We start from the raw sequence: 72,089 nt of genomic DNA on the forward strand, positions 1-72,089 counted from the left end.
TTCAAGAGGGAATCAAGTGCTTTTAGAGAGGTAAGCTACTTCGGCTTTGTATCTTGTGTTTATGGTGATTATTCCATTGTTTAATCATGAAATATATGGAAAAATTAGAGAGAAAATTTGGGAAATTAGGGCTTTAAAATAAAGAGTTAAATTGGGGATTTGAGGGGCCATTTGAGGTCCGATTTTGATGATCTTGGTATGTATAGACTCGTGGAAGTATAAGGATTCTAGTGTTATAATTTTTATCAAATTCCGAGACGTGGGCTTGGGGATCGTGTTTGGGCAATTTCGGAATTTTGATTTTAATTTAATAATTTTCATGTGGGTTTTGTCCCTTTGGCATGTATTGATGATATGATTCTGATTTTTGAATAGATTCGAGGTGATTTGAGGCCGAGTCAAGCGTCAACGAAATCGCATTGTAGATGTTCGTCCGGATTGAGGTAACTAATGATTGCAAATCTTGTCCTGAGGGAATAAAATCCCGGATTTCACTTCGTTTCACTATATTTAGGTAACGAACACACTAGATGACGAGCGTGGGGATGTGAACCATTGGGGATTATCACTTGGTATGTCCGGTAGGGAAGATTAAGTTGCATATTTAATTGAAAACTATTTGATACTTTTGTGCTTTGGAAAGTATTACTATGTTTTTGGTTGAATGCCATATTTGGGCCTCGTGCCAAGTTGTTTGGACCCTTAAGGGCTTTTCCTTATTATTTCCAAACTATTTTGACTTAAGATCTATACTCAGTCATGTTATGTTTTTATTGATTTTATAACTCAGTATTTATTACTCCTTTGATGCATAAAAATGAGATTTTGGGCTGAGCACCCTGTTTTTACTGATAGCCCGAGTGGCTTGAGAGGTTGATGACTGAGAAAGGCTGAGGGCCTGCTTGTGAGGCTGATGACTAAGAGAGGCCAAGGACATGGTTGACAAGATTATATTTTTATGGATCAGGCTGCACGCCGTAGTGATATAGCGCTTGGATTGTAGGAGCCCCTCCGGAGTCTACACACCCTCTGTGAGCGTAGTCTACTATATATTATGGATCGGATTGCACGTTGCAGCGGTTATTATAAGGTACCTATTGAGTGTGAGTGTTGATTGATGAGAGTTGAGTCTCGAGTGACTTAGAGGCTTGCCCGATGGGCTATATATATATATATGAGTGATGCTTTGGTTGAGGGACTTGTTTTTATGAAATTACTATTTTTACTCCTCTTTATACTAAGCCTCTATTGAAAATGTTGTACAAATACTTTTAAAAAAATTTCATTGAAACAGAAGTTTTTACGAGATGTTTGGAATTTAATCACTGATTTGGCTTTGTTATTTCCACTGAGATTTTTCTGTTATGAGATGTATATGACTTATGTTTTCCCGAGGGGTTGTATACGAAATATATTTGCTCGAGGGGCCGATTATAATTTTCATCACTTTTACTATAAACTGTATTGAATCTCTATTGAAACTGTTGGAACGCATCTTCAAATAATTTTTACTATAATCTGGATTTTAAAGGAGATGATTGACTCGTATTCCAATTAGAAAGCATGTTGTGCTTGCTAAGTTTATCATGATGTGAATTCTTTTTGTTTCCTAATACTCATTCTTTATTTACTTTTATTACTTACTGAGTTGGTATACTCACATTAAACCCTGCACCTTTTGTGCATATCCAGGTATTTTTGAGCTTCGTCGCAGGTTCATCGGAGTTAGCAAGGTAGCTGTCTGGCGATCGCAACCCTGCTTTTCTCCCTTCTTATTCTCCCTTAGTACTTTTCTGATTTTCCCTGACCATGTTGGTCTTGAGGTTGTCAGACAGTTGTAGTAGATGCTCTTGACTAGTGACACCCCGATGTCGGGTTTTCTTTTTGCACTATTGTTTTGTTTTAAACAGTATATAAAGGTTTATTGTTAAATAGATTTGATTTTGTCCTAAGAATGGAGAATACTAATTGGTTTTGAGTTTGTATTGGCTGGCCTAGTTCCATGATAGGCGCCATCACAACCGTGTTAATTTTGGGGTCGTGACAAGTTGGTATAAGAGCTTAGGTTCCATAGGTCTCACGAGTCATGAGCAGGTTTAGTAGAGTCTCACGGATCGATATGGAGATGTCTGTACTTATCTTCGAGAGGTTGAAAAACCTTTAGGAAATCCCACATTTCTTGAATTCTTATCGTGCGCCATTGATTCAGCTTGAAATGTAATTCTTTGAATTCCTTCCACGCGTTTGTATGCACGCATGAGCTCTCAGTATCAGTTGTACATCGACGGCTTGTGATTCCCTGATCGAGGGGAGAGATGTGATTTCAGTGTGTTGATGTTGGGCCAGTCTGGAGGACTTGATGTCGGGCTTTATTTGTAGCTTGAGCACTGAAGTATTGATTGTGTGAGCGCGTTCTTTTGGATTTATATGTTTGATAGTGTCCCTATCGGTGGAAGTGTTGACTGGATGGCTATGTGATGAGCATGATGTGACTGCGAGATGTGTTCATATGATTTGAATGTGACAAAAAGGGTCTGCTTGAGAATAGAAAGAACTATTTGGTGCTTGATTTCCATCTTGATTTGATGTATAGCCCCGAGTTATGGGTGTGTAAAGGATTTTTTCATGTTGTCCAATTAGGGAATGAAGTAGATTTCATGTTACAATATGAGTTTAGACTCAGGAAAATTAAGTTATTGCGTGATGTTTATGATGGTGGAAGGGTATAAAGAGATGTTAATTGAGGCGAAGCAGGTAGGTTATCTCCTGCAGAGTGTTCTGATGTTTGTGTGATCCTTATGTTGTTTGTTGGAAGACCTCTTTTACCAGTGAAATATACATGTTGCAATTTGAATTTGGATCGCTTAAGAGAGTGGGCTTGACTGTTAGGAAGGTAAATGCGAGATTTGCAGAAGATTTGATATACTAGATGGTCTAGGTTGCACGAGCTTATTAGGGATTGAGTTTAATCTCACTATGGTATTATGGCAGTAATAGAGTATAGGCATCATGAGTTATTCTGTGTTTTGATCTATGGCTTTGAGCCAAGTGGGGAGTCTGCTATTGACCAGTTGATTGCATGCTTATGTGCTATGTTGGTTCAAGTTTGAGGCATACTGGTGAATTAGTTATGGCTTACAGAGGTTGAGATCAAGGATGACACGAATAAAGAAAATTTTGGATAGGGGTTGTGTTATGCTTTATAGGTGTATAAGAATTATGGAGTGACTTGAGTTGTTATCGATGAAGGATGTAATGTACATGGAGCAGGAATTTATTTGGTTACATTAAGGTGGGGTTGCTTTCTGCGGTGTTGGAGTGCTAATGGAGCACAGGTCGTCCGGTCCATTTGATCAGTCTAATTGAGATTTGAGCAGAGTGGATGACTATCGAGAATGGTTCTAATGAATTCAAGATTTACATGTAATAATTGGAGATTTTTAGGATATGTATTTGGCTAGAAACTGAGGTTTACATTGGAGGATGACAAGACCTGTGGCATTTCTGTATCATTATGGATTCTACATACCAGTATCATGAAGGCGAAAGTAATGGATTTAGATTTGCAGAAGGTTTCTTCAGAGCGGGTATCTCGACTGTGATACTTTTGGGGGTGCTACAGAAGAATACAATGGTTTATGAGATTTAGGACGGTATTGTCTTATGATAAAGTTCGTGGGGAAAGTTTTAATTAAGGATAGTGGTGTACTAGCAAGGAAACGGGTCAATTTGTAGGTAATTCGGAATGAACTCAGAGATTAGGATAGCTTGTTAGTAGGCCGTATCGGCATGGTAATTGATATGATTGGTTCTTGGGTGCTTATGAAGTGGTGGGTTTCTACAGGTGCTTCGTGGCAATGCTCTTAGGGTTTGATGGCTTGAGTAACTTGATTGAGTTAGAAAGAGTCAGTCCTGGTGGTTCAGTTTTGTGCAAAGGGGATTTGTAGTGTTCTTGATGATTTCTACCACGGTTAGAGATGTATATTTTCTACTGGTGTGAGGAGCATGTGATGTATAGTGATTTTCTTCAAGATGGGATCAAATGGAAAATTCTTGGCTAGTGGAGTACGTAGTTGCTTGTGGCTCGGAATGGATTATGAAGTCCTCATATTTGACATACGATGGCATGGTATATGCGGTATGTTGTGTAGGGTTGAGATTGCATGTGTAAGGTCACAGTTCAGTTTTGAAAGGAAGGTCATAAATTCTTAGGCAGCATAGGCAGTTTCAGATGATTAGGAAAATTATATTGCTAATTGGTATAGCTTGATGAACGTATACATTTCAGAAAGGGCAATGTGATTGAGTTATGTATACTCCATTGGTATTGCGACACTCTCTTGTTTGATTGATTGTTGGAGTTCATATTTTTTCCTTGTGGCACAAAAACAATGTATTGTTCGTAGGATGACCGTGTAGTCGGAGAAGTATGGATATTTAGGCGGTGGAGTTGAGACCAGAAATGGTGATTCGTAGTTCTAATAGATTTGGAGGCTGAGATATTTTGTGAGTGGATGGTTTCGTGGTTGTGGACTGTGAAAATGTAGCTAAGATTAGTCAGAGGGTAGTATGTGTTGTGATTCAGTAACTGTGGACTTTTGAAGGGTTATTTATATGTTGTGGGTGACCATAGTTGATTTGGGGTTCATTGTTAAGCCCAACATGGATGTATGTTCTGCACCGGGTCGGATTTGTTGATTCTGAACTGCTATTGTTAAGAGATGTGCCATTCGATTGTTGGTTAGCTTATTTGTGTTCTTGAGTGATCTATGAGTTACTCTTCTGTGTTACGAGGAGTTGTGATTTGTTGGTTATATGCACATATGGTGCGGTTCCATTTGGGCTTTATAGTATAATTTGAGTGAGATGGGTATTTAGTATTGCATGATTGATTGCGCACTCGATATGCTCTCTCGGACTGGTATGACATTGCGTCATTTTATCTCCGTGGTTATGGTGATTCACTGTTGGTACTAGACATCAAATTGTGCGTGGTAGTTGATTTTGGGCATGGTGATTTGAGGTGTTCCATGTGGACCAGTTTTTGGATAGGGTCGCGTATTGCAGCAAAGTTATGTGGAGGTATGATACTTCGGGTTAGATTTGTGTGTTCTGGTTGTACGATGTGTGATGGGTTCTCAGCATTGTGTTGTGGCAGTACTGGTGAGCTTGCGAGGCAGCTCTCTCATTTGAGTCTTTTTACATGATTTGAGTATATTTGGATTATTGCTTTTGGTACATGGATTGCACGGATTGTGGCTTTATATTGTATCATTGTGCCATGTCACTAGAGTAGCCGTATGGGATGAGATGAGGTCATTGAGATCTTGAATGAATATTATTGGATTTGATTTCAGCATGTTGGAAGGATAATATCGGGATTCGGCATAGAAATTTACTATGGTCCTTGCCAAAGGATAGGGAGCTTCATGAATGGTTGATCTAAGGAATGGTTATTACTTTCTGCGTGTTTCATTCATCATTGGCAGTATACAGAAGTGTTGGAATGAGGCTTTATTTGATAAAAGGTTTATTATCGATATTCGGTTGTTTTGAGCAATTGTTGTGATTAGAAGTTATCGCTACGAGTGTTTGAGTTATGTGGTATATCATGTAATTGCATCTAAGGTTGCAGGTATGGTTTGTTACAGCTTGTTCGGACTTATTCAGAGTATAGATGTGAGATTTTGATCTTATAGATGGTTTCAGAAGTGGAAATTTGGTTCTATAGTTTATGGGCTTGGTTGGATTGCGGAATTTCAGTTATATTGTGCTATCGGACCTATATGGGATGGGGTGACGTAGGATCACCCCCGGGTATGTGCATAGTGAGGATACATGCGATTTGATTTCTTTTGAAACAACGCTAGGCATGTTCGTGGACGAACATATGTTTAAGTAGGGGAGGATGTAACGATCCGATCTGTCATTTTGAGCATTTGTACTTTGCTCGCCAGTTCTCGGGCATGACTAGCCCCGTATGATGTATTATGACTTACGTAAATCATCGGTTTTGGTTTTCAGGTTAAGCAGAATAGATATGAAAAATGATTCTCAGCTTGAAGCTTTAAATTTGAAAGGTTTGACCCAATGTTGACTTTTTAGTATTTGATCTTAGATTTGGATTTTAATGATTTGGTTAGCTCAGTCGGGTGATTTTGGACTTAGGAGCGCGTCCGGAATGGAATTTGGAGGTCCGTGGTGGATTTAAGCTTGAATTGGCGAAATTTGAAATTGGCATTTCCGGTCGTTAGTGAAAATCTTGATATCGGGGTCGGAATGGAATTCTGAAAATTGGAGTAGGTTCGTTGTGTCATTTGTAACATGTGTAAAATATTTCAGGTCATTCGGAGGTGATTTGATAGGTTTCGGCGTCGTTTGTGGAATTTGGAAGTTTCTAAATCCTTAGGCTTGAATCCGAGGGTAATTTGATGATTTGTTGTTCTTTTGAGTGTTCCGGAGGTTAGAATAAGTTTGAATGGCAATATGTGACTTGTTCATCTTTTTGGTTGAGGTCCCGGGGGCCTCGGGATGATTTTGGATAGTTTTCGGAAGGGTTTAATTTGAGAAACTGCAGCTGATGTTGTTGCTTCTGTCATATCCGCACCTGCGGATTGGCGACCGCAAGTGCGTGTAGGACCACGGGTGCGGCTTGGTAAACCGCATTTGCGATGCCACTAAAGCGATGAAGTGACCGCAGATGCAGGACTTGGAGAGGTAAGTGAAATCCGCAGAAGCGGACATTTTCCGTAGAAGCGGAAGCGTAGATGCGCTTATGGGATTGCAGGTGCGGAATCCCTCAGAGAGACTATATAAGCATTCCTTCGCGAATTTTGGTCATTCTTCCATCATATTTGGTCGATTTTGGAGCTCCAAGCTATGATTTCAAGAGGGAATCAAGTATTTTCAGAGAGGTAAGCTACTTGGGCATTGTATCTTGTGTTTATGGTGATTCTTCCATTGTTTAATCATGAAATATGTGGGAAAATTAGAGAAAGAATTTGGGAAATTAGGGCTTGAAATTGGAGAGTTAACTTGTGTATTTGAGGGTCCATTTGAGTTCCGATTTTGATGTTCTTTGTATGTATATACTCGTGGAAGGATAAGAATTGTAGTGTTGTGATTTTTATCGAATTTTGAGACGTGGACTTGGGGGCCGGATTTGGCCAATTTCAGGATTTTGAGTTTAATTTAATTATTTTTGCGTGGGCTTTGTCCTTTTGGCATGTATTGATGATATGATTCTGATTTTTGAATAGATTCGAGGTGATTTGAGGCCGAGTCGAGCGTCAACGAAATCGCATTATAGATGTTCGTCCGGATTGAGGTAACTAATGATTGCAAATCTTGTCCTGAGGGAATAAAATCCCGGATTTCACTTCGTTTCACTATATTTAGGTAACGAACACACTAGATGACGAGCGTGGGGATGTGCACCATTGGGGATTATCACTTGGTCTGTCCGGTAGGGAAGATTAAGTTGCATATTTAACTGAAAACTATTTGATACTTTTGTGCTTTGGAAAGTATTACTATGTTTTTGGTTGAATGCCATATTTGGGCCTCGTGCCAAGTTGTTTGGACCCTCAAGGGCTTTTCCTTATTATTTCCAAACTATTTTGACTTAAGATCTATACTCAATCATGTTATGTTTTTATTGATTTTATAACTCAGTATTTATTACTCCTTTGATGCATAAATATGAGATTTTGGGTTGAGCACCCTATTTTTACTGATAGCCCGAGTGGCTTGTGAGGTTGATGACTGAAAGAGGCCGAGGGCCTGATTGTGAGGTTGATGACTGAGAGAGGCCAAGGGCCTGATTGTGAGAATTATATTTTTATGGATCGGGCTGCACGCCCCAAATACATGCATACATACATATATACATACATACATATACATACATACATACATACATATACATACATATATATATATATACATACATACATTATATATATATACATACATACATTATATATATATATATATATATATATATATATATATATATATATATATGTGTGTGTGTGTGTGTGTGTGTGTGTGTGTGGGTTGGGCTTCACGACGCATCGATATGTTAGATCGGGATGCACGCCACAGTGATATAGAGCTTGGGTTGTAGGAGCCCCTTCGGAGTCTGCACACCCCCAGTGAGCGCAGTCGACTATATATTTATGGACCGGGATGCACACCACAACGGTTATTATAAGGTACCTATTAAGCGTGAGCGCTGAGTGTGAGCGCTAATTGATGAGAGTTAAGTCTCAAGTGAGTGAGAGGCTTGCCCGAGGGGCTATATATATATATGAGTGATGCTTTTCCCGATGGGCTTGTTTTGATGAAATTACTATTTTCACTCCTCTTTATACTGAGCCTCTATTAAAAATGTTGGACAAATGCTTATAAACAACTTTTATTGAAACTGGAGTTTTTACGAGATGTTCGGAATTTAATCATTGATTTAGCTTTGTTATTTCCACTGAGATTTTTCTGTTATGAGATGTATATGATTTATGTTTGCCCGAGGGGCTGTATATGAACTATGTTTTGCCCGAGGGGCCGATTATGATTTTCATCACTTTTACTATAAACTGTGTTGAACCTCTATTGAAATTGTTGGAAAGCATCTTCAAATGATTTTACCAAAAGCTGGATTTTAAAGCAGATGATTGATTCGTATTCCAATTTGAAAGCATGTTGTGCTTGTTGAGTTTATCAAGATGTGGATTCTATTTGTTTCCTACTGCTCATTCATTATTTACTTTTATTACTTATTGAGTTGGTATACTCACATTACTCCCTGCACCTTGTGTGCATATCCAGGTATTTCTGAGCTCGGTGGCAGGTTCATCGAAGTTAGTAAGGTAGCTACCCGGCGATCGCTGCCCTTCTTTTCTCCCTTCTTATTCTCTCTTAGTACTTTTGTGATTTTCCCCGACCATGTTGGTCTTGAGATTGTTAGATAGTTGTAGTAGATGTTCATTGTAAGCACGTGATTTTTGCTTCACGAGCAATCACTCAAAAAGGAAAACAAAAAATAGTGATAAATGGCCTCACTGTACAATTTGTCGTTTTTCCGTGACAAGTGTTGTTAGTCATGTGTGGATCTGCCCATTTTGCATTTAATCTTACCGATCAAAATACAAAAGCATGTCTGTCAGGGTAGTCAAAATCGTAATTCGGTCGTTAAAAAGAACGAAAATTCAAAAAATATATAGGCGTCGTTCGTTCTAGGTTGTGATTTAACTTACTTAAATATTTTAATTTGGTATGATAATTGTGTTGAAGTGTCACATGGTTGTTTGTTTTAATTTCATTTTTTGTTTCATTATTTATTTTTTTTATTTCATTTTTGTTAAGAAAACAAAGAAAGATTGATTTGGGCCCAGAAAATGAAAAAAAATAGGCCCAAAACCGACCAAGGACCCGGTCCAGACCAGGCCTGCCCAGGCACCTCCCGAAACGACGCCGTTTTAGGCAAGTCGATCTGAGCCGTCTAAGCATCTTGATCCAACGGTCCACGTACGCACCCATGACCCGACCTGCTTAGACGGTCCAACCCAATCCATCACTTAAAACCAAACGACACCGTTTTAATACCAAACGGCTTCGTCTCACCCCTCACCATCAGATCCAAGCCGTTGAGATCATCTGATCCAACGGCTCAGATCTAAACCCCTAGACCATATATAAGCCTTCCCTTCACACCCCACGCCCCCTATCCGAACCCCACCCTTCACTCGTCTCCTTCCCCAAGCCCTGAAACCCCCAAACCCTAGCAGCCGCCCTAGTTTCCCTTTTACCAGAACCCGGCGGCATGAACGCCGGTGACCACCCCCTTCACACCCCTGAAGCATCCGACCACCCTGAACACGAATCCACTAACCATGTACCTCGAATCACCTCCCATCGTCTCGAATCTGGATTTGAAGATTCGAGACAAAACTCGATCTATACCAAACCTCACCATCTTTGTATCAGACACTCCCATGACTTCCCTCGTGACCAAACCAGTTTGGTCCGAATATACCCACAACTTCTAAAAAACCAGATCTGGAAATCCAGACCCTAGAACACATGGACCTGAGGAATCCGGCCAGTCTTGACAGGGGTCTGAGGTCTAATAGACCTTAACCAAGGTGTTCTCATGTGAGAACACCTTGGTAAAGTTTGTTCGGCTTCAAATGGTCGAAGTGGAGTCAGTTTTGGGTCAGTTTGGTTTAAACATTTTTCGGTAAGTTGTTCTTTTCCTTTTTGTTTATTCAACTGCCAATTAAGTCATTAGCATGCTTTGTTGTGTTTGTTTGTTATTTTCTGATAGTTTTCTTAATTTCTTCCATCTCTGTCAAAGACCTTTTTATTTGGTCTATTGTTTTCTGTGTATGATTTGAATGTACCCTGTGATAAGCATGTCCGATTAGGATAGTCGTCGCATAAATAACTTATATAGGTTCCCAGTGATCGACCAAAGTTGTCCGAAGCCCTTTAGGTCCCTGTATGTGTTTGTTTATTTGAACGACTGAATTATTACCTGTTATAATTAGTATAGTCGACTCGATAAATGTCGTCGATTAGTTCTCTATAACTAATGGATCAAATAAGCTAATAATTTCACATGACTAAATGAACCATGTCACTGACTGAATGCTCGACATTGCCTGAGATTAGCCTATAAACTGCATTACAAAACAGCTAAAAGATTCAGTCTAGGGCAGCTTCGATTTTAAATTTTTCAGAAGTCCAAAATAACCCATTATTGCAAAGGGTCAAGACAGTGATAACCAGGGTTTAACAGGGGTAGTCTGGGGTTTGAAAAGAACAAAAATAATTAGTTTAAATGAGCTGACAAGTAGGGTACTGAATTGGGATTAAACTAATACCAATGGGGAACAAGACACAAGAGTGTGGGGTTTAAAATGAATACTAAAATGAGCCCATAACTCTTGATTAAAGAATAAGCCAGGCGTGGGTAACAAATGGCTGGCATCAAAAGATGCTTAGGCATGGGTTTAAAGGGTATGGGCACTCTACAAAATGGAGAATCCAGGCAGCTTGACTGCACTGGTCGTTTGGCTTATAAATAGGCCATTTGAGAATTTAAAAAGGGCTGGAAAATTTTGAGTCTTAAGAGAGGTCTGGTGAGCTTAAAGAAAATCTGAAAACATAAGGAAATTTCTAGTAAACACTGCAACCAAAACACTGTCTGAAATCTACAGAAGAGTTTGTATTTGGTCAAGTTGTCTCGGCCAAGTTCTGTTGTTTGCACTGATTGAGCTGCTTGTGATTGTTGGACTGCTGGTGTTGGTGCATAGAACACTCTGTTATTTCTGTTTGCTTCACTACTCTTTTCTGGGATCACTTGTTTGGTGCTCGACCATCTGTTGGTTTTCTTTGTTCTGGAAATTGCCGCTGGTTGTCTGTGGACTGTGGAAAACACTTGTGATTGTTGATTTGTTGCTGTGTTGTTGTTGTGTATCTGCTGTTGCTGTGTTTACTGCATACTGCCCGGCTGATCATTCCTTTCTTCTTTGTCCTCTATACCAGGTACACAACCAATTCACTATCAAATGTAATTGGAACATTGAGCATGAATACAAACAGAAAAAGACTTGAAGTTGACTTTCATACATAGATTGTTATATTAGATATCATGTACTATACGATAATTTTCCTTCCTGTATTGACAATAGAAGCAGCATGTATGCCCAGTGTATATCAATATAGATTAGCTAAATGATGGTTTACATATGTATGCTGATAGGTGAAAATATTCCCAATGAAATAGGTTGCATCTCAGACTTAGTTTTACTTTGTAATATGTTCTGTAATGTATGCCAAGCATGAAAACTGTGCATCATTAGCTAAGCTCTTTCTCTTCTGATAAATGGTCTCATATAACTAGTAAACCACATGTTAAAACAAAGAACCAAAAGCTTGCAATCTCAACCTGATGAAGGTCGAGCCCAGGTCAAAACAGACCAAACAGACCCTCCCCGGATAAATAGTGGCCCAGGTCTGGCCCATTCCGCATGAGCTGGATTTGGGCCCATAATGTTCGGTCAGCGGCCCGTATGCATGGTTGCGTTTCCTTACTCCATAAAAGCATTTCGGACCCTGCTATAAATAATCTGCAAGCATGTAATTAACTAGGACTATTTCTGTTTTTAATTAGTAGAAACAAAATGCGACAAGAAACGTAGTTGCTATAGGATATCCTTTAAAAATAAAGACGAGATGAGCCTCGACAAATAAAAACGCACGAGCTGCGGGGCCCTCGATAAATGTATATCATCGAAGCATTCAGTTTCCAGGATGGGTCGTTTAGCAAATCTGACGGCCCTCCCAGAATAATAACGCGATAGTGTCTTTAAGCGCGTACTTAATAATGTTATCTCCTTAAACTCGGGTGCACATTTATGTGACCCAAATCCCAATCTCAACGGAATCAAAATGTGTCTCTAACCACGGGTACATTGATTGTGGCGTGGTCTGAGATGCATTTCCATGACGTTGCAAATTCTTTTCATAAGGAATGAGACGAGCCTCGACAAACAAAAATGTACAAAGTGCGGGGCCCTCTAAATGTATATATATAAAATACTTAGAATTCGGGACATGCCGTTTAAGCGAATTTCATGGCTTTCCCCAAAATAACAACACGCTAGTTGCTTTAAGCGCGCCTTTAATAATTTATTTTCCTTAACTCGGGTGCACATTTATGTGACCCAAATCTAAATCTCAACCGAGTCGAGATATGTCAATAATCACGTGTACATTGATGAAACGTGATTCGAGGTATGTTTTCGCGACGTTGCAATTCCTTGTAAAAATAATAATAATGATAAAAGCGGCTAAAAGATAAAATTGGCACGTAAGTTCATATTTGTATAAAATCAGATAATCAAGCCGAATATAACAGTTGAGCGACCGTGCTAGAACCACGGAACTCGGGAATGCCTAACACCTTCTCCCGGGTTAACAGAATTCCTTACCCGGATTTCTGGTACGCAGACTGTAATATGGAGTCATTCATTTCCTCGATTCGGGATCAAAATTGGTGACTTGGGAAACCCTGAACCTCCCAAGTGGCGACTCTGAAATAAATAAACAAATCCCGTTTTGATTGTCCTTTAATTGGAAAAACTCCCCTGCGCCCTCTCGGGTGCGGAAAAAGGAGGTGTGACAGCTCTGGCGACTCTGCTGGGGATCACCCAGAACCACTAGTTCAGGGTTAGAAATACGAGCTTAGATAAATTGTTATATTTGGTTATATCTGATTTTTACATGTTTGAGCCTAATGTGCTAAACGCTGCTTTTACCGCTTTGATATTATTTGGATTGTATATAAACTGTGCCGAAACCCTTCTCTTCTTACCTTCGGGGAGAAGCTCGCTGGTCGAGACTCCCTATTCTGTTAGTGTAAATACCCGAAATAAGAAAGGTGACGGATAAGTTACGAAGCCGGACGGCCTTTTGGTTTCCGGTAAGTTGCCCCCTCATCGACTCGAGTTGTCCGCTCGGGTACACTGTCTAGAACACTAACCCAGGTTTTTGAACATAAAATAACGTGACTTCATGCCGGATCCCTAGTAGGAACACTTATTTGCATCACGTTGCATTTTGACTTAGGGGACTCAACACAGGGGTTGGGTCCGTCTAGGACTAGCAACCTGATATGAAAGGACCATCCTAATGCACCCTATTTGTTTTCCGTGCATTTATTTGTCTCGAGCCCGCATGCTGACCGGTGTTTGAATAATGTGAAATTGGAAACAAAAAAAAAAGAAAAAAAGAAGAAGAAGGAATAGCGGTTAAGGAGCTAATTTTTTATTTTTGGAAAAAAGCCAATGCCAAAATACTGTCAAAACTCTGCCGAAATTTTGAGAAAATGAAAAGAAAACGTCTTATTAGTTTTGTTTTATTAAAAGCAAAGGAAAAATAGAAAAAAAAAGAGAAGAAAAAAGGGGGTCGTTGTTCTGTTTTGTTTTTTTTAAAATATATAGTTTGTCTTGTCACAAAAATGAAGATGAAAAAGAGTCTTATTTTTTTTTTTTTAAAAAAAAATAATTTTTTTAAAATCCGAGTAATATGTATATATATATATATATATATATATATATATATATATATATATATATATATATATATATAAATATATGTCTTTATTTGTTGCAAAAATATTTGTCTTGCCAAAAAGTCTTGAAAGTTTTTAGACCCTTAATTTAAAAAAAAAAAAAAACGTTCAGCCTAAATAAAGTTTTTATTTTATTCACTTGGCATAATCACCCTAATAAATGTGCAGGATGAGCACGATACAAAACGAACCTTTTTCAGTAATGACCAAGATCCCGTTTGAGTTGCGGTTATGGTGGAACGACTTAGGCAAAGAAGGGCAAGACAAAGTAAGGAAATATCTGAAAGGTCTCCCGGACCTACTAAACGTTCAGCCTCGGGGTGATATCATCAGATCATTGGTCACTTGTTGGGATTCCGCACACAACGTGTTCCATTTTTCGGACTTCGAGCTCACCCCGACGTTGGAAGAAAATAGCAGGGTACATCGGAAGTGATGAAGCCCCTTTTAGGTTCAAATACTTGATTGCACCTAGAGCTGTCACGGTACACCGGTTTCTGGATTTCCTAAAAATACCTCGAACGTTCCACCATCCAGATCTTGCCAAAGGATTCTGCAGTCTCCACCTCATATATGCTAGATACGGCCACGTGGGCGGGTTCAATAAGCCGGATTTCAAACTATGCAGTAGAGGCAACCGACAAAAGTGGGACGAACACAGGCTAGTGGCTTTTATGACAGCCTTTCTGGGTCTTATAGTGTTCCCTAGGAAAGATGGAAACATTGATCTAAAGATAACCGGGGTCGTCAATACTTTGCTTACCCAAGATAAAAGTACTCTGGCGCCTATGATTATGGCTGACATTTTCCGGGCTCTCACTGCTTGTCGAGCCAGGGGCGACTTTTTCGAAGGATGTAACCTACTGTTGCAAATGTGGATGACCGATCATTTATGCCATCGCTCCTCACTTTTGGGTTATGGTTCGCCAGAGAAAACTTGTATTGGAGAATTCTACACGAGAATCAAAGGGCTCAATTTACCTGAGGGAGTCACATCATGGACCTCATTTCTCCGAACTCTCACTGCCAGCCAAATCCAATGGACGCTCGGATGGTCACCTATTGAGGAAATCATATACATGCCGGCAACCCGGCCTCACTTTCTGTTGATGGGACTGAAAAGTATCCAACCCTATGCACCGTATCGGGTTTTGAGGCAACTTGGGAGGTACCAAGTGGTACCGAAAGATGAAGATTTGAGTACCCAAGTGATTGAAATCAGTCCGAACGGTCATTTCCCTGAAGAAGAAGTTCGCCAAATCTGGAGTGAATGCCAACATCTGACAGCAAACACTTGTGTGATTGATACGGCAAAAGGGGAAGTCGCCCCAGGATATCACGCTTGGTTTAGAGGTAGCCTGTCCTACGAAAGACCGGCTAAGAGACCGCATCTCAAAGATTTCGTAGAATCATCCCAAGGGCAATGGAACTGGTTAGCAAAAGAGAAGGGTTATCGGGCAGAGATTGGTGATTTGAAGCTACAAATGGACAGTCTGAAATTCGATAACAGCGTACAAATCGCGGCGGATCGAAGCGAAAAGAATAGATTGATCCAAGAGAATGAAGAACTTAAGGCCCAAATCCAAAAATTGAGATTGTCTCTTGATGAGCAGCCCAGGAGTCGATCAGACCAGCGGTTGATAAAGGGTTTGAAAAGAGAGATCACGGAATGGCGAGACGGGTTAGAAGAATCCGAAAAGGTCATGGAAGAGTTCAAGGCACAGTGGGGAACAAGAGTAGATAAGCATCGCCGATGCTTGAACCAATTGAAACGTGACCACGAGAAGACTGTTGCCAAAATAAAGAGAGAGATGGCTACACTTGAGTTTAAAGCAGTTAAGCAGGCCAGGGATTTCCAATTGGAGAGTAGATACTGTTACGACTTGTTGGCCCAAATGAAGACAGAAGTGCGGCAGCTGAAGAATCAGCATATACAGGACTCACAGGTATTCAAGACGTGCAGTGATCAGATAAGACACCTACTCATAGAGAAGAAACAAACCAGAGATAAGATCAGGGCCATTGCCCATGCCATCATCAGACGGTGTCGGCGGTGTGAGAACATGACCTGCGTTACCGTTCTCTCAGCAGTGATGGGTTATGTCAAACAGACCATGCACGAGTTGGAGCAGCTCGAAAGGTATCTCGCACCTAGACCCGCGAAAATGCCGAATGATTCCTCGCGGGTCCCTAAGTTGGAAAATTAACCTTTGGTCGAGTCTTGTTTATTTAGGCTTTGATGTTTTCCCATATGTTGTTTTCTATTTTTCCTTCAATCAAATAGGGTCAAAGAACCGTGGAGTCTGTATTGTTGCTATTCCTTGTTTGAAGTAATTTGTAATAGCAAAATTTTGAGAATGAATTTAATGATTTCACAAGAATTTTGTATTTCTTTACTTTAAGGCAGAACTACGCCTGGTCTGATTCACGCAGGGACGTGATACGTAGGCAATCCCCATAAGATTTGACTACTTTTAATAAAGAGAGAAAAGAAAATACATAATAAAATAAAACACAGGGTTTCCTAAAATACTTTAAAAGAGTGACGAATGAGCAAACCGGGATGACGCATGTTGTTTGAAGCAAAGCATGTAGAAACGGTTAACTGTCTGGGTACATTGCATCCTCTACGTGTTATGATCAAATCTGTTAAACTCTAACGCTAACAAAGTTTGTTGTTGTCTGATCCAGACAAGTTAGTTGTTAAAGAACTCTGGCAACACACTCCTATCAAACCAGATCCAAAGGACCGATAGCAACAAGCATGACTACTTCAGAGAATAGTAATGAGGAAGAGAGGCCGATGAGCCAGTTGCTAAAAGAAGCGATGGAAAAGATTGAAAGGATGGGACTAGAGATGAATGCAATGCAGCTAGCCATAGCCAAAACACAAAAGAGCCCTGAAACACTGGGACACATGCCAGAATACCCTCACTCCGGCCCTTCCACAAGCCGCCCAAATCCCCTTTATCATCAAGAAAGAAGCCCTCATGATTCCCAAGCTCCACCACCCCATCAACCTCTCCCAACACCCAATATTCCCATTTTTGTGGGACCAACATCAGCCCCTTTGCAAAGAACGACCAGTGAGCCATTGTTTCAGGCTCACGATACACAATACTACCCCCCCGAGCCTACGTTTCATGCCCCCGAACCACAGGCTTACAATCCACATTTGGAAGTGCCGGCAGAGATTGAGAAGCCGGCTAAGGCCCCTGAACAGGATGAAGTATTGAGAAAGTTCAAAAGCCTGGAGCAGTCCTTCAGGAACTTGCACGGGCTGGGCAATCAAGTCAGCGTAGCATACAAAGATCTGTGCCCTTTCCCAGACGTCCAACTCCCGGCTGGGTTCAAGATGCCTAAGTTTGATTTATATGAAGGGCACGGTGATCCCATGGCACATTTGCGGGGATTCTGTAGCAAAATGAGAGGGGCAGGCGGCAAGGATGAGCTGCTGATAGCTTATTTCGGCCAAAGTCTGAGCGGATCTGCACTAGAATGGTATACCAGGCAGGATTCCAGCAGGTGGTACACGTGGGATGATCTGGCGCAGGCTTTTGCAGGTCATTTCCAGTACAATCTCGAGATAGTCCCTGACCGTCTCACATTATTGAGAACTGGGAAGAAACCCGGGGAAAGTTTTCGCGAGTTCGGGTTCCGCTGGAGAGAACAAGCAGCTAGAGTCGATCCTCCCATGAGAGAGGGAGAGATGGTGGACTATTTCTTGCAGACACTGGATCCAACCTACTTTGGTCACTTGGTGACAACAGTTGGAAAATCTTTCAACGAGGTGGTCAAGATAGGGGTCATGATAGAAGAGGGTCTGAGGTCTGACAAAATCTTGAACTATTCGGCACTCAAAGCCACAACCCAGGCTATTCAAAGCGGCACGGGAGGTGCGCTGAGAAGAAAGAAAGAAGAGGTTGCCACGATCGAGGCAGGCAGTTGGTCCAGGGCTGGCAGGCCGCACTACAACCAACCCAGGCCTCACAGGTCAAACTACCCATACAACCCACCACAAAATTTCTATCCACCTCGAGAACCACATTGTTCCGTACACCAAGCCCAGGTATACACTCAGCCTCCGGTTCGCCCACAATGGCGCGCACCGGCTCCCCAGAACATATATGCACCACCACAAAACACCTACCCTCCACCAAGGGCATATAGAAACCCTTCAGGGGCAGGTTTCCGGGGAAATCCAGATGCTAGGAATGACAGGTTGCGGAAGCAAAGAACCTTCACCGAACTGGGAGAAACCTACACCGCTGTGTTCCACAAGCTGCGGCAATTGGGTTTGGTTAGTCCTGTCGAGACTCGAGAACCAAATCCCCCACCTAAGAATTTGGATCGATCAATCAGTTGTGAATACTATTCAGGGATGCTCGAACATGATACCGAGAAGTGCTGGAAATTAAGGCATGCCATACAGGATCTTATTGACACCAATAAGATCGAGGTCCAGACACCGGAGGCTCCTAACATCAACCAAAACCCACTGCCAGCACACCACGAAACTCACATGATTGAGTTGGTGTGTGAGGGAGGAGAATTGAGAAAACCCTCACAAACAGTGATGATGATCCAAGCCGCCCCGAAAGAAGTCTCATCCAGTGGAGGAACGAGTGTACAGTCGCAGGGAGAAGGCATCAAGCCGGTAGTGATATTGGGAAAGAACTCGTCCGCCATAACAAGCAAACCCGAGCCAAGCAAGTTGGTAATACCAGGGATCCCGCCCACACCGGCGGTCGTGTTGAAAGGGGTATGTAGAGAACGGGTGACCATAAAGCCTGTGGTCCAGCTGCCGATGATTGACAGCAGGGCTGTGCCTTGGAAATATGAAAAGGCGGTGGTGATGTACAAAGGAAAACAGGTGGAAGAAGTCAGTTGTGAAGCGCAAGGGCTGACTCGATCAGGTCGATGTTTTGCTCCGGTGGAGCTAAGAAGAACCAACCCAGTTGCAACCAAGAAACCTGTGTCCGAAGAAGAGGCTGAAGAGTTCCTGAGGAAGATGAAAGTACAAGACTATTCTGTGGTCGAACAGCTGAGAAAAACACCGGCCCAGATCTCACTGTTGTCGTTACTGATCCATTCTGAGGAGCATCGTCGGGCCCTGTTGAAGATATTGAACGAAGCTCATGTACCCAGTGAGATTTCTGTAAACCACCTGGAAACCATTGCCAGCAAGATTTTCGAGGTGAACAGGGTAACATTCTCAGATGATGACCTGCCGGTGGAAGGTACGGAGCATAACAAAGCTCTATACCTAGCTGTCAAATGTGAAGACTCGGTGGTAACTCGAGTATTGGTGGATAACGGCTCAAGCGCCAATATTTGCCCACTATCTACCTTGAACCAGTTAAAGATCGACCACGGAAGGATCCACAAGAACAGTATCTGTGTCTGAGGGTTTGACGGAAACGGAACGGCCACTGTGGGGGATGTTGTACTTGAACTGACCATTGGTCCGGTCCTGTTTACCATGGAATTCCAGGTGTTGGACGCCACAGTATCTTATAACCTGCTGTTGGGACGACCCTGGATTCATGCAGCCAAAGCGGTGCCTTCCACCCTACATCAGATGGTGAAGTTCGAGTGGGAAAGACAAGAGGTCGTGTTACACGGCGAGGATACAACGTGCACCATGGGCGGAACCATTGTACCTTTCATAGAGACCGCTGATGACAAAGGTCCTTGGGTCTACCAGATTTTCGATACAGGGTCGGCCAACAAAATTTCTGAAGGAGAAATCATCCCGCACCCTAGGGTAGCTGCCGCAACAGTCATGATGGTCTCAGAAATGCTGGGTAATGGATTTGTGCCGGGAAAAGGCCTAGGAGTCGAGCTTCAAGGGATTGTCCAACCTGTCTCCCTTCCTAAAAATTTGGAAACTTTCGGATTGGGGTTCAAACCAACCACAACAGATAGGAAGCAAGCGCGAAAAATGAAGAAAAGGGTTTGGTTTCTGCCTAAACCAGTGCCACGCCTCTCAAGGTCTTTTGTCAAAGCAAGTGTCAAGGGGTCGCCGGTCCCAAAGATCCTAGGACCTTTGATCGGTATAAATGAAGACCTGAATCAGAGTTTTGAGAAGCTATTCGCGGATGTCAGTATGGTGGAAGCTGGAGAAGGTTCCAGCAGAGCAGAGATACAGTTTGTGGGGCCTGAGGCCAAGACCAACAATTGGACGGTTACTCCTCTTCCTGTCCGAGGGGAGTCTTGGTAGTAGGCTTTGATTTATGTTTTGTGTGTTTTGTTTTGTCCGGATTATTCAAGGGTGTAATCCAAATTTTACTTTCGTTTTTGTAAAAGTGTGAACCCTTTTATCCCGCAAGTTTAATAAAGTTCTTTTCTTTTGTCCCATTTTAATTTTGTTTTGTTCTTTTTCTTTCTGAACAGTTCTCTTTTTACTGGTTCTAATGACATGGCATGCACAGCGGATCTTTGCCCTAGTCTAATAAATCAATCTGAATCCGACTCAATGAGGCAAGAGGTCGTTTGTGATGATGAATCTGAATGTGACGAAGGTGAAGCCTTCGAAGAGATAAACCGAGAACTGTGCCAATTTGAAGAGAAACCCAAGCCTAACCTAAATGACACTGAGGCTGTGAATCTAGGAGACGCTGATAACGTCCAAGAGACCAAAATTAGCATCCACATTGAGCCGAATGTCAGAGAAGAATTGATCAAAACCCTCATGGAATTCAAAGATGTTTTTGCATGGTCATATGACGATATGCCTGGATTAAGCACCAATTTAGTGGTTCACAAATTGCCCACTGACCCGGCATACCCTCCGGTCAAGCAAAAACTAAGGAAATTTAAAACAGAAATGAGTGTAAAGATCAAAGAAGAAGTGATTAAGCAGTTGCAAGCGAAGGTCATTCGGGTCACTCGATATCCCGAGTGGTTGGCCAATGTGGTACCAGTCCCAAAGAAGGATGGAAAAATCAGGGTGTGCGTCGACTACCGCAACCTCAACAAAGCAAGTCCCAAGGACAATTTTCCGTTACCCAACATTCATATCCTGATCGATAATTGCGCTGGGCGCGAGATCGGATCCTTTGTGGATTGCTATGCGGGTTATCATCAGATCCTAATGGACGAGGAGGATGCTGAGAAGACAGCGTTTATTACGCCATGGGGAACCTACTGCTATCGGGTAATGCCATTCGGACTGAAGAACGCCGGGGAAACATACATGCGAGCAATGACTGCTGTGTTTCACGACATGATACACAAAGAAATCGAGGTGTACGTCGATGATGTGATCATCAAATCTTGGCGTCAGGAAGACCATGTAGCAGACCTAAGGAGATTTTTCCAAAGACTCCGAAGGTATGATATCAAGCTCAACCCGGCCAAATGCGCATTCGGGGTTCCATCAGGAAAGCTGCTAGGATTCATCGTCAGTCGACGGGGGATTGAGTTAGACCCATCCAAAATTGAATCCATCCGAGATTTGCCACCGCCAAGGAACAAAACAGAGGTAATGAGTTTGCTGGGTAGACTCAATTACATCAGCAGGTTCATCGCCCAACTCACAGCAACTTGTGAGCCCATATTTCGGTTGCTGAGAAAGGATTCTGCGGTAGGTTGGACGGCGGAGTGTCAGGAGGCCTTCGACCAAATCAAAGGGTATCTGTCTAATCCACCCGTATTGGTCCCGCCGAAGCCTGGGAAGCCCTTAATTCTTTACCTAACGGTCTTAGAAAGTTCATTTGGTTGTGTGTTGGGGCAACATGATGACACAGGAAGGAAGGAGCAGGCCATCTACTATCTTAGCAAGAAATTCACAGTACATGAGGTCAAGTACACTCAACTCGAGAAAACATGTTGTGCTCTAACTTGGGTAGCTCAGAAGTTGAAGCACTACCTGTCTTCGTATACTACTTATCTCATATCCCGTTTGGACCCATTAAAGTATATCTTTCAGAAACCTATGCCCATGGGAAGGTTGGCAAAGTGGCAAATTCTGCTCACAGAGTTTGATATCATCTATGTGACGAGGACGACCATGAAAGACCAGGCGCTGGCAGACCATTTGGCGGAGAATCCCGTTGATGAAAAATATGAGCCCTTAAGAACGTATTTTCCTGACGAAGAGGTAATGCATACAAATGATTTGGAATTACTCGAGGAACCGGGTTGGAAGCTTTTCTTCGATGGAGCTGCAAACGCAAAAGGGGTTGGAATAGGAGCAGTACTCATTTCTGAAACAGGACGCCATTATCCTGTTATGGCTCAACTACGCTTCTATTGCACCAACAATATGGCCGAGTATGAGGCTTGCATTCTGGGTTTGCGCTTGGCTGCCGACATGGATGTCCAAGACGTCTTGGTCTTGGGAGACTCGGACCTCTTGGTACACCAGATTCAGGGTGAAGGGGAAACGCGAGATCTAAAACTCATACCATACCGACAATGCTTGCATGATCTGAGCAAGCAATTTCGATCGGTGAAATTCAAACACATCCCGAGAGTTCACAATTAGGTTGCGGATGCCTTGGCCACCTTAGCATCAATGCTGCACCACCCTGACAAAATGTATGTTGACCCTCTGCACATCCAGGTCCGTGATCAGCACGCCTACTGCAATGCCGTAGAAGAAGAAGCAGATGGCGAACCCTGGTTTCATGATATCAAGGAATACCTCAGAATGGGGATATATCCAGAACATGCCTCTGGAGACCAAAAAAGAGCCCTTCGGCGTTTGTCGAATGGTTTCTTCCTCAGCGGAGGAGTATTGTACAAAAGAACCCCGGATTTGGGATTGTTGAGATGCATAGATGCCAGTCAAGCAACGACGGTTATGGCAGAGGTACATGCTGGAGTTTGTGGGCCACACATGAGCGGATATGTATTGGCAAGAAAGATCCTTCGAACAGGGTGTTATTGGCTCACCATGGAACACGACTGTATCACTTTCGTAAGGAAATGCCATCAGTGCCAGATACATGGAGATTTGATTCATTCTCCGCCAACGGAGTTACATACGATGTCAGCACCCTGGCCGTTTGTGGCATGGGGCATGGATGTCATTGGGCCCATCGAGCCGGCAGCATCCAACGGTCATAGGTTCATTCTAGTGACCATTGATTACTTCACCAAATGGGTTGAGGCTAAAACCTTCAAATCAGTAACCAAAAAGGCAGTGGTGGACTTTGTCCATTCCCATATCATCTGCAGATTTGGGATCCCAAAAGTGATCATCACGGATAACGGTGCGAATCTTAATAGCAGCCTGATGAGAGAGGTATGCCAACAATTCAAGATTACACACCGCAATTCCACCCCATATCGTCCCAAGGCGAATGGAGCGGTCGAAGCAGCCAATAAGAATATCAAGAAGATACTGCGAAAGATGGTGGAAGGATCCAGACAATGGCACGAGAGATTACCCTTTGCTTTGTTGGGTTACCGCACTACCGTCCGAACTTCCATAGGCACAACTCCTTATTTGTTGGTGTACGGAACTGAGGCCGTAATACCAGCGGAAGTCGAAATTCCGTCCCTCCGAATTGTCGCTGAGGCCGGGATTAATGATGATGAATGGGTCAAAGCTCGATTGGAACAGTTGAGCCTGATAGATGAGAAAAGATTGGCAGCAGTGTGCCATGGTCAGCTGTACCAGAAGAGAATGGCAAGAACATATAATAAGAAGGTGCGCCCCAGGAAGTTTGAAGTAGGGCAGCAGGTATTGAAGAAGATCCTCCCACATCAGGTCGAGGCAAAAGGCAAATTCGCCCCAAATTGGCAAGGGCCTTATATCGTGACCAGAGTATTGTCCAACGGTGCTTTGTGTTTGACAGATGTCGAAGGTAGATGTGTCGACATGGCTATCAATTCAGATGCAGTCAAGAGATATTATGCGTAATTTCTTTAATTATGGCAATTTTTGGTTTATTTGTTTGTATTTGGCATTTATTGGATAATGAGATGACGGAGGCAATTCTTTCTTCTATCCAAACACTTTTAACCCTTGCTTCCCCCTTTGAGCCTTAAGTTATTCTTTCATACCCCTCTTTTGGAATCACTAATGGAAAAGACATGAAAAAAAAAGAAGAAGAAAAAGAAAAGAAAAAGAAAATGAAATGAAGGAAAAGAAAAAAAGGAAGATAAAATCATAAGAAATACAAAACCGTGGGAACTACGTTTGACCTGATTCCTCAAAGAGGATACGTAGGCGCCTCACGGCTCGGTCATAGTATGCATCATAGTGAATATAGGATGCATAATGTACATAGTGTGCATAATAGGCACAGTGTGCGTAACGCACATAGCGCAACATAAGTGTAAAAAATAAATTCCCCAAGCAAGAAAACTGGGGCAGAGGTTATGTTTTAAGTTCCAACAAAGGTTTGATTCCAAAAGTTGTAGCACATCACCCATCAAATTATTTTCATTTTTATAGCCTTTCTTTAACCCCACACCAAAACCAACATCAACGTCCAAAAGACCTCCCGATCAATGTCCAAGAGATGCCAAGTCAGGCAAATAAGACCCGAGAATAATACACCAATCCCCAGCAAAGAAGAGATCATAAGACTGGGATTGAATTGATGGTCAAAGGGATCTCTAAAAGAGAGGGTCGTATCGATAACACCCCGATTCTTCAATGAAGAAATAAAATGAGAGAGTCTTATCGGTGAAAACCTTCACAGGCACCGAAAGGCGACGTAAGATGAGAGAGATGAAATGAGAGAGTCTCATTGGTGAAAACCTTCACAGGCACCATAAGGCGCCGGGAGATGAGAGAAAAGAGAGTGTCTCATTGGCGAAAACCCCTCGAAGGGCACTATGAGGCGACAAGACAGATCAACAAAAAGCGACCACATTCGCAACGAAATGGACAGTCATTTATCATCCCCAGCAAGTCAGACCATCGGGCAAATCGATTAATACAAATAGACTGGGTCGGGAGTCTATGGTGCATGTCATGATCACGGGGACCAGTCATGTTCTCCAGATAAGTTCTTCTGAGTTTCTTCTCCCCGCCAAATATTGGTTCAGAAAGATTTTCTCCTTTTCCAGCTTTTATTTCTCTTCCTAAAATTTGTCTCGAAAAGGATTTTTCAAAGCTTACTACTAGAGACCGAAGGGGAATTCATCCAATACAGGATAACATAAACAGTTTTAAAGGCCGACCCTAGGCAATGCAATAACCGTGCCTCGCAGTTTTGGAGGAAGTAAGCTCCCAAAGGGAATGGTTTCAGGAGTAAAAGCAGATTCCCACAGCATGTGCTTAAAGAGAAAGCAGAAAAGGGAACAAATCGAAAACCAGCCCCAGCAGGCTAGAGACCCCCAGCAGGCAATTTCGTCCACTAACCAATTATGGGGACATAGAGCAAGAAAAAGGGAAGAGAGGAAAAATCATCCGCCGGAAAGGCACCCTCTACCACCACGATTAAAACTAATTAGATCCTTTTGTCTGCTGCAGGAAAACAAAGGATTGATGATGGCAGCAAGATGCAACGCCAGGGAAGTCACCAAAAACCGGGGCAGAAAATTTCTGCCGATTATCAAAAATTTTCTCGGAAGAACGGGGAAACAATTTCAAAATACATTTAAGTTCTAGATCGCCCACCAGTATAATGCGGGAATACATTTAAGTTCTAGGTCGCCCCCGAGTAAAATGCGGGAATACATTTAAGTTCTAGGTCGCCCACCAGTATAATGCGGGAATACATTTAAGTTCTAGGTCGCCCACCAGTAAAATGCGGGAATACATTTAAGTTCTAGGTCGCCCACCAGTATAATGCGGGAATACATTTAAGTTCTAGGTCGCCCACCAGTATAATGCGGGAATACATTTAAGTTCTAGGTCGCCCACCAGTATAATGCGGGAATACATTTAAGTTCTAGGTCGCCCACCAGTAAAATGCGGGAATACATTTAAGTTCTAGGTTGCCCACCAGTAAAATGCGGGAATACATTTAAGTTCTAGGTCGCCCACCAGTAAAATGCGGGAATACATTTAAGTTCTAGGTCGCCCACCAGTAAAATGCGGGAATACATTTAAGTTCTAGGTCGCCCACCAGTATAATGCGGGAATACATTTAAGTTCTAGGTCGCCCACCAGTATAATGCGGGAATACATTTAAGTTCTAGGTCGCCCACCAGTAAAATGCGGGAATACATTTAAGTTCTAGGTCGCCCACCAGTATAATGCGGGAATACATTTAAGTTCTAGGTCGCCCACCAGTATAATGCGGGAATACATTTAAGTTCTAGGTCGCCCACCAGTAAAATGCGGGAATACATTTAAGTTCTAGGTCGCCCACCAGTAAAATGCGGGAATACATTTAAGTTCTAGGTCGCCCACCAGTAAAATGCGGGAATACATTTAAGTTCTAGGTCACCCCCCAGTAAAATGCGGGAATACATTTAAGTTCTAGGTCTCCCACCAGTATAATGCGGAAATACATTTAAGTTCTAGGTCGCCCACCAGTATAATGCGGGAATACATTTAAGTTCTAGGTCGCCCACCAGTAAAATGCGGGAATACATTTAAGTTCTAGGTCGCCCACCAGTAAAATGCGGGAATACATTTAAGTTCTAGGTCGCCCACCAGTAAAATGCGGGAATACATTTAAGTTCTAGGTCGCCCACCAGTATAATGCGGGAATACATTTAAGTTCTAGGTCGCCCACCAGTAAAATGCGGGAATACATTTAAGTTCTAGGTCGCCCACCAGTATAATGCGGGAATACATTTAAGTTCTAGGTCGCCCACCAGTATAATGCGGGAATACATTTAAGTTCTAGGTCGCCCACCAGTAAAATGCGGGAATACATTTAAGTTCTAGGTCGCCCACCAGTATAATGCGGGAATACATTTAAGTTCTAGGTCGCCCACCAGTATAATGCGGGAATACATTTAAGTTCTAGGTCGCCCACCAGTAAAATGCGGGAATACATTTAAGTTCTAGGTCGCCCACCAGTAAAATGCGGGAATACATTTAAGTTCTAGGTCGCCCACCAGTATAATGCGGGAATACATTTAAGTTCTAGGTCGCCCACCAGTATAATGCGGGAATACATTTAAGTTCTAGGTCGCCCACCAGTAAAATGCGGGAATACATTTAAGTTCTAGGTCGCCCACCAGTATAATGCGGGAATACATTTAAGTTCTTGGTCGCCCACCAGTAAAATGCGGGAATACTTTTAGCTCTAGATTCTGGAATGGGTAACCCCACCTGAAGACAGAAGGTTACAACAGAGATCCCCAAGCAGGAAACAACAAAATCCCCAGCGCCAAGAAGCAGAAGGCTGCAAAAGCAAGCGCGATTCAAAAGGAAGAAGGAACGCGTCTCAAAAGAAGCAGTTTGGGAACGTTATAGCACGCCCAACATAACAAACTGTGATACCACTGAAGAAACCTTTGGAAGAATTAAAGAAGAGGGCCATGTTCCCAGCAGATCAAGCAAAGTGATGAAAACTGGCATTCAGAAAAGGCGAAGGACCAGCATCATCTCCCAAGCTCGCAAAATAAAAGCATCAGAGGAAAGCGTTAGCCGACAAGAAAGCAAGGCAACAAGAACAAGTTGAAGATAGATGAGATCTCACACTCTAGCTTAGCTTCTTGTTTTTCCTTTCAAGAACAATGTAACAAGGAGATCAGTGAGCAGTAGCATCCTACAGCAGCATGCAACAGCGCACAACAGCAGCAAGCACTACAGTCACACGGTAGTCCCAGCTACCAAAATTTCCCGAACTACATTGACCTGATTCCTGTTCAGCCCAGGATATGTAGGAAACCTCTGAAGCAAAGGTTCGGTCAAATCTTTTTCAAAAATGCTTCACACGGAGTATTCGGACGGGCAAAAATCGCTCGCTTTATCTTTGCGCGAAAACCCTTCGTGTCTTCGGGCAAAGAGGGGCAGCTATAAGCACGTGATTTTTGCTTCACGAGCAATCACTCAAAAAGGAAAACAAAAAATAGTGGTAAATGGCCTCACTGTACAATTTGTCGTTTTTCCGTGACAGGTGTTGTTAGTCATGTGTGGATCTGCCCATTTTGCATTTAATCTTACCGATCAAAATACAAAAGCATGTCTGTCAGGGTAGTCAAAATCGTAATTCGGTCGTTAAAAAGAACGAAAATTCAAAAAATATATAGGCGTCGTTCGTTCTAGGTTGTGATTTAACTTACTTAAATATTTTAATTTGGTATGATAATTGTGTTGAAGTGTCACATGGTTGTTTGTTTTAATTTCATTTTTTGTTTCATTATTTATTTTTGTTATTTCATTTTTGTTAAGAAAACAAAGAAAGATTGATTTGGGCCCAGAAAATGAAATAAAAATAGGCCCAAAACCGACCAAGGACCCGGTCCAGACCAGGCCTGCCCAGGCACCTCCCGAAACGACGCCGTTTTAGGTAAGTCGATCTGAGCCGTCTAAGCCTCTTGATCCAACGGTCCACATACGCACCTGTGACCCGACTTGTTTAGACGGTCCAACCCAATCCATCACTTAAAACCAAACGACACCATTTTAATACCAAACGGCTTCGTCTCACCCCTCACCATCAGATCCAAGCCGTTGAGATCATCTGATCCAACGGCTCAGATCTAAACCCCTAGACCATATATAAGCCTTCCCTTCACACCCCACGCCCCCTATCCGAACCCCACCCTTCACTCGTCTCCTTCCCCAAGCCCTGAAACCCCCAAACCCTAGCAGCCGCCCTAGTTTCCCTTTCACCAGAACCCGGCGGCATGAACGCCGGTGACCACCCCCTTCACACCCTTGAAGCATCCGACCACCCTGAACACGAATCCACTAACCATGTACCTCGAATCACCTCCCATCGTCTCGAATCTAGATTTGAAGATTCGAGACAAAACTCGATCTATACCAAACCTCACCATCTTTGTATCAGACACTCCCATGACTTCCTCGTGACCAAACCAAGCTTGGTTTGGTCCGAATATACCCACAACTTCTAAAAAACCAGATCTGGAAATCCAGACCCTAGAACACATGGACCTGAGGAATCCGGCCAGTCTTGATAGGGGTCTGAGGTCTAATAGACCTTAACCAAGGTGTTCTTATGTGAGAACACCTTGGTAAATTTTGTTCGGCTTCAAATGGTCGAAGTGGAGTCAGTTTTGGGTCAGTTTGGTTTAAACATTTTTCGGTAAGTTGTTCTTTTCCTTTTTGTTTATTCAACTGCCAATTAAGTCGTTAGCATGCTTTGTTGTGTTTGTTTGTTATTTTCTGATAGTTTTCTTAATTTCTTCCATCTCTGTCAAAGACCTTTTTATTTGGTCTATTGTTTTCTGTGTATGATTTGAATGTACCCTGTGATAAGCATGTCCGATTAGGATAGTCGTCGCATAAATAACTTATATAGGTTCCCAGTGATCGACCAAAGTTGTCCGAAGCCCTTTAGGTCCCTGTATGTGTTTGTTTATTTGAACGACTGAATTATTACCTGTTATAATTAGTATAGTCGACTCGATAAATGTCGTCGATTAGTTCTCTATAACTAATGGATCAAATAAGCTAATAATTTCACATGACTAAATGAACCATGTCACTGACTGAATGCTCGACATTGCCTGAGATTAGCCTATAAACTGCATTACAAAACAGCTAAAAGATTCAGTCTAGGGCAGCTTCGATTTTAAATTTTTCAGAAGTCCAAAATAACCCATTATTGCAAAGGGTCAAGACAGTGATAACCAGGGTTTAACAGGGGTAGTCTGGGGTTTGAAAAGAACAAAAATAATTAGTTTAAATGAGCTGACAAGTAGGGTACTGAATTGGGATTAAACTAATACCAATGGGGAACAAGACACAAGAGTGTGGGGTTTAAAATGAATACTAAAATGAGCCCATAACTCTTGATTAAGGAATAAGCCAGGCGTGGGGAACAAATGGCTGGCATCAAAAGATGCTTAGGCATGGGTTTAAAGGGTATGGGCAGTCTGCAAAATGGATAATCCAGGCAGCTTGACTGCACTGGTCGTTTGGCTTATAAATAGGCCATTTCAGAACTTAAAATGGGCTGGAAAATTTTGAGTCTTAAGAGAGGTCTGGTGAGCTTAAAGAAAATCTGAAAACATAAGGAAATTTCTAGTAAACACTGTAACCAAAACACTGTCTGAAATCTACAGAAGAGTTTGTATTTGGTCAAGTTGTCTCGGCCAAGTTCTGTTGTTTGCACTGATTGAGCTGCTTGTGATTGTTGGACTGCTGGTGTTGCTGCATAGAACACTCTGTTATTTCTGTTTGCTTCACTACTCTTTTCTGGGATCACTTGTTTGGTGCTCGACCATCTGTTGGTTTTCTTTGTTCTGGAAATTGCCGCTGGTTGTCTGTGGACTGTGGAAAACACTTGTGATTGTTGATTTGTTGCTGTATTGTTGCTGTGTATCTGCTGTTGCTGTGTTTACTGCATACTGCCCGGCTGATCATTCCTTTCTTCTTTGTCCTCTATACCAGGTACACAACCAATGCACTATCAAATATAATTGGAACATTGAGCATGAATACAAACAGAAAAAGACTTGAAGTTAACTTTCATACATAGATTGTTATATTAGATATCATGTACTATACGATAATTTTCCTTCCTGTATTGACAATAGAAGCAGCCTGTATGCCCAGTGTATATCAATATAGATTAGCTAAATGATAGTTTACATATGTATGCTGATAGGTGAAAATATACCCAATGAAATAGGTTGCATCTCAGACTTAGTTTTACTTTGTAATATGTTCTGTAATGTATGCCAAGCATGAAAACTGTGCATCATTAGCTAAGCTCTTTCTCTTCTGATAAATGGTCTCATATAACTAGTAAACCACATGTTAAGACAAAGAACCAAAAGCTTGCAATCTCAACCTGATGAAGGTCGAGCCCAGGTCAAAACAGACCAAACAGACCCGCCCCGGATAAACAGTGGCCCAGGTCTGGCCCATTCCGCATGAGCTGGATTTGGGCCCATAATGTTCGGTCAGCGGCCCGTATGCATGGTTGCGTTTCCTTACTCCGTAAAAGCATTTCGGACCCTGCTATAAATAATCTGCAAGCATGTAATTAACTAGGACTATTTTTGTTTTCAATTAGTAGAAACAAAATGCGACAAGAAACGTAGTTTCTATATGATATCCTTTAAAAATAAAGACGAGATGAGCCTCGACAAATAAAAACGCACGAGCTGCGGGGCCCTCGTTAAATGTATATCATCGAAGCATTCAGTTTCCAGGATGGGTCGTTTAGCAAATCTCACGGCCCTCCCAGAATAATAACGCGATAGTCTCTTTAAGCGCGTACTTAATAATGTTATCTCCTTAAACTCGGGTGCACATTTATGTGACCCAAATCCCAATCTCAACGGAATCAAAATGTGTCTCTAACCACGGGTACATTGATTGTGGCGTGGTCTGAGATGCATTTCCATGATGTTGCAAATTCTTTTCATAAGGAATGAGACGAGCCTCGACGAACAAAAAATGTACAAAGTGCGGGGCCCTCTAAATGTATATATATAAATGTTTAGAATTCGGGACATGCCGTTTAAGCGAATTTCATGGCTTTCCCCAAAATAACAACACGCTAGTTGCTTTAAGCGCGCCTTTAATAATTTATTTTCCTTAACTCGGGTGCACATTTATGTGACCCAAATCTAAATCTCAACCGAGTCGAGATATGTAAATAATCACGTGTACATTGATGAAACGTGATTCGAGGTATGTTTTCGCGACGTTGCAATTCCTTGTAAAAATAATAATAATGATAAAAGCGGCTAAAAGATAAAATTGGCACGTAAGTTCATATTTGTATAAAATCAGATAATCAAGCCGAATATAACAGTTGAGCGACCGTGCTAGAACCACGGAACTCGGGAATGCCTAACACCTTCTCCCGGGTTAACAGAATTCCTTACCCGGATTTCTGGTACGCAGACTGTAATATGGAGTCATTCATTTCCTCGATTAGGGATCAAAATTGGTGACTTGGGACACCCTGAACCTCCCAAGTGGTGACTCTAAAATAAATAAAAAAATCCCGTTTCGATTGTCCTTTAATTGGAAAAACTCCCCTGCGCCCTCTCGGGTGCGGAAAAAGGAAGTGTGACATTCATAACTAGTGACACGCTGATGTCGGGCTTTCTTTTCGCACTGTTATTTTGTTTTAAACAATATATAAAGGTTTATTGTTAAATATATTTGATTTTATTCTAAGAATGGAGAATACAGATTAGTTTTGAGTTTGTGTCGGCTAGCCAAGTTCCATGATAGGCGCCATCATGAACTGGTTGGTTTTGGGGTCATGACATCAACGTAGTAAATTCAATTTTAAAATCAATTCACCAGAATAATAGTGCTAGGAAAAGAGCTTAGGAAATGACGTCAAGGCAATAAGTCAATAACAATAACTCGATCCTCAGAACACCGTGAAAACAAGAAATACATATTATTAGAGTCTTGTACGAAGGAACTGAAGCAAATGCAATAAAACAGGGGATACCAAAATACAAAATGCGTTGCGGCGCGCAACTCGATCCCACCATATAATATCAATATCATAAGTCACCTTATTCCACCATATCAATTCACCCTTATATCACTTGTTACGGCGTGTAACCTGATCCCACCATACAATATCAATATCATAACAATAAACATAATATGTTGCGGTGCGCAACCCGATCCCATCATATAATATCATTATCATAATTCACCATTATTTCACCATAACAATTCACCCTTATTTTACCTGTTGAGGCATGCAACCCGATTCCACCATACAATAACAATATCACAATATGAATATCCTCCCTTATTCCACCACCTCCCTTATTTCACCTATTGCGGCGTGCAATCGGATCCCCCGTACAATAACTTAAATCAACAACACCAATTCAATAACTAAATTTACCAAAATCTCTACAATCAAAGGTATGAGTACACGACATAAAGGTAACCACGCGAAATCAAAGGAATACAATAACCTTTACAAAATGACAAAACATGTAAGGCACGTGATAACTAAACAAACAATCCAACAATTTGGACATGTAACAGATATACACATAGTCATAGAAGAACTCAACAATTAAGAGGTAACAAGACAATAAAGAAGCCAATGACTTCAACCAAGGCATATAAGGGCCAACTAATGAGTAAGAGGTAAATAAGTGCAAACAACATCATATAGAACATGTAAGAGTAGTCTAACAACAAGATACCACATGTTATGACAATTTAATCAAAAGCATGGAAAGAGACCAAACAATCTAAACTGGTCCATCCACGTATAAGCTGTGTACCTACTTGTCATCTTGCATACACTACTTTCACATAACAAGATAACACAATTAACTCAATTCCTTAGGGGTGGTTTCCCCCATACAAAGTTAGACAAAACATTTACCTCAATTCGGCCAACTGAATGCTCAATTTAGCTTTTCCTATACCAATTCACCGTCGATCGGCCCAATCTAGCCAAAAAAGACTTAAATACATCAAACAATGCAAGAGAAAATAATTTCAATTAACAAAACTATGGTTCTTATACAATTTGAAAAAGTAACCAAAAATCAACTTACCGGGCTCGCACTTCGGAACCCGGCAAAATTTTCAAAACCCGAACACCCATTCAATTATGAGTCCAACCATACCTGTTTCACTCAAATCCTACTCCGAATCGATATTAAAAATTCAAAAATTCACTTTATGAAATTTTAGACAAAATCCCCAAATTTCACTTTGAAATCATCAATCAAATGCCTAAAACAAAGATGAATTTATAAAATATAACTAAAATCGGGTATAGAACACTTACCCCAATCCATAAAGTGAAAATCATCTCCAAAAATTGTCTACATCCGAGCTCCCTAACTCAAAATATGACCAAATGAACAAACTTTCGATATTAAGTATTCTTGCCCAACTGTTTTGCCTCATTTTGTGTGTCAACAATCTCGAAACTCACTTTTGATGCCTCCAATGAATTCCTTATGAAATGTCAGTCAAGTTAGGCTTTTGAATCACTCCATTTGACCTTATAATAAAGGAGATATATTGGTTTCAATATTTGAAAATAGTGCAGATTTTAAAAATCGAAGTCAATGGCAATTTCGTAATTAATCTGAAAACTCTAGCAGCCTAATTCTTAGTAAAGTGACCATAAAATCTTCATACGATGTCAAACTTTGACGATTCTTTTTGTTATGGATCCTTAATTACGATACAGATCTAATTCTTCAATCAAAACGGAAATCAGAACTCATTAATTTAATGTGGTATCATTTATGCTTGAAGAAACGATGTCGAAACATAAGAAAAACGAGTGCAATACAACCCAAACCTATCTGAAATTCACCCGAGCCCCTCGGGATTCCGTACGAATATACCAACAAGTCCCATTACAAAACACGAACCTACTTGATGCCTTAAATCACGCATAACAATATCAAAGTGATGACACATGCCTCAAATCAAACTTAATGAACTTTCGAACTTCCGACTTCCAAAAACTCGCGCCGTAACATATCAAATCAACTGGAATGAACTCAAATTTTGCACACAAGTCCTAATACATCATATTGTGCTACTTATGCCCCAAACTATCGAGCGGAATGCAAATTCTCAAAATGATCGGTCGGGTCGTTACATTCTCCCCCACTTAAACATACGTTCGTCCTCGAACGTGCCAAGAATTGTTCCAAATCCATCAAACCACTGCATGAGCTCACCATACATACACCCGGGGGTGATTCCCCATTACCCAAACCTATGTAGGACTGACAATACAATTTAACTAACGATCTCATTTCATCTTTAGTCCATAACCTTAGGAAAGAATCCAAATCTCAACATCTGAAATTCATCATAGGACCCGAATCTCACATCATAAACCTGAACAGGCCGAATCGAGCCATAATTCCAACCAAGGATACAATCATACGATGTTCCACATAACTCAAATGCCTATAGCAATAACTTCTGACCACCATAGCTGCCCAAATAACATTCTGGACATCGACAATACACTTCACATTGAATAGAACCTTGTTCCGGACCTCCACAATGCTGCCCATGATAAAAAACATGTGGGGACTCATAACCGCTCATGAAATCAACAAGTCAAGAATCACTCTCGTCTGTCAAGATCCTTCCGTGCCTGTTGTTGGCCGCTAATTTGAGTCGTGACGAGCTGCTTATTACATGATTTGTCAAATAAATTGATATTTTTCCTTCCCCTCATGCATCAATGTTTTGTGCAAACAGGACTTTTGATTGCATCATAAGGCACAATATTTTGCATCACAAGTTTGTCGAATCATAATAGCCAAGTCAACTCAATCAGAATAAGAAAAAATAAATTCTATAAATTTAGATTATTTCACTTGATCCCATAAAATACAGTACGGACCCAAGAAAAAGACCGTACAGTATGATAATACAAACATACTTTAGTACTATTTTACTACAATTCTAGTGAATTGGTAGTATTTTTATTCTTTTAAACACAAGACAACACACCATTATTTATTTCACTTGACACCAAACATTACAGTACGGATCCTAAGAAAAAGACCGTACAATATGATAATACAAACATAATTTGATACTATTTTCTCATAATAGCTACAATTCTGGCGAATTGATAGTGTTTTTGTTCTTTCACACACAAGACCGCACATCACTTTTTTATTTACCATACATAAAAAGGAGAATTCTGAGAGCATTTGATGCTTATTTGCACTTGTGGTAGCAGTAGCAATAACGTCTAAAGATGCTCTTCTTAATGCACATACCCCTCTTTGCCTCCTCTTTCTCTTTGCATTCTTCGTCGCAAGTGTTCACTAATAAAACAATAGCCAGAAAATGTCTTGCTCTTCCTTCGGCAAAGTTTGCCCTCTGCCGCTTGCATCTCTGCAAAGACCAAAAATTTATCATAAGTTTGTTTTTTTGTTAAAAACATTTATTGGAATATGTGAATTATTTCTCAAAAACTAATTGATACGGATGCGTGTATAATTTCTTTTCGATACCAACATATAATGATTATAGCGATAAATATTTCATATTATATAGCGAGCTAGTAGGGTTTAAGTGTGCAAAGGCATAATGAATACTCATAAATAAAATGACGATGAAAGAAGTACCAACCATTGGATGTAATGAGGAGGAAGCACAAGAGGAGAGCAAGGAAAGTTGTGTAGCTCACTAGTGACTTTGCCATATTCCTATAAATTTGATATGATTAATGAACTTTCTATTTTCCTTAAATTATGTGTGTGTATTGGGAAAAATTGAGTTTATATATATTGAAGTGATTGAAAGATGATGTGTCATGACACGAAGGCTGGTCAAAGAATGATGATTAGCAAAGAGGCACGAGTCGCAACAGATATGAGCAGAGGCACGTGCAGATATTCAAAAGACTCGACACTCGTACCTATTTAAATCCAAAAATTAAGGAGAATGAATCTGATAGGACAATAGAGTACAAATACAGTATTTATTAAGCATTAAATACTGAAAACGTTAGAGAATCTATATTGAATTACAATGATTACCATTGTAACGTAGCATTAAATGCCTTTAATTGTTATTATGACAAAGGTAAAACGTATATCTTAGAAATAACTATAAAAAGGAGAAGAGTGATCATTTGTAGAGACACGAAATATCATCGAAATATACTGATTTACTTTGTTTGTTTCTGTTCATCTTATTATTATCGAAGCCAATTTCTTTTATTCATTTTATATATTGATTATCAGTAACCCGAGTTCTTCTAAAATAAAGCTTTGATCGAAATTCTACTTTTTGGTTAAACAAATTGGTTCAGTTACCGAGAATCTGATAGTCTATTCTTTCTTAGCCTAACCTTTTTTGTTGTATTAACCATGTCAAACATTAATGACAACACCCAAGGAAACCAAGCAAACCAGGGAAACCATCAACTCCAGGGGAATCCATAGGATGATCGCACCCCGATCCCTTCTCCACAAAGCTCCCCTCGGCGGTCTCGATAAGGCACTCCTGATGGATCTCATTCAAATGCAAATGCTCAATTTGAAAATGATGAAGATATCAATGAAGCTTTGCAAAAGCTAATCGCTCAATAGGTCAATAAAGCTCTTGAGGCCTTTGTCAGCCAGTTAGTTGTTGCACCACCAACACCAACTCCAAATAACAACACTTTGGAGAACCCTCGTTCTAGGCTGCTAATTCAGACAGTGGTGGATTCCCTAGCGAGTCACGAGATGGAGAACCAGGTAACTTAGTCAATTCTGATTTACAAAATTTAGTGTTTACATTGCAGAAACAGCTCAAGGAGCAAAGTGACCGTATAGAGCAAATAACTGGAGTACCGCCCATAATCAAAGGGATAGATATGGATAAATATTCACAACAACCTTGGAAGCCAAGTGCTGCTCCCCTCCCAATTCCAATGAAATTCAAAATGCCCAATATTCCAAAATACAATGGAACAACTGATCCACAAGACCACGTGACTGCATTCACAACAGGCGTAAAAGGCAACGACTTGACCAAACAAGAAATTGAATCAGTATTGGTCAAAACATTTGGTGGAACACTCAATAAGAGAGCATTAACATGGTATTCTCTTTTACCCAAAAATTCCATAAATTATTTTGCTGAGCTTGCAGATTCATTTATCAAAGCACATTCGGGAGCTCAAAAAGTCGAAAAAAAGAATGGAAGATATTTTTAAAATCAAGAAAAGGGACTCTGAGTTGCTTAGAGAGTTCGTGGATAGGTTCTAGCGTGAAAGAATGATGTTACCGCGTGTACCAGACAATTGGGCAGCTATAGCCTTCACTAGTAATTTGAATGAAAAAGCTCAGAAGCCACGAGGCGACTCAAGTAAGGTCTTCGTGAATTCCCAGCAACAACGTGGAATGACGTTTACAACAAGTATATCACGAAGCTAAGGATAGAAGAAGATATTATCTCACGGTCTTAAAAAGAGAAAAAGGTGAGTTCGAGACGGGCGAAAACCAAAAAAAGATCCGGTAAAAATAGATGCGAACCATATATAGGCCCAGCGGGAAAAGATTCATGATCAAAACAGGACAATTCAAGGTATGATCATAGATCGAGGAATAGAGAGTAGGGATCATCATCAAGATTTGGGAATGATCAAAACACGCGAGAGTCGCAAGATGATGATAGAAACTTGAAGGCAAGATTTGGCGGTTATAATTTTAATGTAAGCACTTCCGATCTCGTAGCTGTTTTAAGAAGCATGGGTGATAAGGTGCGGTGGCCAAAATAAATGAGATCAAATCCAAACAGGCGCAATCCTGATCAGTAGTGCGAATTTCACAACGATCATGGTCATAAAATGGCAGACTGTAGGTTGCTACAAGGTGAAGTTGATCATCTATTAAAGCAAGGGTATCTCACCGAATTATTCAGTGAGAAAGGTAAGCAAGCATACATGAAGAATAGGCAGGAGCCCCCTAAACCACCTTTTCCCAAAAGAACTGTTAATGTTATAAGCGGAGGTGAGGAAATCAATGGTGTGACGTACACAACAGCCAATAAAGTTTCAAAGGTCATAATTACCCATGGGAAACAGGTTAGACATGTCTTAGAGGAAGAAAGTATTACATTTGATGATGCAGATGCGGATGGTGTATTAACTCCACATAACGATGAACTGGTAATATCTATACTTGTACATGATACTAATGTGAAACGAGTTTTGATTGATCCAGGTAGTTCCGTGAACATTATTCTGCTAAGAGTACTACACGAGATCCATGCTGAAGATAGTACCAAAGGAGCATACTTTGTCTGGATTTGACAATTCCAGCGTTGTGACGAAAGGGAAGGTAATACTTACTACATTCACAGAAGGAGCTGTCAAAGATACAAAGTTTCAGGTGGTAGAGATGGAGATGACTTACAATATGATTCTTGGGAGACCATGTATCCATGAGATGGATGTTGTTCCGTCTACCTTAAATCAAGTTATTAAATTTCCATCACCTTGGGGAATATGTCAAATCCGTGGGGATCAACAGACATCCAGGAGCATCAACTCCGTAGCAGATTCAAGTATGAGAAACGAAGAAAAATAGTAGTTACAAAATCCAGTTGAGGATACCACAACACAAGCCTCAACTAAACAAGGGCGAACAGATGTGGGCTCGAGGCCCGATTCCATTTAGGAACCAGAGGAAAACGAAAATATCAAAACAATGATTGAAGAACTGGAGGCTGTAGAGTTATTTACACAATGACCTGAAAGGAAAGTCTACGTAGGGGCCAATCTAAGCCAAGACATGAAAGGTAAGTTGATTGAATTTTTGAAAACTAACGTGGACTGTTTTGCTTGGTCCCATTCTGATATGATAGGAATACTACCGGAGGTAATGACTCACAAATTAAATGAAGACCCATCATGTCCACCTGTCAAACAAAAGAAGAGAAAGCAAGGAACTTCCAAAAATCAGGTGATTCAAGATGAGGTCTAAAAATTACTAAAAATTGGGTCTATCCGCGAGGTAAAGTATCCTAATTGGTTAGCCAATACTGTTGTGGTACCGAAAAAGAATGGTATATGGTGAGTTTGTGTAGATTACACAGATCTTAACTAAGTTTGTCCTAAAGATTCTTTTCCATTACCACATATTAATTAACTAATTGATGCTACTGCAGGTCATGAGTTGTTAAGCTTTTTAGATGCGTATTCAGGATATAACCAGATCAAAATGGATCCTATAGGTGAAGAAAAAACTTCATTTATAACAGACAGGGGGACTTACTATTATAAAGTAATGCATTATGGTTTCAAAAATGCTGGTGCAACATATCAAAGACTAGTGACCAAAATGTTTCAAGAGCATTTGGAAAAAACTATGGAGGTCTATATAGACGATATGCTCGTTAAAACCAACATTTAGGGGATGATATATCATACTTGTCTGATACGTTTTAGATCTTGCGAAAATTCAATATGAAATTAAATCCTGAGAAATGTGCATTTGGTGTTGCATCAGGTAAGTTTTTGGGTTTTCTTGTTTCTAACCGTGGCATTGAAGTAAATCCCGCACAGATTAAAGCCATTGAAGAAATCCCTGACATGCTTACAAGTAAAAAAGAAGTGCAGAGGTTGACAGGAAGAATTGTAGCCTTGGGGAGATTTATTTCCAAATCATCAGAAAAGTGCTTTAAATTCTTTTCAGCTCTTAAAAAGCAAGATCAGTTCGAATGGACTGAGGAATGTCAACAGGCACTCAAAAATTTGAAGACATACCTATCAAATCCGTCGTTGCTCGCAAAACCCAAGGTTAGGGAAAGATTGCTCATCTATCTTGTTGTCTTCGAAGTAGCGGTAAGTGCTGTGTTAGTTTGTGAAGACCAAGGTAAACAATCTCTAATTTATTATGTCAGCAAATTGTTATTAGATGCGGAGACGCGGTATCCTCAATTAGAAAATCTTGCACTTGCTCTAATCATGTCATTTACAAAACTAAGGCCTTATTTTCAATGTCACCCTATTGCTGTAGTAACTGCTTATCCATTACGTAATATATTACACAATCATGAGTTGTCTGGTATGTTAGCCAAATGGGCTATAGAATTAAGTGAATATGACATCACATACCAGCCTAGAAACGCGATAAAATCTCAGGTATTAGCAGATTTTGTGGCTGATTTTAGCCAAGGAATGCAATTAGAAGCAGAAAAAGAATTACAGGTGTTCAACGGATCTAATCCAGGAATTTGGACCTTATTTACTGATGGTTCATCTAATGTAAAAGGAGCAGGCTTAGGAATTGTTTTGGTACCACCTACGGGTGAAACCATTCGACAAGCCATTAAATGTCATTCTATAACTAAAAATGAGGCAGAGTATGAAGTTGTGATTCCAGGTTTAGAACTGGCTCGCTAACTCGACATTAATCAGATTGTAATCAAAAGTGATTCGCAACTTGTAGTTAACCAAATGCTGGGAACTTATACTGCCAGGGAAGCACGAAGGTCACGCAGATACCAAGAGATGAAAATGTCAAGGCAGATGCCCTAGCCAATCTCGCATCTGCAACAGACGTGGCAACCAATGAAAATGCTTCCGTAATTCACTTGTTTCATTCAGTCCTCGATCCAGACAAAAATGAGGTAAATTTTAATAACTTAACCTGTGATTAGAGGAACGAGATTGTTGCTTTTTTGCAGTATGGTACCATCCCTGAAGACAAGAAAAAAGCTTACGCGCTTCGAAAAAAAGCTGCTCGATATTGTTTAAATCAAGACAATCTTTATCGAAAAATGTTCGGTGGTCCCTTAGCAAGATGCCTCGGGCCTTTTCAGATGGAATATGTAATGAGAGAAATACACGAGGGGCATTGTGGGAATCACGCCAGAGGAAGATCACTGGTAAGAACCATGATTAGGGCAGGTTATTATTGGCCTAAAATAGGAGAAAAAGCGGAAAATTTCATGGCTAAATGTAATAAATGCCAAAGGTACGGTAATAACATGCATAGACCTACAAAGTTGCTACATCCGGTCATTGCACCATGGCCTTTTATGAAATGGGGGATGGTATCGTGGGTCCGCTACCACAAGCAAAAGGACAGGTAAAATTCTTGCTCATTCTCGCTGACTACTTTACTAAATGGGTAGAAGCTGGAGCATTTAAACAGGTATGAGAAAAAAAAGTCAGAGATTTAATTTGGCGAAATATCATATGTCAATTCGGTGTGCCAAAGGAAATCGTGTGTGATAATGGCCCACAATTTATAGGCGCACAAATCATAGAGATTTTTCAAAGTTGGCAGATCAAAAGGGTTACATCCACACCTTATTATCCGGTGGGTAACGGACAAGCTGAGTCGACAAACAAAATCATTGTCAACAATTTAAAGAAGCATTTGGAGGAATCAAAAGGTAATTGGCCAGAATTGCTACCTGGTGTTTTATGGGCTTACCGCATGACAACAAAAACAAGTACGGGAGAAACACCATTCTCATTGGTGTATGGAGCTGAAGCCTTAATTCCAGTTGAGATAAGAGCCAAGCACGAGGTTTACACAAGCGTCAGAAGAATCCAATGACGAAGAAATTCCAATAAACCTTGATCTACTTGAAGGAAAAAAGGGAAGCTGCATTAATAAGAATGGCAGCACCAAAGCAGGTCATGGAATGATACTACAATCGAAAAGTGCGCCTAAGATACTTCAAGATTGGGGACTTCGGGCTCAAAAGAGTTTTTCAATCTATGAAGGCGGACAATACGGAAAAATTAAGTCCAACATGGGAAGGACCCTACAGGATTCATGGTATCACAGGGAAAGGAGCATGCGAGGTGGAAACGATGGATGGCAAGACACTACCTTCACATTGGAATGTCGTTCACCTGAAGAGATACTATTTCTAAGGAATACCCACAGTCAGGTATCCATATTTTAAAATTTTATTTTTGAATTGTTAAAATTTTACTAATGATTTTAGATGATAGGAAAAAATGTAGCTCGTACTAAATGATGAATCACGACCTGCAAGGCACGTGGAATAAATTAAAATTTTTGGTCTAGGGTTACAACTATTCTGATAGAAATTCAGACGGGTTAAGTAGTCTTCATCTATAATCGAACCTCCGAGTCCCATGTGTTTTTCCTTTTCAGGGAAAGAACCAAATGAGAGGAACAATCAAGTGCTCGAGACTTCATACTTCAAAGCTCAAACACTTGGGGACTATATAATATACATACACATGTGTATAAAAGAAGGCAAAGAAGATTGGGAAATAAAAAAGTTTAAGCCAGAAAAGTTTACTCATTGAATGAGTCAAGTGCAGAGCAAAGTCATGAGCTAAGGCCAAAGAAAAACCTTATCATAGTTAGGGTATAGGCAATGTACTAAAACGTGTTATAAGTAAAAACCTCGTGTTCATTTTCTTTTTTGAAATATGTTATAAGGAAAACAGTTACGAGAAGGTTATAGAAGTAATTTAAATACATGTAATGTGTTATTTAAAACTTGACAAAGTTCAAATAAAAACTTGTCGAAGTTGTTCCAAAAAACATGTGTATTCCTATTTCTTTTATCGTACATTAACACCATTATGAAGTTGAGACGTATTCTTAATTAAGTGTCGAATATAAAAGGGACCTCTTTTATAAAATTCATGATTAATTCAAGTATTCATGAAGTTAAAAAAGAAGCATTTTTGAAAAAAAAATGCAAGTTATTTAGTAAGTACTTAAAAATAAAGGCAAGAATAAACAAAACAGAAGTTCGAACAACAACAGAAACTTACTAATATTAAAAAGTATAGACTAAGTATGAACTTAGTCATGAACCAAAAGTTATTTATACAAAGCACCCCATGAAAGGTCTGGGGACTTAACATTTTCAACAAACCCTTAAAAAAGACCAGGGGTTACAACCACATACCACCAAAAAGGAAAAAAACAAAGGAAGTCAAACATCATAAACTTTTCACTGAAAAGTTGAAGGAACTGAAGCAGGGTCATCAGCAACAGCAGACTCAACTTGACTTGAAGGAATGGGGATACCCGTATCATCTTCAACATTTCCAGAAGCTTCAGCCACTGGAGAAGAAAAATCTTAGTTCTGCTGAGTCTTCTCAATAGTCTCTTTGATCTTGACTAACTCAGATTCCAAGTTGAAATTCTCCTGGCTAACTTCAACAAGTGTATCATGGCGAGAATTTAAAAACGCCCAACTCACTCCAATGACAGTTTTATCTTCAAGTATCTCGTAATCTCTTTTCCAGTCAGCAATTTCATTTCTTAGCTTCTCATTTTCAGCCAAGGCAGATTCATAAGAAGCTTGAAGAGAAGCGCGAGAATTTTTAAGGAGAAAACTTTATCATAAGATACCCAGAGGTCTTCTTGAGTTTGAGTCAGAGTCTACACGAGTTCACCAACATATGCTTCCTTTTTATCTAAGAAAACCTTCAACTCTCTGATCTCTTCACTTGCCTTGGATAGTTGCTCAGAAAAAAGAGGTTTTGAGACAATTCTCTTCTTTACCTACTTGATTTGATGAAGCCTTTTCAACTGCCAACTCTGAAGTCAAAGCCCTTACCTGCTTCTCTAAGGTACATTTACCTTCTTCTATTATTTCCATGTCGATTTGAAGACTTTCAAATTGTTCTTTCAAATTATCCGCCTTCACTTGGTAGTCACGCGCTAATTGCTCTGATAGGGAAACCCTCTTCATAATCTTTGTGCCAATTAGATTGACCTAAAAATAAAGGGGGGGGGGGGTAGATGTGAACACTGAAAATAGGAAAAAGGTAAAGTAAAGTTTGAAAAAGAGATACCTTTAAAGAAGCATGCACTATATCGTTCATCAAAGTCAAGGAACTATGGCCATCAAGTTTAGCTCTTTCAACTGGACCAATCAATCACTTCAACCACACGTCAGCTCGACTTGATTTCCTCAAAAGGTTGCCCTCAGTAAGAACTTCAATGGTAACTTGCCTCATGACTTCACTTCTACTTAAGGAACCAACCTCAGTGTAATGAACAGTTGAAGGAGGAGTAGTCGAAGGAGGAACTGTAGAAGTAGTCAAAACAGCCTGGGGAGGAATAGTAACAGCTACGACTGGCAAAAGAGGTATCACAGAAACGGGAGTAGAAAAAGAAGCAAGGGGTGCTTCATCAGAAATCGGATCTAAATTTTCACTTCCAAACATGCAGCTAAAAAGTTGCTCAACTGAATCATGAGCAGCAGCGGGAACAATATCATCGGGAATCATCACCGGGGTTTCAACAGACTCGGTAAGAGGAATAGAACGAGGGGAAGAGGCTTCATTATCATAAATGATTCGTCTACAAGCTTGTGGCCTTTTTACCAAAGAACCCCCAACTTCTTCTTCCTCGGAGTCTTGGTCAACAAAAGCTTTTCTTTTCGATGAAGAGCCCAAAATTATCTCTTAGGCCCTTTCCAAAGAAATTCAAGAAGCTATGACCGCCTCAGCACTAATACCTCGAACGACAAATCCTGATAAAAAGAAGGATTAAAATAAAATCTGGAAAAAGAAATAGAAAAAAAACTCTTACCATGAGTTTTCACTTTCCAACCAAACCGTTGGGAGAGAGCTTTCTAAGATCTACCCTCCATTGGGGCTGTATACAACAATTTTCCTACCCAACCATGGAAATTGGGAATTTCATCCACAATTCCCATGGTTGCTGGAAAAGAAAGGGAAAATTAAGATAATGATCATCAAAATTGAAGAAAAAAGGTACGATAAAGTTATTAAAAAGAAAACTCATGTGCAAAATTCCACTTCTCAGGGAAGGGAACATTTTCATCACCCACTAAACCAACAGTGGGGGCTGCAACAAACCTGGCATACCAGCCACAGTCTCTGTCATCTTTTGGACTAACCTGAACTCTTTTGCTCCTTGCTACTAAAGTAAAAACACATTGGTAAAAGAGTCTGGAAGATTAAAAGTGAGTTAAATGGGCAAAAGTGAAAGACACACCGGCCATGTTAGTCAAATGCCTCAAACATGCAACAACCCTCCACACTATGGGACCAATTTGACCTAAACAGACGTCGAGAAAACAATAGAATTCGAGGATAACAGGGTCAATAGCAGGTTTGAAACCTAATGTGAAAGGGTATGTATAAACAAAAGAAAACCAAATTAAATAAGAGGTGATTCTTTGATTCGCATTGGGAATTATGATAGGGAAGTCATGACTCCAATGACAGTCTTTACGAACTAAAGAAATCAAACCCTCAGTGATCTGAGTTGGATATATATCAGCACGATCCAAAGAAGACACTTGGTTTCTAAGGGATTCTCTATCATTGTAGAAAGATAGTTCCGCAAGAACTATTTCCTCTACTGAAGGTTCACGAAGAGGTTCAGAGGGTTCCTTACCTCTAGAAGAAGATCTTTGAGAAAAAGAACCTCTGGTTCTAGAAAAAGGACTGGAACTAGATGAAGGAAGAGAAGAACCACGTATAGATGAAGACCCTAAATTACGTAGTTTACCTCCTCTTTTGCTCCTGCTAGGGGCAAGAGGAAATTTATCAACTATGGGAGCTCTTCTAGGGTTAGGGTTTGATGAAGACATTATAGTACAAGGAAGAAGCAAACAAGAATTTAAGAATTGAATATTCAGAGAACTTTATGTGAGAAAGACAAAGGTGAAAACTATATTTATACTAAGAAGCAACTGTCAAAGGAAAATGTGCAATGATGGAAAGGTCATAATGAGAACTGTCGCTTCGTAATTGGTGAAGCTGTAAAAGGACCTTAAAAAGCGCTGCAAAGTCGCAGAACCAATAAAAAGATGCCACGTGTAATAAACATTAAATGGAAGTGACAATTGAAGCGTCGATTCCATAATAGCATTAATGGAGGCAAATATTCCCGCTTTAATAAAATCTACTTCACAAATATTCAATTGATGAATAAATGACAAGTGGGGGGACTATCTATATTGGGAAAAATTGAGTTTATATATATTGAAGTGATTGAAAGATGACGTGTCATGACACGAAGGCTGGTCAAAGAATGATGATTAGCAAAGAGGCACGAGTCGTAACAGATATGAGCAGAGACACAAGCAGAGGCACGTGCAGATATTCAAAAGACTCGACGCTCGTACCTATTTAAATCCAAAAATTAAGGAGAATGAATCTAACAACACAAGAGAGTACAAATACAGTATTTAAGAAGCATTAAATACTGAAAACGTTAGAGAATCTATATTGAATTACAATGATTACTATTGTAACGTAGCATTAAATGTCTTTAATTGTTATTATGACAAAGGCAAAACGTATATCTTAGAAATAACTATTAAAAGGCGAAGACTGATCATTTGTAGAGACACGAAATATCATCGAAATATACTGATTTACTTTGTTTGTTTATGTTCATCTTATTATTATCGAAGCCAATTTCTTCTATTCATTTTATATATTGATTATCAGTAACTCAAGTTTTTCTAAAATAAAGCTTTGATCGAAATTCCACTCTTTGGTTAAATAGTGTGTGTGGAAACCATTGAGTGAAGACTGGTAGTGTAAGGAATGAAGCAAAGAATAATTTATATAAGTTAAATATTTGGCTAAATTTTGACTAAATCGATCTTCTTCTTTTTTTCTTTTTATAAGATGGAGAAGGAGTGTATTTCCTCGTAGCACAAAGGAACTGAGTTAGCACTCTGAAGAAAAAAAAAAACTATATCATTCTCATTCCCGATATTTATTATCAATTTTACTACATCTACCTAAATACATAGTTGCTTATAAATAACAATAATTTCAATAACAAAAAATACCCTCAGATTTTAATGTTTATATCAGCTAACTCATATGGGCTAAGATTTTAACTCCTCTGGACTAATTAAGCGTTAATACTTATCTTAGGTTACATGGGAGCTCTTGACTTCTTCTTTAAAATTGTATGATCAAATATTTAATATGTTCGTTTTCCCATATATCAGCAAGTCATTGACAAGGTCCATTTGAAAAAATAGACTACTCCAGCTATTTTAATGTTTCCTCTGATTGTTGAAATGTTTCTTTCGATTGAAAGTTTCTTCCGTAGGGAGATGACCGGAAAATAACGATAATAATACTGCAATAAAATTATTTGTGAGCGAAAATACACCAACTGGCTTGAGTCGTGCTAGGCACTGTCCTAAGAAACTATTTCAGGAATGTGAAATGTTTTCCCAGGATTAAACAAGCCCATCTCTATTTATTTAGAGGATACAGGAATCAACAAAATTAAATAATAAATCGAGCAAGTTGGAAGAGAAAGGACAACTAATATGTTATACCAATTAAAATATTATAGAAGAAGAAATTGGAAGGAGAGGGACGTATAGTAAGGAAAGAAGATAGAAGAATTTCTTTCTTTGCTAATGATTAGCTTCTTGGTGTTTGATGATTGAAGAATGATGGCCTAATCATTGCTATATATAGGCCTAAGGAAAGCTTCTACACAAGACAAGTTTTTTACTTGTCAAATTTTCATTCATGCAAGATGACACTAGCTTGGACAAAATAAGCCATTTGTCCATAGCTTCTAGAAGGCCTGCCACATGTAAAAACTCTTTACATGCATATTGACACTTGGACTTATTTATTTTGAAAACACTATCACAATCCCCACATATTTTCAAAATAAAATAAAAAAAGTAGAATAAAAAGACTTTGCTGGATTTGTATGGTCCAAATATAATAGGTTTGGTGTCTTCAGGACTATGAACCAAATTTAGACCAATAAAACTTAATATAAGTTCTTTTGACGACCAAAAAAAACTCACAAAAGTACTGGTGAAATATAATATTTCTATGAACCAATAATTCTTATTGTAAGTGAGAGATTTTATCAATCACATTTTGACCCCCGATAATTTTGTTGTTCAACGTGGTTTTGCGCCCAATAGGCCATGCGCGTGCCTGGTTATTCATGAGAGCTCTAGAGACTTGGCCAAAATTTCATAGGAACGGCCCACTCCACTCTCATATAGGTGAATTCATCAAGTGTATACTGCTTTTAAATACACCATCCATAAGAACTATGAATTTCATTATGAGTTATAACTCATCCTCTAAATTAGTAGCAGTCAAGCACTCTCTTTTAGTGCTTCAGTGCCAATATCGACTTATTATTACCCATATAAACCTACTTCATGGGATCTCCAATCATATAGGTTGCGTTACCATCTCTATTGACAATATGTCGGCCTTAACGCCATCTCTTTTGAGGCTTGAAGAATTAATTTTCTTCCCACAGGTTTAGTCAGAGGATCAGCCAAATTTTTCTTTGACTTCATATAATCAATGTAAATTATTCCATCTCTCAACAACTGTTTTATGACATCATATCTCAATTTCATGGTCAACTTTTACAATTATAAGATTTATTCTTTGCAATAGCTATTGCCTCTTGACAATCACAATGCATAGACGCAGGAGGCAATACGTCCTTTGTTAAAGGGATATTAGCTAAGAAGTTTCTTAGCCACTTAGCCTCAGAACCAACTAACTCCAGAGCTACAAACTCTGATTCCATAGTCGATCTAGCGATGATCATCTGTTTAGCTGATTTTCATGATATTGCACCACCACCAAGGTTAAATACATAACCAATTTTGTCTCATCTAAATCAGAGATCCAGTTTGCATCATTGTACCCTTCTAAAGTAGAAGGAAATCCACTATATAGGATACCATAATTCATGGTTCCTCTCAAATATTTTATTAATCTATCTAATGCAGACCAATGCTCTCTGTTGGGATTATGAGTATATCTACTCAGTCTACATACTGCATAGGCTACATCAGGCCTTGTAAAATTCATAAAATGCATTAGACTCCCAATAATTTGAGCATATTTAGACTGAGCAAATGGATCACTATTTTTCTTTTTCAACTTAGAGTTAGCATCAAAAGGAGTGCTCACAGATGTGATATTAAAATATTCAAAGTTTTTAAGAAGTCTCTCAACATAATGTTCTTGTGAAAACATTACATCTTCACTCCTTATAACTTTAACTCCCAATATTATATTTACTTTACAAGATCTTTCATATCAAAATCAGCAGACAAAAATAATTTTGTACTTTGCATAATATTTAAATTTGTACCAAATATAAGCATGTCATCAACATACAGACATATTATCACATATTCATTGTCTACCACTTTAGTATAAATACATTTATCCACCTTCACCGAACAAAAATCATCTCTCAGTAAGAGTTGGTCAAATTTCCCATACCATTGCTTAGGAGCCTGTTTAAGGCCATAAAGAGATTTAATTAATTTATAAACTTTATTTTCTTGTCCAAGAATGACACAGCCTTCAGGTTGAATCATATAAATTTCTTCTTCTAAATCACTATTTAGAAAATCAGTTTTGACATCCATTTGGTGGATAGAAAGCTTACGAATTGAAGCTAAGACAATTAAAACTCGAATAGAAGAAATTCTAGTCACTGGTGCAAGTGTATCAAAATAATCTATATTTTGTGTTTGAGAAAATCTTTTTGCTACTAACCGAGCTTTATATTTATCTAAAGATCCATAAGGATTAAATTTCTTTTTAAAATCCATTTACAACCAATAAGTTTTGCACCAGGAGGTAAATCAGTTAAAATCCATGTATTATTTTTCTTAATACAATCAATTTCAATTTTTATTGCCTCTTTCCAATATTTAGCATCTGGAGAAGATATAGCTTCAAAATAATTTGATGGTTCATTATCGACAAGAAAAGTCTGAAAATCATTTCCATAAGAAAAATATTCTTTCCTAGGCCTTTTACTCATTCTCAGTTCCTCATTAGAAAGGTAATTTCTCTATTTATTTCAACAGGTGTATGAGAAATTTTTATCAGAAAGTTGATAAATATATTCAAAGAACTCAGCATTCTTTGTTTCAATTATAGTATTGCAATCAGGCACATCACTTTTTAAAACAAGGAATCTATATGCATCACTATATTCAACGTATCCAATAAGCATGCAATCAGCAGTATTAGAACCTATTTTTCTCTTTTTAGGTTCAGGCAAAAGAACTTTTACAAGGCACCTCTACACTTTTAAATATTTAAATTAGGTTTATAACCCTTCCACAATTCATAAGGAGTTTTGCCCGTTCTTCTATGTGGTATTCTATTTTGTAAGTGACATGCAGATAAAATAGCTTCACAACACAAATTATCAAGAGTATTAGAACTAACTAACATAGAGTTTATCATCTCTTTCAATGTTCTATTTTTTCTTTCGGCTACTCCATTTGACTCAAGTGAATAAGACATAGTTACTTCATGAATAATTCCATTATTTTCACAAAATTCATTCAAAGATAAATATTCTCCACCTCTATCAGATCTAATTCTCTTGATTTTTTCTACTAAGTTGATTTTCAACCTCACTTTTATAAGAAATAAAAGCATTAAAAGCATCATTTTTATTTCTAAGCAAATACAACTTAGTATAACTGGAAAAATCATCATATAAAAGTCGTATAATATCTTTTACCACCTCAAGTTATAGTCTTCTTTAAATCGCCTAAATCAATGTGAATCAAGGACACCAATTCAGTTTCTCTATTTACAGAAAAACAAGCCTTTCTAATACTTTTAGCTTCAACACATATTTCACACTTGTTAATATAATTTGAGTCCAAACTAGATATTAATCCTAGTGACAACATTTTCTTTATATACGCAACATTAATATGTCCTAGTCTAGCATGCTACAAAAAAATAGACTCACTCATATAAGCAGAAGAAGATGCATTTTCATTGCTAGTATCAGAAATATTAAGCATAAATAAATAATGGGTACAATATCCATTGCCCACAAAAATATTATTTTTGGTCAATACAACCTCATCATTCTCGAAAGAAACCTTCGCTCCAACTTTTCCTAATAATCCCACAGACCCAAATTGGTTTGGATATTAGGAACATACAATACATCACTTAATGCTAGAGTTTTACCAGATGTGAGTTTGAGAAGAATTTTTCGTTTCCCAAGAACGCGAGCTGTTCTTGAGTCACCAAGATAAATAAATTCTTCTCTTTCCTCAATTTGGTTGTAAGATAAAAATTCATTTTTGTTTGCACAAATGCACCTAGTAGCACCAGAGTCTATCACTCAGTCTCTCACATTAGCCACATTATTTATTTGGGAAATGACCCTGACAATTATATTATCCGCTTTAGTCAAATTTCATTTTAACTTAGCGAGATCGTCATTAGTCCCAACTCTTCTCTTGCATTGAGGTGCATTTTTCTTGAAGGTTTTAATATTATAATTGGATATATAACCATGTCTATTCACATACTTGTGTTTTGACATTAGTGTCTGCCAAAGTTGTGGATGCAATAACGTATTTGCAACACCATGGATATCTGGCATGACAGCTGGAACAGTAATAGTAGAGATAACATCAAAATTGGTAGCACCATAAAAAAATTCCGTAGTAATATTACTTATCATAGTTTCTTAGATTGTAGGGAAATGACTGGAAAACAACAACAATAATACTGCAATAAAATTATTTGTGAGCGAAAATACACCAACTGGCTTGAGTCGTGCTAGGCACTGTCCTAAGAAACTATTTAAGCAATGTGAAATATTTCCCCACGATTAAACAAGTCCATCTCTATTTATTTAGAAGATACAGGAATCGGCAAAATTAAATAATAAATCCAGCAAGTTGGAAGAGAAAGGACAACTAATATCTTATGCCAATTAAAATATTATAGAAGAAGAAATTGGAAGGAGAGGGACACGTATACGAGGGAAAGAAGATAGAAGAATTTCTTCTTTGCTAATGATTAGCTTTTCTTGGTGTTCGATGATTGAAGAATGATGGCCTAATCATGGCTATATATAGGCCTAATGAAAGCTTCTGCACAAGACAAGTGTTTTACTTACTTGTCAAATTTCCTTCATGCATGATGACACTTGGACAAAATAAGCCATTTATCCATATCTTCTAGAAGGTCTGCCACATGTAAAAACTCATTACACGCATATTGACACTTGGAATCATTTATTTTGAAAACACTACCACATCTTCTTGTTTCAAAATCCACTGTTTAATTCTACAAATGATCACTAAAAATTTGGAAAAATAAAATCTTCAAATTCCAAACAATTTTTAGATTTCTTTTTGGGAACGAGGGTTGTCTAATTCCAGTTGGGTTTGAGTAACAATGTAGGAATAGGCACTAAGCCTCGATGTGACGATCTTAGTTCTCCCTCTGTGAACCGTCATGATGGCACCTAGTCTCTACGAATAGGTAAGCCTAACACTTTGCGGAATTTAGACGAAAACATAAAAAACTAACAATTTAACAGGTAACTTTAATTAAGAAATTTAGATATCACTCAGCATATACAATAATCACTCACGAACTGAACATAAATGCTCCCAAAATAGTGCTTCTAAACTCCAGAATCTAACAACGAAGAAAAATACAAGAACTTCTTTAACTTAAGGAAGAGTAGATAGGGACTCTTAGGTTTGCGGACGCGGCAGATATACCTCAAAATCTCTACAGTCATCTCGCCTCACCGGAAATGTGGCTGGAAAGAGGTATCTGGATCTACACATGAGTACACCACAACGGTACCTAGTAATTGTCAAGCTTAACCTCGGTCGAGTCATGACATGATAAGGTTAGGGTCCTACTGGTATATATATGATACAATATGAAATATTGCAGTAAGATAAATACTAACATTTAACGAGAATGAAATCACAGAAAAACAACAACTCAATACAAAGCGATAGCAACAGGGGCTCTCCCAGGATACCGTCTCGTAGTCCCAAATGTAAATGTGTAGGGGATCTCCCGGGATACCGTCCCGTAGTCCCAAATATAAATGTGCAGGAGAATCTCCTAGAATACCGTTCCGTAGTCCCAAAGTAAATATCCAGTACAGGGGATCTCCCAGGATACTGTTCCGTAGTCACAAACATAAACGTGCAGGGAGATCTCCGGAATACTGTTCCGTAGTCCCAAAGTAAATATGCAACTCAATCAACATAAACAACAGTTTCAACAAGGAATTGTACAGTTTAGATTAAGTTCATATCAATAAAGACAGGTACTTTACACTAAACATACTGCACAAAGTTCAGGTACACAGTTAAGCCAGTTAAGACAATTAAGGCACGTAGGCGAGCTTTCCTAAGCTAAACATGATAGTTACATATACTAGTGCTGCTCAGTTAAAAGAAGACAGATATTTGCTTAATGCAAATGGGGTTTTTCAACAGATAGCCCATGTACGCACTCGTCACCTCAGATACATGGTGCTTACATATCAAACAGTACGAAATCCTAAGGGGAGTTCCCCCACATAAGGTTAGGCAAGCCACTTACCTCGAACCAAGCTCAAATAAATCTTAAATCACGCTCTTGCCACGAATATCCAACTCCGAGTGGCCCAAATCTAATCAAATCAATCACATAACGTAAATAAGCTAAAAACAACTAATTTAGATAATGAATCAAAGCTACGGTGAGAAAATAGAAAAACGTCCAAAAATCCTCCCCGGGCTCACATCTCGGTATCGGGTGAAAGTCATAAATTATGAATATCCATTCTCTCACAAGTTCACGCGTACCAAAATTATCCAAATCCAATGTCAAAATACCACTCAAAACTCGGAATTTCGATTGGTTAACTTTTCCACCAATTTTCCCAACTTTCTCACTCAAAATCCTTGATTAAATGAAGAAAACTAACTATGGATTAATGAAATATGACCCAAATATGATTAGGAATTGTTGCCCAATGATTTACTCTGAAAAACTCCCGAAAAATTGCCTTCCTCTGAGCTTAAAATAGAATTTTATGGAATGAAGACCAAACCCTCGAATTTTCTCTTTTTCTGCCAGACAAACCGCACCTGCGGGTCCTTACTTTGCCCCTGCGGCACCGCACCTGCGGAAAATCTATCGCAGGTGCGGAAATCACTTAAGTGGGTTGGGACAACATCTGCGAGCACTAGGCCACACCTGTGACCCGCTCCTGCACTCCCTCAACCACTTCTGCGCTTCGCTTATGCAGACTCCTCACCGCATTTGCGGAACCAGCAGGGCAGGCCCAATTCCACTTCTTCGACTTCTTAGTCCCTTCTACGGCTTGCACCTGCGGCCCAAAATGCGCAGGTGCAAAAACACCAGATGCAGCACACTTCAACCATTCGCATGCCAACCAAACATGCCAACCAATCCTAAAACATCATACGAACTTAGTCGAACACTCAAATCACCTCAAACAATGCTAAAAATACAAATCACTCTCCAATCCAAACTAAATGAACTTGAAACTTCAAATTTCCATATCCGATGCCGAAACCTACCAAATCACGTCCGATTGACCCCAAATTTTGCACACAAGTCATATTCAACACTATGGACCTATTCCAATATCTGGAAATAGATTCCGACGCCAATATCAAAAATTCCACTACCGGCTCGAAACTCCAAAAATTAAACCTTCACCATTTCAAGCCTAAATGAGCTCCGGACCTCCAAAACACAATTCGAACATGCCGCTAAGCCCAAAATTGCCCAACGGAGCTAACTAAATCGATAGAATTCCACTTTGGAGCCATCTCATACTGTTCCAACTACGGTCCAAATTCTAAGACGTAAGCTTTCATTTAGTGACTTAGTGTCCCAAAATACTCTAAAACTCAAAAGGAATCATCCTGGCAAGTCGCAATAGCAGGAATAGATAACGGGAAAGCAGTTAATAGGGGATCGGGGCGTTAATTATCAAAACGACCGTCCAGGTCATTACATCCCCCCTCTTAAAAAATTAGTTCGTCCTCGAACGAGCATAGAGACATATCTGAAGTGGTGAAAAAGATAAAGTCTGACAATCTTACGGGTATAAACTCGAGCCAGCTGCTCGGAAGAATAGGTATTCATTATAGGAAGTGAATGAGCCGACTTGGTTAGCCTACTACAATCACCCAAACCGCATCAAACTTCCGCTGAGTCCAACAACGAAGTCCATAGTGATCTGCTCCCATTTACACTCCGGAATCTCTAACTGTTGAAGTAATCCTCCCCGTCGTTGATGCCCATACTTCACCTGCTAGAAATTTAAACACCGAGCAACATACTCCACTATGTCCTTCTTCATTCGACGCCACCAATAATGCTGCCTCAAGTCCTGATACATCTTTGCGGCCCTCGGATGAATAGAGTACCGCGAGGTGTGAGCCTCCTAAAGAATCAACTCACACAAACAATCTACATGAGGCACATATAGCCTGTCATGCATCCTCAAAGCACCATCATCCCCAATAGTAACCTCCTTAGCATAACTGTGTTGAACCGTGTCCTTAAGGATAAGCAGATGGGGGTCATCATACTAACTCTCCCTAATAAGATCATAAAGAGAAGAACGAGAGACCACACAATCCAAAACTCGACTAGGCTCAGAAATATCCAATCACACAAACTAGCTGGCTAAGGCCTGAACATCCAACACTATGGGCCTCTCTGCTGCAGGTAGATAAGCCAAACTCCTCAAACTCTGCCCGGCGACTGAAAGCATCGACCAACACATTGGCTTCCCCAAGCGTTACAAAATAGTGATATCATAATCTTTAAGTAGCTCTAACTACCTACTCTGACACAAATTAAGATCCTTCTGTTTGAACAAATGCTGCAAACTCCGGTGATCAGTACAGATCTCATAAGGGACACCGTAGAAATAATTCCTCCATATCTTCAAAGCATGAACAATAGTAGCAAACTCAAGGTCATGGAAATGATAGTTCTTTTCATGTACCTTCAGTTGTCTGGATGCGTAGGTAATCACCCTACGGTCCTACATAAACACCGCGTCGAGCCCAACTCGCGACACATCATAATAGACTCTATAAGACCCCAAACCTGTAGGCAATATCAATATTGGGGATGTAGTCAAAACTGTCTTGAGCTTTTGAAAGATCTCCTTACACTCTTCTGTCTACCTGAATGGAGCACCCTTCTAGGTCAGCCTGGTCATAGGTGCTGTAAAAGATGAGAATCCCTCAACCAATCAACGGTAATAACCCACCAAACCAAGAAAACTCCGTATCTTTGTAGTTGAAGATGGTCTGGGCCAACTCTGCACTGCTGATGACGTCCAAATCTACTACTAAAAATTAAATTGACACGGTTGCATGCAATATAATTTATCCAACTATGAGTTGGGGTCGATTCCCATAGAGAACAATATGTAGGCGATTAGGAATGTAAGAAAATTATCACTTATCGTGCAATGCCAAACACTTAGAATTAGTTTAGAAAATATTTTATATCTATATGTGGAAATGTAAACTAACCTAGAAAGCAAGTAAAATGATCAATGGCTACAAGTATGTATGCATCGGGAATACACTCAAGTAACGATCCAATGTATTTCATGATTTTACTTATATGAGCAAGTTTATATTAATTAGTCATGGATAATAATTCGTAATTAGTTTCTTCCGAAGACTAACAAGACTTCCTAATTGAATTATTCCTAACCCAATTAAGAGATATAGCACACCCGGAATGGCTACAAGTAGTTCAATCCTATCCCTAGGTAGAATATATAAAATGAGGGTTAAAACCTCAAGTTCTTGTTAATTAATCATTTCCAACCCCAAATTATCTTTTCAAAAATTAATTCGGAGTTAATGGACGAGTCTTAGGGTTAGCTAATCCCTTTGGAAATATTAAAGAACAAGAATAATTAAAGTAACAATAACTCACTTCAGAAAATGATAAAAATCATTCAATACATAAGCACAACAAGGTATTTAATCTACACTTTAAACAAGAATATTTCCATAAACAAGATTCAAGTGTTGGATAAAATAATACACACTTAAATATTCAATACAAAGCAAGGAAATGAAGAAATAAACATAAATGGGTAAGAAATCCTTAACCACAAGCTTGAAATCTTCAAAACCCAAGTGTGTGTGCAAACCCTAGCTTCAAAAACTTGTTCTTCTCTAGCCCTAAGAACTGAAAATAAGCCAAAGATATGCCAAAGATTCTGCTAGGTCGAGTATTTGTGGGTTTGGAAATGAGAACATGTGAAATGCCTAAATTGCCCAGGTCTGATGCCCAACTTCTGCACCTGCGGAAGAATCATCGCAGGTGTGGCTCCACAGATGCGGAGATCCCATCGCAGAAGTGAAATGCCAATTAAACACTGTCACCGTAGATGCGGTTCATCAGGTGCAGATGCGCCACCGCATAAGCGGTAATCTAACCGCATATGCGGTTTCTTCCAAGCTCAAACTCTACCGTAGAAGTGGGTCTTCTTATGAAGAAGCGGGGTCGCTTCTACGACTATCCTTCCACAGATGCGGAATCACAGGGGAGTTTTTGCATTATATTCACCCTTTTTTGCTCAATCCCACTCCAATTGAATTCAAATCACTTCATGGCATCATTTACCTGAAAATCTAACAATACACACCATAAAAGACCTCATATTATAATTAAAGGACATAAAAGCTAAAGAAAAGAGACTAGAATGAGTGGTAAAACCACCACTCATAACACCCCCAACTTAAAGCTTTTGCTTGTCCTCAAGAAAATCAAAACCAACATTTCAATGAAGATTTACCATTCAAAACACAAGTGGTATTGCTATTATTTACAAATCACATTCTCCAATTAAGCACCATACTTATGGATTTGGTTGGTACTAATAATTAGGCTCAAGCATGTGCATCTTTTCCGAATAACTCCCTCATTTAAAAACAACTTCAAGAATGTGCAAGGGAGTTTCAAAATAATCAAGTGACAAGAATAAGCCTCAAGAAGAGACTCAAAAGCAATAGTCCACTACATATGCTCAACTTACTCAATTTCACCAATCCTTTCAAATTCATGTGCCCTCACAAGAAAGAAAGTCCCAAAATCACTATATTTACAATACAACATAAGGGACAAATTTACAAAGACACTCACTCTCACAAAGAATTTCAAGTGTTACAACATCTCATACCATATGCTTGCCCTTATTTTAATTCATCGCCTATTCAAGAGCATTCGGTTGGAGGTCCCATAAGAACTTTTTAAGCTTGTAATATAGGTTTAGGAAAGGGTCGGATAAGCATTTAGATACAAGTGACTTCACCCTGCTTGAACACTGCTCACATTTGTCTTTCTTTTTGCACTTTGTTTCTTTTCAAACCACATAGCCTCATTAGCATCTAGTTGCCAACATAGAACAACCTTAAATATCTCTCTAATTTTATTCAAGGTTCCATAATTTATAAACATACATATATTTCTTTTTTTTTCTTTTTTTTATATACATATTTTTCTTTTGGATCTTGAATAATTTAATATGAACACTTTGAGGTAAATGATCCTACACTCAATGTACAATCTTACCAATTTCTACTTTAACACCACACCCCCAACTTAGGCTTTTAGCCTCATTCTCAATGTTCAAGGAGGGACGGGTTCAAAAGAGGGAATTATTTTACAAAAGAGGAAAGGTTTGTAATGAGGTGGCTAAAGAAAAGGTTAAAGGCTCAAGTTGGGTACTAGTGATTTTATTTATGCAATGGTAGGCTTGAAAGGCTAAAGATGTTTTGCAAATAAAAAAAAGAATGCCTAAGATCATCCCTCCAACCAAACATACTATCATTGGCGTTGAAAGACCAACCGGGCAAGTTCTAGATGATAGAAGTAAACACAAGATTTATTTGTACAAACACTAACACACATGGCACATGAATTAATCAAGATGGATCAATTTCATTTTCTAATAAGAGCATATAGAGAAATATTATATAAACTAGTGGTCAATGAGTCACTAAAAGAGCCATAAATGTATCACAAAAATTATTCTTCACCATGCAACTTATTTGTTTTAGTTCAAAGCCAAAATTTGGAGGGGTATTCTTAATTCACATTTCACATACAAAAGACTAATTTTATTAGTACCAATAATCCAAAAGTCTCCTCCTTTTATTAGGAAAAAGCTTCGCAGGTGCGATACCGCATCTGCGGTAAAAGTTCCGCATCTGCGGTTCACGTGCAAGGGTTCAACTTCCCAGATTTTATGTATATTTTTCAGTTCTTAACCCCGATTTTGGCACCTAATTTATACTCAAGACTATAAATTAGTGCACTACATGAAATTCTGATACTATTGAGACCGATTTTGTGGTACTTAGCAAGAAATTTTCTTTTAAATAATTTGTCGAACACCTTGCAAGCATTTTAAAAAGGCCTCTTCTTCACACAATTTGGGTCTCATATTTCCCACAATTTTGATTCAACAATAGCAGCACACACACGAATCTCTTAACCAATATCCCTCACTTCCTAAAACTAACAACAATTAACTCGAAAATAGAAACATCAAATAAATTTTTTTTTGGGGCTGTTACAATAAAGAAAAAGAGAGAAAGAAAAGAAAAGAAAAGAAAAGAAAAGAAAAGAGAAATATAAGAGAGGAGTAGAGGGGAGGTACCTGTGGTGTCTTGTGCAAGAGAAGTAGAGTGAGATCAGTGCAGTAGTGTGAGATATGGGGGAGTTTGGGGTTTTGGGAGAAGAGCAGTATGCAGAGAATATGAGACTTCCCATTTTTTTTAAAACCTGCTCGATTTTCGCATATGCGGTAATTTTCCCGCTTTTGCGGAGCCTCATATGTGTCCAAGGACTCGCTTCTGCTATATTAAAACCACTTCTGTGCCATCGCATCTGCGATCAAAAATCCGAAGATGCGGTTACACCAGAAGATTGATGCACATATTTTCAGCCACTATTTTATGCACTTACAACATCCTGAACTTCTTAATTCAACTCCAATAAATCTAAAACTTGGCAGATTAGTCAAAAATAGTATACTAAGATATTCTAAAAAAGAAAATTTCAAAATGACTACAAATTTTTTGAAAAACACAGGAAGGGTTGCCTCCCACCAAGCGCCGCATTTAACGTCTTTACCACTTTTCTCGCCACTTGGATGATATGAACCGGGCACCTAGCTTGGAATCAAGCTTGTGACTACGAGCGATGGGGGTGGTAAGTCGATGATCAAGCCAAACCTTAAATTCTTCATTTTGCACTTCTTATCTCTCATGTGAGGAATGTCATTTTGCTTTCTTGTTCCTTCAAATTGTAGGATGTATGGTATGAGTCTTTCCCCCTCGCAATACTTCACTGATGCGTGTAGTTCAACTTACATATCACCACACAATTCCAATGTTGAAAAATGCTTGGAATGTGACTTCAAACCTCCAACTTGCAATTTTTCTCAAATTTTAACCTCCTCTTTTTCCCCCGAACTAGAGTCAATCTCAACCAAATTTTCATTTACACCGGTTACTCTAATTCGATATTTTTCTTGGCATCACTAACACTCATGGAGTCGGTTGGCGGATGTTCAATTCTTGATTTCTCAAAGTAGAGCTCACTTTCTTCCTCAAAATCGGACTCTTCTTGACTTCCTTCCACACTCTCAAACAACCTAAATTATGCCAACTTGTTCCCCGGAAACAACGCCAATTTTGATGATGTCCAAATCCACTACTAAAAAGTAAATGGATACAGTCGCATGCAATATAATTTACCCAACTATGAGTCGGGGTCGAATCCCACAGAGAACAATATATAGGCGATTAGGAATGTAAGAAAATTATCACTTATCGAGCAATGCCAAACACTTAGAATTGGTTTAGAAAATATTTTATATCTAAATGCTGAAATGTAAACTAACCTAGAAAGCAAGTAAAATGATCAATGGCTACAAGTATGTATGCATCGGGAATACACTCAAGTAACGATCCAATGTATATCATAATTTTACTTATATGAGCAAGTTTATGTTAATTAGTCATGGATAATAATTCGTAATTAGCTTCTTCCGAAGACTAACAAGACTTCCTGAATGAATTATTCCTAACCCAATTAAGAGATATAGCACACCCGGAATGACTACAATTAATTCAATCCTATCCCTAGGTAGAATCTATAAAATGAGGTTAAAACCTCAAGTTCTTGTTAATTAATCTTTCCCAACCCCAAATTATCTTTTCCAAATTAATTCGGAGTTAATGGGCGAGTCTTAGGATTAGCTAATCCCTTTGGAAATATTAAAGAACAAGAATAATTAAAGTAACAATAACTCACTTCATAAAAGGATAAAAATCATTCAATACATAAGAACTACAAGGTATTTAATCCATACTTTAAACAAGAATATTTCCATAAACAAGATTCAAGTGTTGGATAAAATACTACACACTTAAATATTCAATACAAAGCAAGGAAGTGAAGAAATAAACATAAATAGGTAAGAAATCCTTAACCACAATCTTGAAATCTTCAAAACCCAAGTGTGTGTGCAAACCCTAGCTTCAAAAACTTGTTCTTTTCTATCCCTAAGAATTGAAAATAAGCTAAAGATATGCCAAAAATTCTGCTAGGTCGAGTATTTGTGTGTTTGGAAATGAGAACATATGAAATGCCTAAGCCTAGGTCTGATGACCGACTTCCGCACCTGCGGAAGAATCATCGCAAGTGCGGCTCCGCAGATGCGGAGATCCCATCGTAGAAGCGAAATGCCAATTAAACTCTATCACCGCAGATGCGGTTAATCAGGCGCAGATGCGCCACCGCAGAAGCGGTAATCTAACCGCAGATGCGATTTCTTCCAAGATCAGACTCTACCGCAGAAGCGGGTCTTCTCACGTAGAAGCGGGGTCGCTTCTGCGACCATCCTTCCACAGATGCAGAATCACTGGGGAGTTTTTGCATTATTTTCACCCTTTTTGCTCAATTCCACTCCAATTGAATTCAAATCACTTCATGGCATCATTTACCTGAAAATCTAACAATACACACCATAAACGACCTCATATTATAGTTAAAGGAAATAAAAGCTAAAGAAAAGAGACTAGTTATGAGTGGTAAAGCCACCACTCATCAACTGCCTCCACCTTCTTCGAATCCACCTTGATCCCTTCACTCGACACCACGTGACCCAAAAATGCCACGGAATCTAACCAGAACTAATATTTTGAAAACGTTGCATATAATTTCTTTTCTCTCAAGGTATGAAGGACTCTCCTCAGGTGCTACTCATGATCTTCTCGACTCCGAGAGTACACAAGAATGTCATCAATAAAGACAATGACGAACGAGTCAAGATATGGTCGGAATAAACTATGCATCAAATGCATAAATGCTGCTGGGGCGTTGGTCAGCCCATGTGACATAACAAGAAATTCGTAATGACCATACCGAGTCCTGAAAGAAATCTTCGGGATATCTAGCTCCTTAATCTTCCTGAACGCAAATCAGTCTTGGAAAACACTCGAGCACCCTTTAACTGACCAAATAGGTTATCAATACGAGGCAAAGGATAACGATTCTTCACTATAACTTTGTTCAACTGGCTATAATGAATGCACATACGTATAGAACCATCCTTTTTCTTCAGAAACAAGATAGGAACACCCCAAGGTTACATACTGGGCCGGATCAAGCCCTTATCAAGCAATTCTTGTAACTGCTCCTTCAACTCAGTAGGGGCCATATGATAAGGAGGAATAGAGATAGGCTGAGTGCCAGGCAACAAATCAATGCCAAAATCAATATCTCTGTCGGGCAGCATGCCTGAATGATCAGCTAGAAACACATTAAGGAAATCCCTCACTACTGGGACTAAATCAATTGTAGGGGTATCAATACTAACATCTCTCACATAAGCTAGATACGCGTCACACCCCTTCTGAACCATTCACTAAGCTTTAAGAAATTAAATAACTTTACTGAGAGTGTAATCTAAAGTACCCCTCCACTCTAATCGTGGTAAACCTGGCATAGCCAGTGTCACGGTTTTGGCATGACAATCAAGAATAGCATAATGGGGCGACAAATAGTCCATGCCCAAAATAACATCAAAATATACCATGCTAAGCAATAATAAATTGGCTCTGATCTCAAAACCACCAAGAGCAATCAAACACGACCGATAAACGCAGTCCATAACAAGAGAATCTCCCACAGGAGTAGACACATAAACATGGGAACTCAAAGAATCCTAAGATACGCCCAAACGCTTGGTAAAATAAGAGGACACATAGGAATAAGTGGAGCCTGGATCGAATAGAACCGATGTATCTCTATGACAGATCAGAACAATACATGTAATGACAAAATCAGAAGCAACAACCTTTGTACAAGCAGGAAAGGCATAGTATCTGGCCTGGCCCCCCTTCTAGGGTGACCACTACCTCCCCGGCCTCTACTTCTAGCTGGCTGAGCAGATGGGGTGGCAGCTGGTACTGTAATCATAGTTTAGGAAGCTTGTGGAGCATGCTGTGGCTGAGAATTCTGTGGAGGTGCACCCCTCCTAAGCCTATGGCAATCCCTCACCATATGGCATGTGTTGCCACACTAAAAACAAGCTTTGGGAGGACGTGGTGGCTGTGACTGGCTCAGTCCAAGTCTACTAGATTGACCACTAAAAGTACCCTGTGTAGGAGGCACACTAGATACTAGAGGTGCATAATAAGGCTCCTAAGGTCTAGGAGGAGTTGGTATACAATTGGCATCTAGAAGAGCTGAATGAACAGGGCGGCTCACATAGCCCCTGTGAGCACGTGATTTTTGCCTCACACGAATTACTCCAAAAGAATTCCCAAAATTAGGTATGTTCTTTAATTATGTGTTATTCTAGGAATTACTATGCGATTTTCCTGATTGTTTGCATTTTTTTATGTGCATGTTTAATTTTATTAATGCATTAAAAAAAATACAAAAATATAGCATCTGCACTTAGGATTTAAATTTTTATATTTTTCGGGTTAATTTAGTAAATTGTTGTTTTACAAAATGAAAAATCGCAAAAAATAACGTATTTTTGCATTTTAGTGTTTAATGTCAAAATTTTGTGATTTTCTTTTAGTTTGGTATTTAATTATTTGTTATAATTACTACTTAGAGTTAGTTAGTATTTTTAGGATAATTTGGGAATTAAACATCAATGATTGAATAGGGTCTGCTAACAGATAATAGTGGTGCACTAGCTATTTAGATAAAAGCACTAAGTTAATGGACAATTAAAGAATGGAAAGGATAATTTGGCAGTGGAAATAACACTAATTAGTGCCCTTTAAAGGGTTGATCATCAGAGCTTAAAAGGGAGGAGACAACGCTGAAAAGAAAAGAACGAGCAGTTGCGCAAAAACGAGACCCCCCCCCCCCCCGCGCGTTATCTGCTTCAATCCCTCCCCATCTTTCTTCATTTTCCCAGTGAACCAGAATGACCCCACCCTTGAAGATCATCATCTTCCCCCCAACCCAAACCACCGAACCAGACTCATACCACCTCAAACTCGCCGGAGAAGCCAACACCCATCCCCTGATCATTTACCTTCTTCCTTAACAAAATCAAAAATGCTGAAAACACAAAGAAAAAGAAAAGCTACGCACAGAACCCCTGCGTCGTCTTCTTCGCAGAACAGACTCACCCCACTGCTCAACTATCATTTTCTTCGTTGAGGCAACAATGAGTTTCCCATGGTTTCCTTTGAAGTGGAAAACCCTGAACACTGATCACCCAGATGACGACCCTCTGCGTCCTCCCGTCAACCCAGCTCGCCGGAGAAAACACCAACGATCCCTGAACGTTAATCGTCAAATGACCCCGTCTCTTCCTGAAACTCGCCGGAAAAATGAGCTCCACCAGCTCATCGGATTAACGAGTTACAGACGCGACAAACAGAACCAAGAGACCTTACCCAGCTCACCATCGTCGCTGGACCTCCGTTCACCGCGAAGGTGCCATTTCCGGCGAAGCTTCAAGTTACAAACGACCAACCAACACCATGAACAGCTACACAAAACCAGTAGCTCGAAATCTCCACCCCAAATCCAGTCGAGTTTGTGTTGTTGAGTTTTCCGGCGTGGTCTTTGGTTAATGGGTTTGTTCGAGGTTGCGATTCCGGTCCAGATGCCTAGTCTGTAGCTCGCTCGAATGCTTTGCTATCCTAGAGCTTTATTTTCATTGTATTTTCTCCAGCATTTCAATAATATAAGGTCAGTTCTTCAATTTCGTTTTTTCTTTCCTCTGCTGCTTTCGTTCCCAAGACTGACTTTGTTAATTTGTAAATATTTTAACTTGAAATGAATTGTTGCATACTGATTTGTCGATTTATGCATGTTTGTCAATTAGTCGGGTAAATACGAGGTAGTAACAAGCTGGGTAGCATTACTTTTAGTAGCAAAATTGACTAAACATGAGGATAAGTATGATGCACGAGTGATCTTTACAGTGATGATGCATTTAACAGTTCTACTCGGGTTGGTTCATCATATTTTGTGTAAAAAATCGATTGATTAATGTTTATATCTATTAGTATAACTCGGTTTCTGATTCTCTCTGTGAGCTGGTTGCAACGAATTTATCAACTAGGAGTTTGTTTTTTTATAAATCTTGAGCTAGCTCATTTGGTATAGCCCAGGCTTAAAGTTTTTTTTATACACCGAAACTGTTTGCCTTGGTTTGAAGTGAGAGCTTGAGAACAATATGAGTTGCATAAGTTTCCATATAGCAGTAGATACTCTTGGATATTTCAAGAATGGGTTGAACTATTATAGCAGTAGAATGTTTGCTTATTTCTTATTGTAATTGTGTACACGTCCGTGTGATATAATTACAATTCTAAAAACCAATTCGGAGTATGTGTTCGCGCAACTTCGATCAAACTTTTTTTTTTATATAAAGTCATTTAAATAAGCCACTAATCAATTTTAGTTTATAGAGTTTCGAGGTGTGCCATCTACAATTTAATCATACGTGGCTCTCGCGTTAATCTTATGTCCTAGTTATAAAAATAACAAATATTCATAGTTTATTTTAGGCTCGATTTAGACTAGTATTGTGATTATGTATACGTTTGCGTAACATAATTGAGAGTTTAATTCTAAAAAGTAACTCGAGGGATGTGTTCGTGCAACTTCAACCAAACCTTTCTTAATATAAATAAACCAAGCGTTATTAATTGTGGACACATTTGCGTGACATGATTTTTTGACGCGCCAAAAGAAAAGAGTATACGTACGCGTAACTCAATCTTTAATTATAAACAAATCAAGTGATTAAAAGCGGTAAAAGGTAAATGCACATAGGTTTTAAAATAAGTAATTACGCAATTTTAGCCAAGTATAAATCACTAAGCGACCGTGCTAGAACCACGAAACTCGGGAACTCGGGTTAACAGAATTCCTTACCCGGATTTCTGTGTTCGTAGACCATTAAATAAGAGTCAACTTCCTCGATTCGGGATTTTAACCGGTGACTTGGGACACCATAAATTATCCCAGGTGGCGACCCTGAAATAATTAAATAATCCCATTTTGAATAATGTCACTTTAATTGGAAAAACTCCCCTTATATCACCTTCGGGTGTGTAAAAAGGAGGTGTGACAGCTCTGGCGACTCTGCTGGGGAGCGAACCCAGAATCTCTGGTTCAGGGTTCAAGAATTCGAGCTTACAGTAACTGTTATATTTGGCTTTATTATTATCTAATTTTTTCATGTTTGGGCCTAATATGCTAAATGTTGCTTTTTACCGCTTTGATATTATCTGAACTGTATATATAAACTGTTACGAAACCCTTCTTCTTTCTGAGTCTTCTGAATTTATGGTGCACACGTGTGCGTGTCCCACTTTTCTGTTAGAAGTCATACCAAATAGAACGAAGTTGGGTCAAGTAACTAGGCCGGGTAGACTTTTGTGCTCCCGGTACGTTGCCCCCACTTTGGCTCGAGCTGTCTGCTTGGGTAAGCCAGGTCTAGAACAGTATACCCCAGGTTTTACACTTAGAATAACTCGGCTTCATGCCGGATCCCTAGTAGGAACGTTTGTTTGCATCATGTGCATTTGACTTCGGAGACTCAACACAGGGGTTGGGTCTGTCTAGGACAGGTGTACCCGAAATGAAAAGACCATCCTGATGCATCTTACTTGCTACTTGTGCATTCATTTGTTTCGTATTTGCATGTTGACTAGCTTATAGGAAAAAGTTAGAAAAGGAAAATCAATGTGAGGACCGAGAAAGAAAATTAGCTGTTTTCGAAAAAAAAAACAATTTCCAAAAAAATTTAAAATACTACCGAAATTTTGAAAAAAGAAGAAGAAATATTTTGTGTTTCTTTTAAGAGTGGTCTTTTTATTACGAACTACGTAAGTTTGATTCTCGCCGGATGTAAGATACGTAGGCAACCCACATCGGGCCTAGCTTATTTTAAAAAAAAAAAATAAATAAATAAATAAATAGATAATAAATAAATAAAAATGTTGGTACATAAATGTCATTGTGTTGTCATAAGTAAGGCGATGCCATTCTTGTCCAAAATATGCCGAATGTCCCCAAAAGGGCGCCGGAAGGCTGTTTTTGCAAGAACAACCGCATTTGGTCATTTTTTTTCTTAAAAAAAAAAGTTATTTTTGCCGGTTAGAAAACACAGCCTTTAAATATTCTTCATTGAAGTGTTTTTTAAATGAATTTTTTTTGGAAATGTTAATGATTTTTTCAAAATGAGTCTTGATTTTGTTTTTTTTTTAAAATTAAAAATCACTCACAGGTACAAAATGAGCACTATCCAAAACCCACCGTTCACAGATGTAGATGAGTTTCTATTTAGGCTTCAGATATGGTGGCATGAGTTAGGAGGAGATAGCCAGAAGTGGGTCATTAAGTATTTGGGAGCTCTCACAGATATTATGAAAGTTAAACCGCGCAATGATTTGATTACGACACTAGTGACTTTTTGGGACCTTGTTCACAATGTCTTTCACTTCTCTGATTTCGAGCTTACTCCCACATTAGAAGAAATAGCTGGATATTCCGATTTTGACGAAGATTTGAGAAACCAGAATCTTATATTCCCAAAGGCTCCCTCAGTACATCGATTCTTTGATCTTTTGAATATCAGTAATCAAATCAGAAAAAGCAACGTTGTCAAAGGGTGTTGTTCTTTCAACTTCCTATATTCAAGGTTCGGAAATCCGGATGGATTTGAAATTCATGAAAAGTGCCTTACTAACAAACAAAACAAGGACACCTGGCAGATTCACCGATGCTTCGCTTTCATGGTGGCTTTTCTAGGAATCATGGTCTTCCCAAACAAAGAGCGGACGATTGATATTTGCATAGCCAGAGTCGTACAAGTCCTCACTACCAAAGAACATCACACTCTTGCCCCGATCATTCTCTCAGACATTTATCGGGAGTTGAATTTGTGTAAATCCGGGGCAAAATTCTTCGAAGGTTGCAATAATTTGTTGCAAATGTGGTTGACTTAACATCTCCGACATCACCCCAAGTTCATGTAATATGGTCCAAGCAAGGACAATTTCATCGAGAGTTATGAAGAAAGAATAAAAGATTAGAAATCTCCAGAAGGGGTGGAAGTCTAGATATCCCACTTAAAATCTTTAATGGCGAGTCAAATTGAGTGGACTTTGGGGTGGCTCCCGGTAAGAGAGGTGATACACATGTCAACCTTAAAGAGTTATTTGCTGTTGTTGGGTTTAAGAAGTGTCCATCCGTATGTGCCACAGAGAGTTCTAAGACAGCTAGGAAGATACCAAGTGGTGCCTGATGATGAAGATTTGAGTGTGCAAGTGATCGAACTACACCCTGAAGCCATTCTCCCTGCGGCTTTAATCCAGCAAATTTGGAATGGTTGTCGATAATTGAAAGATGATACCCAAGTTCCAGATCCTGCGAAAGGTGAGATAAATCCGAGTTATGCTAGGTGGTTTGAGAAAAGATCCCGTGTGGATGATGCACCAGAACCTGATCCTAGAAGGCCCATAAAAAGACCGCATGTTCAAGCCTTTGATGACAAAATCCAAGAACGGTTGGCTTGGGGTGAAAAGGAAAAGGGGTACAAAGCAACTATTCATGCCTTAGAAGAAAGCCTGAGGAACCTCAATTTGGAGAAAGACTTACAGGCACAAGAAGCAGAAGGTGAAAAGAAGAGTCTGATTAGCGAAAATAAAACTCTCCGCGCTCAGTTTCAACAGATAAAGAAAGCCTCTGAAGCGTCAGTGAGAAGTTGGAAAGATCAGAAAATCATTGCCAATCTGATGGAAAAAATGCAAGATTATGACTCCATCTTGACAAAGACTGAAAAGGCGTTAGACAAAGCTAAGGCAAAAATCATACAGTTAAATGAGGAGGACAAATCTAGTAAGGAACGCCAAGTAATAAGATTCGAAGGAGACATGGCTAAATTCAAGAGAGAGAAGGACCATTGGATACATTCGGAAGCTCAACTCCATGCACAGTTGGAAGAAATGAGAAGGTATAATAGAGAACATCAGCACACAAATATTGATAGGGAGAGAGCACAGGGAAGACTCGATCATGACAGACTTCGAGCTCAATTGGAGTCGACTTTAGATCGCGAAGACCGCATAAGAGATATAGCCACCACTCGCCAACAGTGATTGCAAAACCAAGACCAAAATCTCCAAGATTTCAGAGCACAAATCCATAATTTGGCTGTTTACACCTCTCAAGGTTATGTAAACTGCCAAGGGATGGATTATGGAAGGTTTCTTGAGCATGCACCTACTTTTGCCCGTCATCTTGTGATGGAGTTAGAAAGAATGTACCGTACACTAGGAGGTCAGCCGGGTCAAGCCCCACCGTGAGCAGATGATTCAGTGAATGAAAGCAAAAGATTATGGAGTGGAGCGTAGTCATAGTTGTTGAAACTCTTCATATAATAGTCATGTTTTAGTTTGAGTCCGTGTTGAGTCTTTTAAACCATTTTATTAAAGTATTGTCCAAATGTAATGTCATTTTGTATTTGTATTGTCTCGTTTATTAAAATAAATAAGAGTATTAATAATTGTTTCCACAAAAACTATGCAAAGGTCTGATTCATGCAGGGTCATGATACGTAGGCAATCTTCATAAGATTCGACCACCCAAAAGAAAAGAATAAAATGAAAATAAAAGGGTATGGAAATAAAAGATAGGCGTGAGTGACAATAAAAGGGAAAGGTCAGGAAAAGCTGGGATGACACAAGCAACCGAGCAAATACATGATAGAAAATGGTTAATTGCCTAGGTGCATTGCATCCCAACATGTAATTGCATATGTGTTAAACTATAAAAACTAAGAAGTTTGTTGTTTTCCAGAGAATTCAAGTAGTTAGTTTATCTAGAGTATACTGGCACATTATCATTATTAAACCAGATCAAAAGGACCAATACCAGAAATCATGTCTGTCCCGGATGTCGACACAAATGTTGAGGTAGAGGAGTTGGACGTCAGTAAAATGAAAGAGGAGATGCTCAAACTTAAGCAACAGATGGCCGAGATGTATCAGGCCTAGTCTAAAGGACAATCACCCCCAGCTTACCCTGCTAACCCTGCTTCCACCCCACCACCGGCTCAAACTCAAGATCATCTTTCCACCGATCTATCCCCGAGTTTTCCCATTTACCAGCACTACCGAGGCACCACTTCTCACACACCAAAATCTCCACCCCCTAAACCAATTCCATACCCTCCTCCACCAGTAACTCATGTCCCCGTAACACCTCCACCAGCTACACTCCACAAATCTCCTAGCGAGCCTATATTCCAGGCCCAAGACAACCAATACTACCCCTCGGAGCCCACTTTCAAAGCTCCAGAAACCCATTCATATACTCCTCGCTTTGACCTCCCGATAGAAGCTGATAAACCAGTCAAAAATACCGAATATGAGGAGATGTTCAGGAAAGTTAAAAGCTTAGAACAATCATTTAGAGACATGCCGGGGTTAGGAGGGCAAGTTAGCTTGGCTTACAAGGACCTATGTTTGTTCCCAAATGTGCAATTATCGGCATGTTTCAAGATGCCCAAGTTCGATCTGTACAACGGGCACGACGATCCAGTAGCCCACTTGAGGGGTTTTTGCAGCAAGATGAGGGGAGATGGAGGAAAAGATGAATTGTTAATGACTTACTTCAGTCAGAGTTTGAGTGGATCAGCATTGGAATGGTATACCCGCCAAGACCATGGGAGATGGTACACATGGGATGATCTGGCGCAAGCATTTGCTTGTCACTTCCAATACAATCTTGAGATCATTCCAGATCGACTGTCCTTGACTAAACTTGAGAAGAAGCACAGTGAAAGCTTCATAGAATATGGTTTCAGATGGAGGGAGCAAGCAGCAAGAGTAGATCCCCCAATGAAGGAAAGTGAGATGGTAGATTACTTCCTACAATCTTTGGAACCTACTTACTATGGCCATTTGGTCTCAGCTGTGGGAAAGTCATTCAACGAAGTAGTAAAGATGGGGGGCATGGTAGAGAAAGGCCTCAAGTCGAATAAAATCATGAGCTATTCAGCTATCAAAGCGACTACTCAGGCTATTCAGGGCGGCATAGGAGGGATTGGGAAGAAGAAA

General features: G+C 39.5%; 1 pseudogene; it reads right to left on the minus strand.

Moving 5' to 3' along the window:
* Nucleotides 1–35,761: 35,761 nt before the first annotated feature.
* LOC104242463 (defensin-like protein 19) lies at nucleotides 35,762–36,345 on the minus strand (annotated as a pseudogene).
* Between the last annotated feature and the right edge of the window lie 35,744 nt (nucleotides 36,346–72,089).

Source organism: Nicotiana sylvestris, chromosome 11 (assembly GCF_000393655.2).
Source record: "Nicotiana sylvestris chromosome 11, ASM39365v2, whole genome shotgun sequence".
NCBI lineage: Eukaryota > Viridiplantae > Streptophyta > Magnoliopsida > Solanales > Solanaceae > Nicotiana > Nicotiana sylvestris.